Source organism: Nicotiana tomentosiformis, chromosome 12, assembly GCF_000390325.3.
Source record: "Nicotiana tomentosiformis chromosome 12, ASM39032v3, whole genome shotgun sequence".
Classification (NCBI taxonomy): domain Eukaryota; kingdom Viridiplantae; phylum Streptophyta; class Magnoliopsida; order Solanales; family Solanaceae; genus Nicotiana; species Nicotiana tomentosiformis.
In genome coordinates, this window is record NC_090823.1 from 21,169,745 (window position 1) to 21,241,833 (window position 72,089).

Below are 72,089 nucleotides of genomic sequence, written 5' to 3' on the forward strand. Positions count from 1 at the left end.
TAATTCTTTTGTTAACGAGAAATTTCCCCAAATTCATTTTCATCATTTTAACAGTTTATATCTCAGGCCAATAAGGCAATATCAATTATTATAATTTTCGAAGCAATTAATACAATCATGCGCAAGTTATGCCGAGGTCGTCGACCCGATCCAACAATAAAAATAAGCTGTGCACTGCCGAGGGTCAAACGACGCGAACCATAGATACATCTCTTACCCCTCTCGCGAATCATACCTGCGACGCGGTTAAATGTAACAAAGAATTACCCCGCTCGCGAATCATACCTGCGACGCGATCAAACATACATTTAACATTTAAATCATATTTCTTTCTTGATTCTTTTCAAAATAAGGGAAATTCAACTTGAAGATTTTTAAGAAAATTACCACGCTCGCGAATCATACATGCAACGCAGTTATACATAGATTTCTTAAGCTATTATAATATTCCTCAATTATTTTCTAAATTACGAAGTTCAAATAAAACCTTTAAAATCTTAAATTCTTCAATTTCAACTCCTTTCAAAACATTTAATAAGCGGACTCAATCTCGCTCCCTCTCAAGGCAAATAATAAACATAAATCAATAACAATATCAACAAGGCATGATGTGAGCCTAAAACTACCCGGACGTAGGCATAACTAGTAGCTACGTATGGACTCTCGTCATCTCGTGCATACGTAGATCCCACAAATAGAAGCACACAATAATTTAGTTCACCTATGGGGTTAATTCCCCCTTACAAAGTTAGAAATGAGACTTACCTCGCTCCAAAGTTCCATAACCGGCTCCCAAACCATTCAATCATCTCAAATCGATGGCCAACGCTCCACAACTAGTCAAATAAGATACAACCCAATCAAAATATTCTCTTATACTCAGAAGTAATCAATTTACAACAATTTCCAACTCCACTCGAAAAGTCGATAAAAACCCCCTTAGGGCCCACGTGCCCGGATTCCAAAATTTTCGAAGATAATCATTACCCATAACCTTATGAACTCAAATATATGATTTATTCCCAATTCCATACCCAAATTTGTGATCAAAATCCAAAATACCAAATTCTACGTTTTCTACCAAAAATCCCATAATTTATACTAATTTCCATGTTCAAATCCATATAAACTCATGTATTTAACTCAAAATTGTGATGAAAGCATTTACCCCATTATGATTGATGAAGATGACACTCCAATGTGCTCCAAAATCGGCTCCCATGGGGGAAAATAAAATAAGATAGAGCCAAACCCTCACTTTAAAGGAGACATTGCCCAGCCCTGACTTCCGCACCTGCGGCCTCTTCGTCGCATCTGCGGTCTCGCAGGTGCGGCCAAAACCTCACACCTGCGCATTCCCTCTGCCTAGCTCGACTCTTCACCTGCGCCTTTCCTTCCGCATCTGCGCCTTCACAAGTGCGGACAACCCTTCGCACCTGCAATCACTGCCCAGCTTCGACCATTGGCTCGCACCTGCGGCCTTTTTGCGCAGGTGCGAACACACCAGATATCGGCTGCCTCATCTTTTCTTCCAAGTACAAACTCGATCCGTTGGCCATCCGGAAACCACCTGAGTCCCTTGGGACCTCAACCAATTATACCAAAATGTCCCAAAACATATTACGAACTTAGTCGAGCCTTCAAATCACATCAAACAACATCAAATTCATGAATCGCATCCCATTCCAAGCTTAATGAACTTTAGAATTTCAAACTTCTACATTCGATGCCAAAACCTATCAAATCACGTCCGATTGATCTCAAATTTTGCACACAAGTCACATTTGACATTACGGACCCACTACAACTTTCGGAATTGGAATCCGACCCCGACATCAAAAAGTCCACTTCCGGTCAAACTTCTAAAAAACCTTCAATTTCCTAACTTTCACCAAACGACTCGAAGATGACCTACGGACCTCCAAATCCACTTTCGGACGCGCTCCCAATACCGGAATCACCATACGGAGCTATTCTCAGACTCAAAATTCCAAACGGACATCGATAATATTGAAATGTACTTCAATCCAAATTTATGGAATTCTTCCAAAATGCTAACTTCCACAATAGGTGCCGAAATGCTCCTGGGGCATCGCAAATTTGATCCGAACATACGCCCAAGTCTGAAATCACCATACAAACCTGCTGGAACCTTCAAATCCTGATTCCGAATCCGTTTACTCTAAAATCTAATCTTAGTCAATTCTTCCAACTTAAAGTTTTCGAAATGAGAATTTTCTTTCCAAACCGACTCTGAACTTCCCGAAATTCAATTCCGACCATGCGTACAAGTCATAATACCTGAAGTGAAGCTGCTCATGGCCTTAAACCGCCGAACGATGTGCTAGAGCTCAAAACGACTGGTCTGGTCGTTACACCTCTATTCCGATGTGGAGGGTAAAACCCTTGAGAAGCTTAAGGACGCCACTTTATCGAGGAGCATAGCTGGCCTCACTCTTAGGGTAAGCTTTTTGATCTCTCTCTATTTTTTATGTCGAGTTCAGTTTCGTTCTTACTCCTCGTTTTCTGTCTTTCTTTCAGACCGTGATTTTGGAGATCGAGAGCGCCCGACGAGAGGAGAGTCATAAGGCCATTTTCTAGAAGATGGAGCAGAAATATCGCCAATACCATGATAAGCACCGCTAGATCTGCAGGCAGTTCGATGGAAGCGATACTTTCCAGGCTCTCCGAGGTGAACTGAAGGAGAAGGATGACGAGTTGATGAGGGTCATCGAAAAATGTAGCGTTCTCGAGGGGGCGTTGAGGGACAAAGAAGAGGAGCTTGAGGTGAGCAATATGGTCGAGGCCCAATGTGCCGATATTCAAGCCCAAGTAGTCTCATTGTGCGCCGAGCTCGAGGAGTGTCAACTCAAAGCGGTCGCTCTGAGTGGCGAGGTCGCTGAAAAGGCAGCGGGTTTAGAGAAGGCAGAGTTAGCCCAGTTGTCAGCTGCGAGGAAAGTATAGGCTTTGGAGATCGTGATCCGCGTTCTCCGTTCTGAGCAGGAGGATGCTTTGGAGACGGCCAGGCTCAGAGAGAAGCGACTTGATGAGCGGATAGGGGAGCTGGAGAAAGAGGCTTCGGGCCTTAGTGATCGAGTTGCTACTTTTGAGGCCGAGAAGGTGCAGTTATTGGCTCAACCGTCCTCTTCCCGTACTGCTTTTCCTGATATTCCGCGGGATTTGTACGAGGAATGGATTCACGCCGAGGCCCAGTTGGATATATTCAGGGATCTGATAGGGGCAGGGGCTGTTTTGGAAGCCAACTTCAAGGATGCTCGTGCTAAGGCACGTAAAGCTCGGTTTGCTTCCGGCTATGACCCCGCTACACCAGAAGCTAGTGATGACGAGGATGCGGGCGTGGAACGGATTGAACAGGATGCCTGGTATGAAGATGAGTATCCTACTGGCGATGGCGAAGAGGTATGTGGAGATGGTCTGGGCGACCAAGCTGGTGGTGCTGTTGGGCCAGGCAGTGATTAGTTATTTTTCCTTCTTTTTTGTTTAGCCGCAGACTTGCATATATTTTTTGTAGGCCTGTATTCGAGCCTTTGGAAAAAATACTCTTAAGTATGAAATGTTAGTTCTGTTATTTGTACATGATTCTTTTTCTTCGTTCGAGTTTATACGCTTTCTGATTTTGTTTCTTGGTTGCCTTCGTCGTAATAAATTTGTTCGAGTGGGTTGAACGAGGTTGAAACGAAGTTTAGGTTTGATCCCGGCCAAGGGCCAGTAGATGTTGGTTCGAACGAGGTTGAACATGTCGCGAGGTTGAACATGTCGTGAGGTCGAACGCGTCGCATGTTTATCTATGGCCGAGGTCTGACTAGGTGTTCATTCGAACGTGATCAAATACACCATTTGTTTAGTTAAGGTCGTGGGCCAAGTAGGTGTTAATTTGAGCAAGGTTGAATGTAACCTTCATTTAGTTAAGACCGTGGGACGAGTATGTGTTAATTTGAACGAGGTCGAATGTAACCTTTATCTATTCAGGGCTGTGGGCCGAGTAGGTGTTAATTCGAACGAGGTCGAATGTAACCTTTATTTATTTTAGGGCGGTGGGCCGAGTAGGTATTAATTTGAACGAGATTGAATGTAACCTTTATCTATTTAGGGTCGTGGGCCGAGTAGATATTAATTCGAACGAGGTCGAATGTAACCTTTATCTGGGGAGAGCAGAAATAAATTTCATGTACTTGTGCTTTGTTCATATTCTTGGAGAGATTTGCATATTTTCTAGGTGTTGGATGGTAGTTCAGTCCTATTCCCAGTCTATCTAGTCCCTTCATTGGTCGAACTGGAAAAATAGTGAGAGATCGAGCAATGAACTAGCCGTCTAGTGCCCTCGTCTGTGCGCACTTCAATCCCGAAGTATCCCCATCACCACCTCGTTAAAAACCTTCTCGAGAAACCCAATTGGGACAAAACTCGAGTGAGGGAAAAAGAGTGCGACTTTGTGGACCTTAGCCTTTAAAAGTTGAAGTACCTGAAGTGTGTAATATTCTAGTTGTTTTGTAGTTGCTTTTCTTCCATTGTTTCTAGTGTGAATGACCCTTTGTTTGTTGCTGCTGTGATTTTGTAGGGGCCGTCCCAGTTTGTTCCTAGTTTGCCTTTCCGTGGGTCTTTGCTTGCTTGTGTTTTAGCTTTAAGCACGTAGTCCCCGACTTTGAGTGGCCTGATCTTTGCCCTTTTGTTATAGTAGCATTCTGCTTGTTGCTTTTGGGCGACCATTCTTATGTAGGCCATATCCCTTCATTCCCCGACTACGTCGAGTTCCTACCTTCTACTGTCATCGTTATGGGGTCCGCTTTCACGGAAGTATCTTAGGCTGGGCTCCCCGACTTTGACTGATATTACTGCATCAATCCCATAGACTAATGAGTATGGAGTTTCCCCTGTGCTCGTTTTGGGTGTTGTTCGGTAGGCCCAGAGTACTTCTTGTAATATTTCCGGCCATAGTCCCTTGGCGTCTTCGAGTTTCTTCTTCACGATGTTCAGTATTGACTTGTTGGAGGATTCCGCTTGCCCGTTGCCCGCGGGGTGGTAAGGTGTTGAGAGTATTCTTTTGATGTGCCATTTTTCAAAAAAGTCGGCGACCTTCTTTCCTGCAAATTGAGGTCCGTTATCGCAGTTGATTTCTTTGGGGAGACCGAAACGACATATGATGTTTTTCCATATGAAGGAGATCACTTTCTGTTTGCGAATTTGGGTGAATGCTCCTGCTTCCACCCATTTAGAGAAATAGTCAGTTAAAACTAAGAGAAATCGTATGTTACCACGTCGTGCCGGGAGGGGGCCCACGATGTCCATTCCCCATTTGATGAACGACCAAGGTAAGTTACTGAGTGTAGGTGTTCGCCTGCTTGGTGGATCATTGGAGCGTACTTCTGGGATTGTTCATATTTTTTCACGAAATCCGTGGCCTCCTTTTTCATGGTGGGCCAGTAATACCCTGCTTGTATGAGGCATCTGAACAAAGCTCGATTTCCGGAGTGAGCTCCACAGTTGCCTTCATGTACTTCTTCAAGGACATGCCGCGTCTAATTTGGGCCTAAGCATTTCTCCAGAGGGCCGCCATATGTCCTCTTGTATAGGTTGTTGTGAATAATTTTGTATCTGGCCGCTTGCATTCGCAGCTTCTTGGCCTCTTTTTTTTTGTTGGGGAGTATGCCATCCTGCAAATATGTAATAATATGGTTGCGCCGGTCCCAAGTCAAGTTTATAGTTCTTACCTCGATTTGATCTATAGACGAGTTGAGGAGGTGGACCACATTTCGGTCTCCGGTTGTAATGTTTTTGATGGCTGCTGCTAATTTGGCGAGACTGTCCGCCTCGATATTCTGTTCTCGGGGAATTTGGTCGAGCTGACATTCGTCGAACTCGGGTAGTAGTTTGCAGATTTTTGTCTGGTATCTTTGTAAGCTTTGCTCCTTGATTTGGAAAATCCCTGTGACTTGGTTGACCACGAGTTGAGAATCGCAACGCAACCTTAGCCACTTCGCCCCGTATTTGAGTGTTAGTCTCAGTCCTGCAATTACAGCCTCATACGCGGCCTCGTTGTTAGTCATGTTCGGGCACCTTATGGACTGGAGAATCACTTTGCCTATTGGGACTTCGAGTACGAGTCCCAGCCCAAACCCTGATGCATTAGACGCATCGTCGATATACAAGACCCATAGGTCTTGTGTTTGGTAAGAAGTGTGGACGACTTCCTTTTCGACTTCGAGCATTATTTGCGCATTGAAGTCGGCGAGGACCTGTGATTTTATTGCGTTCGCGGCCGATATATAATATCTTGCTCGCTTAGTTCGATGGCCCATTTGGCCAATCTGCCCGATAGTTCAGGTTTATGTAAAATGCTTCTTAAGGGAAAAGTCGTGATGACCAAGATGGGGTGGCATTGGAAATACGGTCTAAGCTTTCGTGAATCTACAACTAAGGCCAGAGCCAGTTTTTCAAGATGAGGGCATCTGGTCTCGGTGTCGACTAGTGTCTTGCTAATGTAATAGATGAGAGATTACATACCTTTATTTTCTTGGACTAATATTGCTCTCACAACTGCTTCGGACACGGCGGGATAGACGAGGAGAGGTTGCCCTGGTTCAGGTTTTGAGAGTAGCGATGGTGAGGACAAGTACACCTTTAACTCCTTCAGGTCTTGATGCACTCAGGGGTCCATTGGAGGCCGTTTCTCCTTTTTGAGTATGCCAAAAAACTTGTGGCACCTATCGGAGGATCATGAGATGAACCTCGAAAGGGCGATGATACGTCCAGTCAGCCTCTGGATCTTCCTTTTGGTGGTCAAGCGCTCTGGTATCCCTTCGATGGCCCTGATTTGGTCAGGATTGACCTCGATACCTCGCTGTGACATTAGGAAACCTAAGAATTTTCCTGAGGTCATGCTGAATGCACATTTTTCGAGGTTTATTTTCTTGCCGTATTGCCTGAGTATGCCAAAGGCTTATCTCAAGTGGTCGATGTGATCCTCTTTCCTTTTGGATTTGACCAGCATGTCATCGATGTAAACTTCCATCATTTTTCCGAGTTGTTCTTTGAACATTTTTGTCACCAGCTTTTGGTAAGTTGCCCCCGTATTTTTCAACCCGAAGGGCATGACCCTGTAGCGGTACATCCCCTGGTGGGTGATGAATGTGGTTTTTTCCTGGTCCTCTTCCTCCATGAGGATCTGATTATAACCCAAGTAGGCATCCAAGAAACTTAGTAGCTCGTGCCCAGCTGTTGCGTCGATGAGTTGGTCGATATGAGGTAATGGAAATGAATTCTTGGGGCAAGCTTTGTTCAAGTCAGTGAAATCTATGCACATCCGCCACTTGCCATTCTTCTTTTTCACCATGACTATGTTGGCGACCCATTGGGGATACTTCGACTCCCTAACGGAGCCGTTTTCCAATAATATTTCCACTTCTTCGCATTCTGCGTCATTAATTGCGGAGTTGAACTTACGCCTAACTTGCCTCACCAAAGGGTAGAGTGGATCGACGTTCAATTTGTGCGTGGCGATTTTCTTTGGGATACTTGGCATATCTGCATGGCTAAAAGCAAACAAGTCCGCGCTATCAGTTAAAATTTTATGAAACTTTCCTGGTTCTTGAAGTTTGCAACCGATGTAAGCTTTCTTGCTGTGGTCGTTGTTATCCAATTTAACTAGGTCGAGGTCCTCTATGGTCGATCCTGTGGCCTCGATCATATCGGGGTCTCTGATGTCGTTCTCGCCGTTCGCGCATTCCGACCCTGACCCTGACCCTGTTGATTGCTATGCCTCTTTTTCTTTATACTTTATTTGTTGGGTGGCCGTGCAGTCTAGGGCGATGCGGTAATATTCCTGGGATGTGCGCTGCTCCCCTCGTATACTGAATATGCCCCATGGGGTTAGGAATTTGATGACTTGGTACAAGATGGAGGGTATAACTCTTATGGTGTGTATCCATGGTCTCCCTATTATGGCGTTGTATGTCGTGTACTGGTCCATGATGTGGAATGTCATCTCCAGAGTGATGCCACCCGCCAGGACGGGGAGTATGATCTCGCCATATGTTCGCTCAACTGCATTGTTAAAGCCTGTTAGTGTGATGCAACGTGGCACTATCTTGTCCTCGAGTTTCATTTGAGTGAGTACTCGAGGATGGATAATACACGCGCCGCTCCCGTCTTCTACCATAATCCATCTTACGTCGGTATCTAAAATTTGTAAAGTGATAACGAGAGCATCATAGTGAGGGAAAGGCAAACCGTTGGTATCTGATTTATCGAAGATGATACTTTCTCCGAGTTCATCATACCGTTCATGGGTGATCGACCGTTTGAGCTTATGGGTTATGGTGAACTTCACGCTATTGATGGAAACATCGTCCCCACCACTGATGATCATGTGGATGGTGCGGGCTGGCGAGGGCGGCTTCGACGACCCTTGATATTGTTCGCGTCCCCTGGCAAAGCTGGTCCTTCCCCGATCACTCAGCAATTCTTTGAGGTGTCCCTGTCGCAGCATGTTTACGACCTCCTATCTTAGGGCGATGCAATCTTCAATTGTGTGTCCTCTCTCTTGATGGAACTCGCAGAGGGCGTCTGATTTTCTGGTATTCAGGTCCGACCTCATCTTTTGTGGCCACTTTACCTTTGGTCCGAGCTTCTCTAAGGCGTAGACGATCTCTGTAGGTGACACGCAAAAATTGTGAGCGAATAGTAAAGGGGGCATACCTTTTTTGATTTCGGTGAATCCCTATTCTTGACCGGGGTGGGCCTTCTTCATGGAGCTATGAGGATGCAGCGGTTGTTCTGACATATGGGAGATGCCATTCTTGGTTTGGTCATGAGGCCACGGGATCTCTTCTGATATAATTTCTCCGATCTTTTTTGGATTCTGCTTGTACTGAGGTCAGTCGATGAGTCGACCCATTGAGGTTGTCTTCGCCTGCTCGGACTTCGGCATAGTATTCATTATGTATTTCGTCCCAAGTTGTTGGGGGATATTTCATAAGCCGACTTAATAATTTTCTTGTCGCCCTTGAACTATTTTTGCTTAGCCCGTTTTGAAAAGCAGCTGCCGCCATCCCTTCTGATACATTGGGCAAAGTCATTCTTACTCGGTTAAAATGGGCGAGGAAGTCCTTCAGTCCTTCTCCCGGGGACTGTTTGATAGCAAAGATGTCATTCACTCTTGCCTCGGCCTTCTTGGCCCCGGCATGGGCCGTCACGAACTTATCATCCATTTCCTCGAAGGATTCGATGGAACGTGCCGGTAATTGCGAGTACCAGGTCAATGCACCTCCCGTGAGGGTTTCGATGAATTTCTTTAGTAGAATGGAGGATACTTTTTCCTTGGCGAGGTCATTGCCTTTCACGGCGGTGACGTAATGGGTCACATGATCCTCAGGGTCGGTTGTGCCATCATATATTTTTAGATAAGGCGGCATTTTAAAGGTCTTTGGTATGGCATGTGGGGAAACGCTATCACTGTACGGCTACTCGACTAACCGACCAGCATCTCTCTTCGGCAATAACTTAGGAGCGCCCGGTATTTTATTGACCCTTTCTTGATGTTCTCTCATTTGATCCCGAAGGGCCTTGTTCTTGTTTTCCTCCATCCTTTTTAGAATGGTTGTGAGAGCATCATCGCCTGCATGATTAACAACATTGTGAGTAATACCTGTCGTTGTGGGTAGAAGAGGGGGTGGATCATGTTGCTCGTCCAATGGTGGTGCAACACAGGTTCTCGCATTTACTGCGGTCATGTCTTGAACGGGCTTACGGAGGACGCTAGTCAGTGTATCAGTTAGCCAGGCTCAAGGAGCTTCTTTATCGCTAGTGGTGTCTCCTCTCCCACGGATGTGAGGGCTGTCTTGCCAAGGGATTTTATGATGCTGTAGTAGGATGGGGTGATCCACCTAGCCTAGGAGAGGCATTGGGCGTTGTGTCCTCATCCACTGCTTCCGAGCTTTTGTGGATGATGTTCATGAGGTTGGTTGGGAGGTCACTCATTATTCTCGTTCTTCCTTCTCTGTTACCTGCCATATTAGATTTATGCGTGCAGGGAGAAAAATATTCTTGTTTTTATTTTTGTTAATAACCAACGTCGATTGTAGATCTAGAAGAAACTAAAAGACTTAACTAGAAAATTCCCACAGACGGTGCCAAATTATTTGACAAAAAAGTGACTTCCGGTTAAACTATTAAATTTATATAATAATGTGTTAAATTTAGTTAAGGATAACAATCCTAGATGCTAATCTCAAAAACGTGGAGGAGACATGGATAGATCCCGTAAATGATTGATGTCAATAAATACAAAATACTCTTAAAGCATGAACATTAATGAAGATATAACTAACAATAAATGGTAGTAAATGGCATTTAAGTAAATAAGGAGAATGATTCACCCAATAATGGATGGATTGGACGAATATTTCTCGTGACAATGATGAGTGACAGAAAAGTCCAAGATTTGTATGAACAATCCTCGGATCTGGTTTAAAGGTAGGGAATAATATGAATAAGAATCTTTATCAAAAGGTAATCTTTGTATTTTTGTAAGAGAGAGAATCTTATTCTCAAAAGTGTTCCTTCTTATCCAATGGATATTACATGCCTTTCTTCCTTTATATTGCTATTTACTATGAAAATATTGAATCAATATAAAAGTCAAATTAATATATCTCATCAACTTCTTCAACTTAATACCCTTTTCTTTAAAAGGTGCACCATGTTCCTTAAATTTGTTTACTTTTACAATCTTGAGCTATTATTCTAAATCATATAATTTTCATTACATAATTCGCATATTGCAAAAATGGAAAAAAGGACAATAGAATTGAACCTACACCTTTTTTTTTTGTGAGACTCCACCGGTACAACTTGAATATAAGTATTGATAGTTCTCATGGGGTTTAATATTTAAAGAATTAACCTAAATAGTCGTCCATCTAACCAATTAAACTAAAATAGTTGGCAGATATATAATATATATTTAATCTTGTTAATATATGTATACTGGTTAGGAAAAGTAAATACTGAATTCGACCTGCTATTCTGTAAAGATGCCATATATAATATTTTATGAAATTTGTATTTTATTTTTTTTTCTTTTTAAAAATTCCTTAATGGGATAGTTAAGACCTAACTGATGTCATCCATTTTCTAAGACATTATTATTATTATAAAGATCTTCTTTATTATTGTAATGTCTACTCAATGAGGGTGAGATAGGGAACAACCAGATATATGATATAGTTTTTGACACCAAATGGTTGTACTTAATTAGCTGGTTGATATGGTCTTTAGTGTAGATAGGCATTTGAAATTAAATTGAGATAGTCTGAGATTGTCAAATTATTGTGCTGGTCCCTCCTTAAAGTATAAATAATTAAAGTATTTCATTAATTTGCATATGCAGTCCCTTTCTCTTTTCCCTTTTACACAATTTTTCGTCCAAGTGCAAGTCATAAGTAATATTCATTTGGTCAATTTTTTTCTTTTCCTACTTTAATTTATTTGTGGTTTAAGTTTTTGATACACACGTTAAAAAAACTGTTTTATCATTTTTGTTATAAAAAATTTCAAAAAACTAAATATTATTGGACGATAAGATTGATACACTTGTCATATCTCTACGTACTATAATTATAGGATTATAGAAATGGCAATGTATGGTCCCCTTAGCTTATCGCATAAATGGACAAACGTATTCAGCCAAACTGCTTATCTGAACTTATCGGGGGAAAATGATTATTATAAAAAAAAAAGAGAGAAGAAGAATAAAAAAAAAAAAAGAAAAAAGAAAAAAGAATAAAGGACATTTAGTTGCTAATAAAGACTTTTATAAAATTAAAAGCCGGCAGTGATTGAGAACTTTATTAGCAAAATTTTATAATTTGTGCCAATAATTTACTTTCTATAATTAATTAGACAATAAATACTCCAATTTCATACTTCAAAAAGCCTGCTTTATTGTCCAAACACGGAAAAGAAATGAAAGTCTCCGGTCTTTTCCTTTATAAGTTGAAAGATCAGACATTAAAATATTTAACTATACTTTCTTGGTTTAAACGCGTTAAATTAATAAACTAATGTTAATCAATTTAGTTGGACCTTTTGTACCAATTATTGTTTCAAGTTTTGTTTTGTTGTGGTGCGATGTAAATTAATAAAGAAGCTAGTCAAAGGGAATCTATAAGTAATTCCACGCATGTGATATAAATTTAAATATCGTAGCTTTATTTTAAAAAGTATATTTTGGAGAAATTGTTTCTTTATATGGAGGCTAGAATTCTTTTTTCTTCTCCTTCCGTTTTCCTAAATGTTGGTTTCACTTTGAGAAGTAAAAAATATTATTAAATTAATATAAAAAATACTAGTATTTCTTTACCATGACCGAAAAAGGTACTATCAATTAGGCTCGCTCTTGACTGGGCCTCATCCTGGGCGACCATTCAGTTTGCAATATTTATTATTTATTTTTTCTAATCATATATATAGATTATATATTGAATATATATAATTATATATATATAATATATAAATTATACATATATTATACCTCCACCGATTATTTTTAATTTAAGTGATGGGGTTCAGGACTAATTCTTCCAGTTTCTATTATGTTGGGCCTGTTGAAAATCGCATGTCCGTTCTTAGGTCTCAGATGTTTGTCATATGACAAAAAGAGGGATAAAATTGGAAAAATGATAAGTGTAGCCACTCTTTAAAATAATAGACACTAATATATATTTTGATATATTAATATATAATTTTATACATAATTAATGTATATGTTTTATATATTTGGCTAGTGGTTATAATTATTTTTGCCGACCGGCCAAATGTATAACTTGCCCAATAAATTTCAAATAGTTACTTTTCAGCATTGTAATTAAAAGATAGCCATTGTCACGGAGTATCAAATTTCACACGTAATGTTATGAAGTTCTACCCGTGAAATTTAAAAATTCCATAACAATGGCTATTTTTTCAATTACAGAGTCTGATTTCCCACCTTGTAATCCCCTCCCCCATTTTCCTTCCCCCCCACATTACATATAATTTGAAAAAACTTTGAACTAGATAAGTTTTTTTTTGTTTTTATTTCTTATGAATATTTGAATTGGTTTTGGAGGTGAATTTGAGTTCAATTGATTTTTGTTGAGTTTTGTGTTATGTTATATTTAAGTATCAATAAGATGTTTGTAGACAAGAAAAAGAAACAATTTATTTTTACATTTTAATCCATGAGTTAATACTAGGCTTGATTTGTGTGATCATGTTGCTTAAATGTGCTTCAAAAATCAATTCTTTGGTCTCTATCTTCTTCTTCCCAACTAAATACTGCATAATAAAACAAATGGTAAATGGTCATATATATCCCTCTACTATCAAATATATGTTATATATATCCTTCGTTTAACTTTCTTAATATTCATACCCCTACTGTTATACTTGTGGGTTCAAAATACCCCTCACCAGTTAAATCCCTCTCCAAAACTTAAAAACGACATGTGGCATGCCCTAGTTACACTAAAATAACCTGCAACATTTTTTATTCTATTTTATAAACCCCACCCGACCCAACTTCTTTACCCACCTCTATCCGAATCCCCCTTAGTGCAGCAGATGATGCACTTATTTTTGGAGAAAAAGAAATTGGAAGTAATTTGTTATATTTCAAAATACTAATACTTCAACTTATTCACAAAAATAAAAAAAGAACTTAAATTTATCCCAAAGAATGATGGATGAGAAATATGAGAATTAAACTACACAAGAATATAGCTTACAAACTGATAAAGAATATAGCTTACAAACTGATAATTTATAAGTAGAAATTTATAAAACTTATTTTCGTATTTTTCTTGAATTAAAAAAATAAATAAATCCAACAACGAAAAGTATATCTAGATTCATTTCTGAAGTCTTTCTGCCTTTGAAGGTGTAAGCATTTAAATTTTATCGAATTTAAATTGATAAAATAAGCGTCTCGCCTAACTTTATTGAGAGAATTTTTCCTACTATTTGACATTGTTTGTTACATGCGGGGTTGATACTTATAGAGGTGACGAGCATATATGCATGTACCAGGGTTAACCATGCTTGGAGGTAAATTATGTTATAAATTATGTCTTGTAGAATCGCGTGACCTTCTTGCCTCTTGCCTAACTTGACTACTAGATACTAAGAACATAGTATTAAATGTTAGAAACTAAGACTTAACTTATTACAACTTGATCAAATTTGATGGAATTCTAAGAATACATTAGTGTGTTTAATTTATTCATCAATATGCATAATCATTAATACATTGCTACACCCGATATTCTTGAGATACTAGATTCTATACTTGTGTTGTAGATCATTTGTGAGATTTATTGGAATACTTGAATAATAAGGTTCTTACGGGTTTATTGAACTACTGTTGGCTTGGAAAGCTGTGATTGAGATTCATTTGGAATATTCGTTTAAACACTCTCCTTGACGTTATTTATGCTTCATGCCTTGTTTCTCATTGATATATACATGGTTGGTAAGGAAGATATAAAACTGAACGGAAACTAGTGCTGACTAAACATCAATATAAAGCTGGGCCGACAAGGCCGTCATAACTACTACAGCTGATAAACCAACAAAATATATATACCAGGCCTACAAGCCCAACATACTGCACTAACTCACAGGATATGTCTACAAGCCTCTACTGATGGATGTATAGTGATCGGAACAGGGACCCGACCTACCCATAACATATATACATACATACATACATAAGATATACACAAAATCCTAGACCCGGCAACTCCGAAGGACGTGGAGCTTACCGATCAGGCTGAACTCGGGAAACACCTACTGAGGAGGTCTACCTGTCTGTCTATCTGAACCTGCACGCATGAAATGCAGTGTCCCCAGAAAAGGGACATCAGTACTAAATAATGTACCTAGTATGTAAGGCAATAACATAACTGAAAGTTGAAACTGAACTGATAATATAATAAATAAAAGTAACTGGGAGTCAAAGATGATCTGGAGATATACTTACCTATTAATACTGACTCAACTCTTTCAATATAGTAAGTAAAATAAATGTTCGGCCCTATAAGACTCGTTACGTGTAACTGCTCGGCTGTAGTAGGCTCGCTCATAGGTGCTCGACCATACTAGGCTCTGTATCTCGGCCATTCCGGGCTCGCTCATAGGCGCTCAGCCACAATAGGCTCGGTATATAACTTACCATCTGATCAGAGGTTGCCCAATAGGGGCCTGCCCATCGATTATAGCTCGATGGTGGTGAAAATACTGTAATACTATATATATATATATATATATATATATATACCCTCTCCTCTCTTGATTGGAAGAAAACAATACTTAACTGAGTATAAAGTCCCGATAAGGGAGAATACTGTAACTTCTGAGACTAGGATAATGTGAATTAATTCATGAATACGAACTTCTCTTTATGCCTCATTATCAAACACATGTAGCTACGAGATCATGCCAAAATGAAGGAAGGGCTTAGCCTTAACATACCTTATCACAATTTTTTCAATCACCAAGTTTAACTCGCCTCTTCGCACCTTAATCTACAACAATGATAATAGTACTATTATTAAGTTACGAAAGGTACAACTATCGCATAACGAATGACAAACTTATTTTATATTAAAACGGGCAGCATCTCCCTTATGATCCTTACTTCCTCCAAATTCAATATAACACCAACAACACCAAAGAAACAACAATAACAACATATATATATATATATATATATATATATATATATATATATATATATATATATTATTTTCAACCTTATATACATCACAAAATACTACAAAATAGCTCAATACACCCCAATCTCTTCATACAAAAAATGACCACAGTAGTAGTGTCAAACAACCCTAAAATATTACGATGAACGACCAGCCCACAACCTGAATTTATGTGGTGTTTCTATATACCCTTCCTCCTCCAAAATTCCACAAAATAGTAGTAAAACACGTAGCCCAATAGCAACACAAAATAGTCCACAAAACAGTCCGCTACAAGTGAATAACTTGAACTCACGGCTTTCGATCACCGTCCCGTGAATTCTTACAAATATAGAACGACTTACTATGCATTTAAAACAGAAATAAATGAATGAAAGAGAGCAGTAAACTTACCTTATTTGTTGGATAACTCAGCTCCTATCTTGGTTCTTCAAACTCTAAGTGTTTACCTCCAATTAGAACTTGAAAGGGAGAGACAATCAATTGGGGTTTGTGGAAATTGTTTGGGAGGATTTTTGCAGAGCTTATGTCTGGTTATTATGCCCTATTATCAGTCTAATATATAAAGGATATAGGCCTTTAAAAAGGCCTCTATAGAAAACATACTATACATGCCACACATGGCCAATGTCTATAAATAGCAACACTTTGCCTCACACAACCGTAAATCATAAATACTGAAAGTCAAGAAATAAGAGCTTACCTGATGACCTATTAGCCTGAATAGAGTTGTGCTGTAGCATCCCATCTCGAGCCACGTCTTCAGTTCGAAATAGGTAGGAGTATTTAGACTTCATTTCTTCCTCTGCTTCCCACGTCATCTCTTCCACTTTCTTGCTTCTCCATAAAACCTTCACGGAGGCTACCTCCTTATTTCATAGCTTGCGGATTTGTCGGTCTAGGATGGCAACTGGAATTTCGTCATATGACAAGTCCTCCGTAATCTGTACATCATCCGTGGGCACCACTATGGTAGGATCACCAATGCACTTCCTTAGCATAGATACGTGAAAAACTGGATAGACTGACTCCAATTATGAGGGCAATTCTAACTCATAAACTACTTGGACCACTCTCTGAATGATCCTATAAGGCCCAATATACCGTGGCCTAAGTTTGACTTTCTTGCCAAACCTCATCACGCCCTTCATAGGGGATACCTTTAAGAATACCCAGTCATTAACCTCGAACTCTAAGTCTCGTCGCCGCATGTCAGAATATGACTTCTGATGACTCTGAGCTGTCAATAGTCGCTCCCGAATAAGCTTTACTTTCTCTACGGCCTGCTAAACTAGGTCTGGCCCATGTAACCCAGATTCTCCAACATCAAGCCACCCTATAGGAGATCTGCACTTACACCCATACAAAGCCTCGTACGAAACCAGCTGGATACTGGAGTGGTAACTGTTATTATATGCAAACTCGACAAGAGGTAGATGTTCATCCCAACTTCTTTTAAAATCCAACACACCTGCTCGTAACATATCCTCGAGCGTCTGAATTGTGCGCTTAGCTTGCCCATCAGTCTGTGGACGATAAGCTGTGCTGAGATTCACCTGAGTCCCTAGACCTCTCTGAAATGACCTCCAAAAATGTGCTCTAAGTCTCGTCGCCCCACAGTCAGATATAATAGATACTGGTACTCCGTGTAGCCACACTATCTCCTTAATATATAACTTTGCATAATCTTCTGCTGTATATATAAATCTGACCGGTAGGAAATGAGCTGATTTTGTGAGCCTATCGACTATCACCCATATAGAATCGAACTTACGATGAAAACGAGGTAAACCCGTGACAAAGTCCATGTTTGTCGCCTCCCATTTCCATGTCGGGATCTCTATAGTCTGCATTAGCCCTCCGGGCTTCTGATTCTCTACATTCACCTAATGGCAACTAGGACACTGGGCGACAAACTCAGCAATGCTCTTCTTCATATCGTTCCACCGGTACACATCTTTAATGTCATGATACATCTTCGTCGACCTAGGATGAATGGAGTACCACGAATAATGTGCCTCTGACATAATCCTATCTCGTAGACCTGCTATATCTGGAACACATAGACGACCCATGTATTTGAGAACCGCATCTCTCTTGAGCTCTAACAACGGCTTCTTCTATTGTGGAACTCGCTCTCTCAACTCGACCAACTCTGGGTCCTCGTATTGCCTTTCCTTGACTTCAACTATGAGAGATGATTTTGCAGTGTTTTGGAGTACAACTCCACCATCATTGGAATCTACTAACCGAACCCCCAAACAAGCCAATTGATGAATCTGTCTAGTTAATTGTCTTTTCTCGGCCTCTACATGTGCTAAGCTACCCATAGATCAACGACTTAAGGCATCTTCTACAATATTAGCTTTCCCTGGATGGTAGAGAATGTTAACATCATAATCTTTCAATAACTCAAGCCATCACCTCTATCACAAATTCAAATCTTTTTGCTTAAGTATATATTGCAGGCTTTTATGATTTGAAAATACATAAACATGAACACTATATAAATAATGTCGCCATATCTTAAGTGCATGGACAACCGCAGCTAACTCGAGGTCGTGGGTTGGATAATTCCTCTCGTGCTTCCTTAACTGCCTTGAAGCATACGAAATTAGCTTCCCATATTGCATCAGGACATATCCTAACCCGACACCCGAGGCATCACAATACATGGCATAACCTTCTGGACCCTCTGGAAATGTTAGAACTGGCGCTGAGGTCAACCTATTCTTAAGATCTTGGAAACTCTGCTCGCAAGCCTTCGTCCACTGAAACTTAGTTGCTTTCTACGTCAACTTCGTCAATGGTTCCGAAAGGGAATAAAAATCCTCTACGAGCCTCCGATAGTATCCTGCTAAGCCTAGAAAGCTACGAACCTCTATCAGAGTGGTAGGTCTAGGCCAAGATTTCACGACCTCAATCTTCTGAGTGTCTACCTTTATACCTTCATCGGATACAATATGCCCCAAGAATGCTACAGACTTTAACCAGAACTCATATTTAGAAAACTTAGCATACAACTTACGATCACAGAGGGTTTGGAGTACCACTCGCAGGTGGTCCGCATGCTCATCCTATGAACTTGAATAAACCAGAATATCATCAATAAATACTATCACGAACAGATCTAAAAATGGCCGGAATAGGCTATTCACCAAGTCCATAAGTACGGCGGGTGCATTCGTCAACCCAAAGGACATGACAAGGAACTCGAAGTGGCTATATCGGGTCCTGAAGGCTGTCTTCGGAATATCTTTCTCCCAAACTCTGACCTGGTGGTATCCTGACCTCAAATCTATCTTTGAAAAGAATCTAGCCCCCTGCAACTGATCAAACAAGTCATCGATCCTTGGAAGTGGATACTTATTCTTAATAGTTACCTTGTTCAGCTGCCTATAATCGATACACATCCTCAGCGAGCCGTCTTTCTTACGCGCAAACAGTACCGGTGCACCCCAAGGTGAGGTACTGGGCTTGATGAAACCTTTCTCCAGCAAATCTTTTAACTACTCCTTCAACTCTTTCAATTCGGCAGGTGCCATTCTATACGGAGGGATGGATATTGGTTGAGTTCCTGGAAGCAAATCGATTGTAAAATCAATCTCTTGCTATGGAGGAATACCTAGAAGCTCATCTGGAAACACATCTGCATACTCTTTGACTACGGGAATAGACTGAAGTGTAGGTATCTCAACATCTGCATTTCTAACTCGCACAATATGATAAATACACCCATTTGCGATCATTTTCCTCGCCTTCAAATAGGAAATAAACCTACCTCTGGATGCCGCTATATTACCTACCCATTCAAGGACTGTCTCACCCGAAAAATGAAATCTGGCTAGCTTTGCTCGGCAATCAACTGTGGCATAGCAAGCTGCCAACCAGTCCATGCCCATGATAACATCAAAATCCATCATATCTAGCTCAACTAGGTCGGCTGAGGTCTGACGATTACAAACTATCACCGTACAACCTCGGTAAACTCGTCTAGAAATAATCGGTTCTCCGACCGGTGTAGATATGGCAAAAGGATCACTTAGTATTTCTGGTACTATACCAAACTTACCCACAACAAATGGGGTAATATATGATAAAGTAGATCCTGGGTCTATCAATGTATAAGTATCGTGAGAGTAAATAGTCAATTTACATGTCACAACGTCTGGTGAAGACTCCTGGTCCCGTCGACCCGCTAAAGCATAAATATGGTTTTGATTACCAACTGAACTAGAACCTCTACCTCTACTTCGACCTCTACCAGCCGAAGACTAAGACTCACACTTTGAAGGATGCACACACATAGATGATCCTGTTGCCGAACTCGCTGGTTGTGCCATACCTCAGGAATCTCTATTTGGGCAATCTCGCATCATATGCCTCGGACGCCCACATATATAACAAGCATCAAAACATGCTCGATATTGGCCCAAGTGTCCTCTACCACAGACGTCACACCGCAGCAGAAATGACCATGTTTGCCTTGAACCTCGCTGTCGTTGCAAACCCAACGTCCGGGAGTTCTCATCTGGTCCTGACTAAGTATAGCAATTATATCTATAACCCTATAACTGAGGTGGCGGAGGCCTAGGTGGCCGTCCGAAGTATTGGGGCTTATAACTACTCTGAGACTACTCCTGAGATTTGGAAAATCTCATCCTCTTACGCTGCCCTTGCTCAGTTCGTTTTTATACCCTGCTGCCGACGCCTACCCTTTTCTATATTTTGAGCGAATGCCTGAATCCGGGAGATATCCATACTATCCTGCAATGCAGCGGTGGCACATTCCTCGGTCAACTCTGGGGCTACCCCTGTTATAATCCTGTGGATCCTGTCCCGCATAGTGGCAACTATGGTTGGTGCATATCTGGCCAATGAGTTAAAACGGAGACAATACTCTCAAACACTCATATTGCCCTGCTTGAGGGCTAGAAACTGATCGACCCGATTTTGTCGGCTCTCCTGCGGTAAGTACTGGTCAAGGAAGGCATCTAAAAAATTCTCCCAACTAGGTGGAGGTGCATCACGTTCCCTAGACCTCTCCCATCCCTCGTACCAAAGGATGACTATATCTCGGAGTCGAAAAGCTACTAGCTCAACCGCCTCTTTCTCTGTGGCATGCATAACCCGAAAGATCCTGTGAAGCTGATCTATGAAATCCTGTGGGTCCTCCCTCTGATCTGTCTCCATGAACTCTGGGGGACTCAAAGAAATAAACTCTCAGACCTTTGAACTCCCAAACCCCTTAGAAGATCCTACACTAGCTGATGCCCTAGCTTGTTTCTGGGTAGCTACCAACTGTGTCAACAAATACACCGCACTCCTCAAGTCTTGATCTGATGAAAGTGGAGGGGGAACTGGGTGTGCGGTCTCCCTAGGAATCTCCTCAGGTGGTGGAGGAGCCGGTACTGGCTGAGTATGGGTCTCGCCCTGGGCCTCAGACTGGGACCCATCTACTAGGGGAACCCTACTGGTCCCCTCACCTGCTGCTGTATCTCCCCTCTAGCTAGCCGTAGTCTTTCTAGTCACCGTCATCTATGTATGCAAATACCAACACGTAAGTTTAACTCAAATTTCATATAACTCAGTTATACATCACGATTTAGATTTGAAAAAGAAGGGTAACCAACTCCTAAATGCCCTGTAGTTCCCTGCTTATATAATGTGGTGCACAACACATCTATAAACAAGGCCCTACTAGACATGACTTGTAGACTCCCTAGGACAGAACTGATCTGATGCCAAGTTTGTCAAGCCCCAAACCTGGGGGGAGAGACCGGCACCCGGTGCCTCACCTAACCTAGCGTACCAACTTGCGACTAAGGGATCCTGAACATATAATATCATAATTTGGCCATGGGGCCACATTGCAAGACAATTTGCGAAGCAAAATATAAAACTAAATGGAAACTAGCGCTGACTAAACATCAATATAAAGCTGGGCCGACAAGGCCGTCATAACTACTACATCTGACAAACCAACAAAATATATATACCAGGCCTACAAGCCCAACATACTGCACTAACTGACAAGATATGTCCAGAAGCCTCTACTGATGGATGTATTCTGATCGGAACATGGCCCCGACCTACCCATAACATATATACATACATACAAAAGATGTACATAAAACCCTAGACCCGGCAACTCCGAAAGACGTGGAGCCTACCGATCAGGCTGAACTCGGGAAACACCTACTGAGGAGGTCTACCTGTCTGTCTATCTGAACCTGCACGCATGAAATGCAGTGTCCCCAGTAAAGGGACGTCAGTACGAATATATACCTAGTATGTAAGGCAATAACATAACTAAAAGCTGAAACTGAACTGATAATATAATAACTGAAAGTAACTGGGAGTCAAAGATGATCTGGAGATATACTTACCTGTTAATATTGACTCAACTCCTTCAATATAGTAAGTAAAATAAATGTTCGGCCCTTTAAGGCTCGCTATGTGTAACTGCTCGTCCGTAGTAGGCTCGCTCATAGGCGCTCAGCCATACTAGGATTTGTATCTCGGCCATACTAGGCTTTGTATCTCGGCCATCCTGGGCTCGCTCATAGGTGCTCGGACATAGTAGGCTCGGTATATATCCTACCATCTGATCAGAGGTTGCCCAATAGGGGCCTGCCCATCGATTATAGCTCGATGGTAGTGAGAATATATATATATATATATATATATATATATATATATACACACACACACACACCTCTCTTGACTGGAAGAAAACAATACTTAACTGAATATAAAGTCCCGATAAGGGAGAATACTGTAACTTATGAGACTAGGATAATGTGAATAAATTCATGAATACGAACTTCTCTTTATGTCTCATTATCAAGTAAATGTAGCTACGAGATCATGCCAAAATGGAGGAAGATCTTAGCCTTAACATACCTTATCACCAATCACCAAGTTTAACTCGCCTCTTCGCACCTTAATCTACAACAATGATAATAATACTATCATTAAGTTACGAAAGGTACAACTATCGCACAACGAACGACAAGCTTATTTTGTGTTAAAACGGACAATATCTCCCCTATGATCCTTACTTCCTCCAAATTTAAGATAACACCAATAACACCAAAAAAATAAAAATAAAAACATATATACATTATTTTCCAACCTTATATACACCACAAAATACTACAAAATAGCCCAACACACCCTAATCTCTTCATACATAACGACCACCGTCGTAGTGTCAAACAACCCGAAAATATTACGACAAACGACCAGCCCACCACCCTGTATTTATGTGGTGTTTCTACACACCCTTTCTCCTCCAAAACTCCACAAAATAATAGTAAAACACGCATCCCAACAGAAACACAAAACAGTCCATAAAATAGTCCGCTACAAGTGAATAACTCGAACTCATGGCTTCCGATCACCGTCCCGTGAGTTATTACAAATATAGAATGACTTAATATGCATTTAAAGCAGAAAAAAATGTATGAAAGAGAGCAGTAAACTTACCTTATTTTTTGGATAACTCAACTCCTATCTTGGTTCTTCAAACTCTAAGTTTTTACCTCCAATTAGAACTTGAAAAGGAGAGACAATCAATTGGGGTTTGTGGAAATTGTTTGGGAGGATTTTTGTAGAGCTTATGTCTGGTTATTATGCCCTATTATCAGTCTAATATATAAAGGATATAGGCCTTTAAAAATTACTCTATGGATGACCCGAACAGGCCCATTTTTGGACGACCCGAACTAGCCCAGTTTTGGATTCTAGTTTAAGCAAGTAGGTGACAGTCTGCGCAGTCTCGCCAAAACACCCATATATCTCTACGCCGTTATCGTAATGACAAACGGGTTAATGAGTTAGAAAATAGACTCATAGATGTTTAATTTGATGGGTGGAACACTCCATAAATCTAAGTATATTGGGAGAAAATCGCAGTTACATTGGACCCAATGTTTCAGTAAAACTTATGAACTTAATTTGTGATGACTTTCATCGACTTTTATTCCATCACTCGCTTGACTTAAAAACATAACACACGACTATCATAAATCATAACATAACCTACTTATCATGTTAAATACCCTGGTCTCACCCCAAAAGTACATGTTATAATATTCCCAACTTGTCGACTTTTGATGAAACATTATTTTCTTCAATTCCTTTAGCTTCTGAACCTTCCAACCCTCTTTGTACTTGTTTTTCATGATATTCAATATTTGTAACCTCCTTAGTAATATGATTAACTTACTCTATATAATTTCAAAGATGATCTCATTTTTGGTCATACATTAGTTTGCTCACGACGTAATTTTACGTACTAAAATATAGGGTGTAACAGAAGAGTGTAAAGCACGAAGGGTGATGCCGTACCTTTGTTTATACATTATCATGTGAGGCAGAGTGTGAAGCACGAAGGGTGATGTCGTGCCATACTATTGAGAGTAAAATCACGAAGGGTGATGCTGTGCCATATTATTGAGAGTAAAAGCACGAAGGGTGATGCCGTGCCATATTATTAAGAGTAAAAGCACGAAGGGTGATGCCGTGTCATATCATTTGTGAGTGAAAGCACGAAGGGTGATGCCGTTCCACGTTATGTGAGTGTAAAGCATGAAGGGTGATGACGTTCTATTTTATTTATATTATCATGCTTTAAATTATCATGTGTTCATGGCACAATGGATGTTTTCGTGCAAGTGAGGACGAGGGACATGCATTATGTTGTGATATCTTTCCTTTGTGTACACGTTCATGCCGTTACATTGAGCTGTTATTGTTGTATTTATGGTTCTTATATGACTTGTCATTAATGACATGTTATTGTTCTTTATCTTATTTGTTATTGTGTCACTCATGCCTTGTACTTGCTAAACTTGCAAATACCATGCCTACTTCCTGATGTCATAATTATATCTTTGTCATATCTATTTTGGTTGCACTTAGTACATGCCTTCTACCGTGTTAGTCATTCATTCTTCTACTTGTTAACGCATAAAGATCATGTGTTCCCCTCTTATTCGTTATATTTGTATTTGTGACTCCACTATGCTAGTTAGTTGAAGTTACATTCCTTTTCCCGATTCTTGTCATCACCTCTATTCTTTCTGCCTAGTCGGTTACTGATGCCCTTATGTACATTCTCGTTCATTATTGCTACTTGCATATATCCTACTTTGTCATTACTGTTATCGGCATTTCTACCATCCGATTGGTACTGTTGTATGCATATTTGGTGAGGATGAAATAAATACACGAAAGGTGTTTCCGTGCAATTGACTTGATATCAGAGTATATTTCTCACATTATGAAAGTTATGGGGTGACTATTGTGGTTTATTGGTTTCGCTCTAAGGAAAAGATTGGTTGAGATATTGGAAACTGTTGAATTGTGATCTCTTTCTAGTACTCTGTTATTGTTTTGTACATTCATTTTGTGTACTCTATCTTGTTATACTGAGTATAGTTCTATTGCTAGATTTCGATACAGATTTTTATTAGTGAGCATCTTTTTACCTAAAAGTCTCGTCACTACTTCGATAAGGTTAGACAAAATACTTACTGGGTACATGGGGTCGGTTGTACTCATACTACACTTCTACACCTTGCATGCAGACTTTTGGAGCGGAGCTACTGGTGATGTCAGGAGCTGACCCTGAAGATGTTCGTGCATTCCGGATATGGGTGCCACTTGTCCTTGGCGGCTTTAGATTTTGTTAATCTGTTTATGTAGCTTTCAAACAGATCGAGTAATTATTTGTATCAGCTTTGTAAATTCTAAGCCTTAGAAGCTCATGATTTGTACTACCAGTTCTTGGGTTAATTTGTAAATGTCCAGATAATTCTTCACTATTTTCCTATAATTTCATTTGGATTGTATTGTCTGTTAGTTGGCTTATCTAGCGGGTCGAGTTAGGTGGCATTACGACTAGTGATATTTGGGTCGTGACAAGTTCAACTAAATAATATGGGATAATATAATTGAATTAATTATATAAGTCCAATATATATGGGTTAAATAAATAAATTCAAATTTATTGGGCTAGCCAAGATAATCAGGCTACAAGTGATGAGCCCACTTTATTGAGCCCAAGATGTCAAGTTTGGTGGCACGTGTCGAATGATGTGGCACGCCAAGTCAAACAGAAGAGCCAATGAGATCATGCCACGTGTCAAAATGACAAGGCATGCCTAGTCAAATTAAAAGGCCAATGAAATCACGCCACGTGTGCAAGTGACATATTCTGACCAATTAAATGGAGCCTTGTCACTCTTCAATCTAATTGGCCGGAAAGAATTTGTTATCATAACAACTCTTCCCTCCCACCACTATAAATAGGGGTCTTCATAACCAGAAAAGACACCAGAAGTTATAACAAGAAGCAAAAGAGAACTCGTGGATCAAACGCCGCAAATTGCTCTACAAGTTTCAAGTTTCAAGTTTCAAGAAATTAAGTTCAAGTTCAAGAAATCAAGTTCAAGCTCAAGAACGAAGAACAAATCAAGATGCAAGGAGTACGAGTTCAAATCAAAGTTCTTGCTAGTTGAATTCAAGATTATCGTTCATGACAACAAATCTAGGCTCAAGATCAAGCTCAAAGGCCCTTGAATTTATATTGGAAAAGTAGAATGAGAGGAACCATAGAGATTGTAACACTCAAATATTTGAAATAAAATACTACGATTGTTGCAATATCTTTCGTCTTGATTTTATTTTCTTGACACAAATTTATTGTCTACAAATTCTGGCACGCCCAGTGGGACAATCTCTACCTCTCATCTCAACTTTTCAATCACCAAAGTTTAAGAACATCGAAAGGCTTCAAAGAAAATTAACCCTAGATCAACTTCCACCAAGGCTGCTAATTCCAGGTTCTATACTGATGTAGAAAGCATGCTCGATGTTACATTTGGAAGCTTTGGACCAACTACAAGGAGCAATGCAAGCTCTTTAGGACAACAAGCACTCCAAGTGTCGTCCGCATCAACCCATGTTTTCGGATCTTCATCCTCAAAAGGAGCAAGATCTTCCACAAACTCACCCCAAGGAGTAAGCAATGTTGGTGAAAAGATTAAGAAAACTCTTGCTCTGCTTGACCTCTTCAGATCCAAGAACTCTGCTATGAAGGAAGATGATGATGCTTCAAATGATGGATCCTCTCCACTTACACCGCATAGCATGAGCCAATCAAGGATCAATATGTGTGACAATCCATGCTACTCTCCATCGTCCACAACAATCATACAAGCCATGGTGACAAACATTTCATCTGTGGATGAGCAGTTGGCAAATTTGACGGAAGCAATTGCTGGCCTGACCAAGTGCATGCAAAATCAAGATGCTAGAATTGACAAGTTAACAGACCGGGTGGGAATCTTGATGGAAGAAGAATCCACCCATGCACCTGGCAAGCTCGCAGAGGTTCCAGAGAGTAATTCTCCTCCAAGACAAGTAACATCCGCTAAGTCTATCCCTGTCTCATCTAAAGGGATGATTCCAATCGATCAACTGAAGGGGTTCATTGAAGGAGCTATTAAAATCAAGTATGAAGTTGCTACCAAGTCCTCTCTTACATATGCAAAGCTATATATTGCAAGGATCGATATATTGAAGATGCCTGCTGGCTATCAACCTCCAAAGTTTCAACAGTTTGATGAAAAAGGCAATCCAAAGCAACACGTGGCATACTTCTTTAAGACATGCAACAACACTGGGACTTATGAAGATTACCTCATCAAGCAATTTGTTCGCTCATTAAAAGGAAATGCTTTTTATTGGTACATAGACCTCGAGGTTGGATCTATTGATAGCTGGGATCAACTAGAGCAAGAGTTCCTCAGCTGCTTTTATAGTACAAGATGCACTGTGAGCATCTTGGAACTTACAAATACTCGTCAATGGAAGGGCAAACCAGTTATCGACTTTATCAATCGTTGGAGGAATGCAAGCCTCAATTACAAAGACATGCTTAGTAAAGCTTCTGGCATAAAGATGTGCATTCAAGGTATGCATTGGGGATTGTGCTACATCTTACAAGGTATCAAGCCTAGCATATTTGAAGAATTTTCCACTCGTGCCCATGACATGGAGTTAAGCATGGCCTCCACTAGAAACGAAAGGCTTACTATCTATGAGCCTCACAAAGGGAACGATGAAGGTGAATCATAAGAAAGATCACATCGAGCAAGAAGCAGAGTACGAAATTCACTTATTTTCGTGGGAAGCTATGAATGTCAATACATCACTTGTCTCATAAAGGAAACATTGTGTTTCATGACAAGAAAGTAACTTCTGCACTCCAATACGTCCCTAGAAATAAGAAATATGAAGGTGAATCATATAATCTCCAAACAAACATACTAAAGGGATTGACTCTTCCGATCAAACAGATTGAGGCGACAAAAGTTATCGTCGAAGGGTACTTAGAAAGTCTGTTTCTCAGAATTCATCACAAGATATAGCATTTCCTACGAAGTGTACAGATAAAGGTTTTGATCCCAATGCTTACAAGTTATTTGCAAAGGCCGGATATAACCCCAATGAGCCATCAAAGTTAGGGAAGCTCCCATCAAAAGCTGCTACGAGGAAACCATGTGAATTTTTGGGATATAAATAACCCTCACTAATGCGTATCTCCATAAGAAGGGCAAGCAATAATTATATCACTATAGAAGATGAATCTACCACTTCTAACATGCCTTCTATATTTGTTCGACTTGGAAAATCAACTGTGAGGACTTCCGTATTTGAGAGATTGGGGCCATTAAAGAAGGGGAACAAGTTCCAGAGAAATTATTAAAGCATAAGAACACCCGCTTCGCCCAGAATCCAGAAGATCTCTTAGGATTTCCAAAGTTTGGTTGCTTCCAGAATGAGGCGACAAACAAAACTTGTGGTTTCATGTAAAGAAATACTGAAGGTAAAGCCATATACTGTGGTCTATACTAAGGAACGTGATGAAGATGAAAAAAGTGTGGGTTCTTCGTATCATGTTACTGCACTAGGCGAGAATGGTGTTTCATCTCTAATGGATGATGATGAGAAATTGGAGGATGTTTCACTGTGTTATCACATATCCTTCAACAATGGGGACCTTCAAGAAGATGAAGATGTGAAAGATGCTCCACTTGAACTTGAGGAAGGGCTGAAAACAACAGTTGATGCCTTGAAAGAAGTTAACCTTGGCACTTATGAAGAACCGAGGCCCACTTATCTAAGTGCTTTACTAGCAGCCGATGAAGAAAGAACTTATATGGAGTTACTCAAGGAGTTTAAGGATGTCTTTGCTTGGTGTTACAAAGAGATGCCTGGCTTGGACCCTAAAGTAGTAGTCCATCACCTTGCCATCAAGAATGGCGCTCGTCCTGTTAAGCAAGCTCAAATGTGCTTTAGGCCGGACTTGGTTCCCTTGATTGAAAGTGAAGTTAACAAACTCATTGAAGCTGGCTTTATTCGTGAAGTTAAATACCCAACATGGGTCTCAAGTATTGTCCCTGTAAGGAAGAAGAATGGCCAGATTTGGGTGTGCGTTGACTTTAGGGATCTCAACAATACGTGTCCCAAAGATGAATTCCCACTTACTATTCCAGAGTTGATGATCTATGCTACCACTGGTTATAAGGCAATGTCTTTCATGGACAGTTCATCAGGCTATAAACAAATTCGCATAGCACCAAAAGATGAAGAGATTACTGCATTCCGTACCCCAAAGGGTATTTATTGCTACAAGGTAATGCCTTTTGGCTTGAAGAACGCTGGTGCTACTTACCAAAGAGCTATGTAGAATATATTTGCTGACCTTCTCCACAAGAATGTCGAATGCTATGTTGACGACTTGGTGGTAAAATCAAGAAAGAAGAGCGACCTCTTCAAAGACTTGAGAATGGTGTTTGAGTTGCTCCGGAGGTACCAACTTAGGATGAATCCAATGAAATGTTCCTTTGGAGTTACTTCTGAAAAGTTCCATGGTTTCATTGTCTGGCATTGAGGGATCGAAATTGATCAAGCTAAAGTAGATGCAATTTTAAAAATGCCTGAGCCTCGGGATATTCATGAATTAAAAAGTCTATAAGAAAAGTTAGCATATCTTAGGAGATTCATCTCGAACCTAGTTGGGAGGTGCCAACCATTCAGTCACCTCATGAATAAAGGTGTCGCTTTCAAGTGGGACCAATCTTGTAGTAATGCCTTTGAAAGTATCAAAACTTACTTGATGAAGCCTCGAGTTTTGGCAGCCCCTATACTTGGAAAGCCACTGATACTATATATTTCAGCACAAGAAAGGTCTGTTGGAGCGCTGTTGGCCCAAGAAAATAGTGAATGAAAAGAAAACTCCCTTTACTACTTGAACAGGATGATGACACCAAATGAGCTGAATTATTCGTCAATCAAAAAGTTATGTTTGGCGCTAGTCTTCTCTATCCAAAAGATGAAGCACTATTTTCAAGCTCATGTTATTCGTTTGGTTTCTAGAGCAAATCCCATCAAGTTCGTGATGTCAAAACCTGTCCTTAGTGATCGACTAGCAAGGTGGTACCTCCAATCTCAACAATTTAAAATTGTGTACATCCCTCAAAAGGCTATAAAAGGACAAGCGTAAGCGAACTTCTTTGGCAGATCACCTTATACCTGATGATTGAGAGCTAACTGATGAACTACTTGATGAGGATGCAATGGTCATTGAAGTTTAACCTCCATGGAAGATGTACTTTGATGATGCTGCATATCGTAGAGGAGCTGGTGCTGGTGTAGTATTTGTCACTTCTCAAGGTGAAGTTCCACCTCTCTTTTACGTTGACTCAACTCTGCTCTAACAACATTACTGAGTATCAAGAACTAATACTTGGGCTTGAAATGGCTGTCGAAATAAAGCGGTTGCAATTGCAAGTCTTTGGTGAGTCTCAGTTGGTGATCAACCAGCTTTTAGGTAATACGAGGTCAAGAAACCTAAACTACACCCATATCATGATTATGCTAAAATATTAATGGGGTGGGTCGGTGACGTGACTATTCAACATGTGCTAAGGAAAAAAAGAAGAAGGCTGATGCTTTAGCTGCCCTAGCTTTATCGTTAACCCTACCTGATCAAGCGCAAGTTACTGTCTGCCAAAAATAGGTAGTGCCACCGCCAAATGAGGCTGAAGGTGAAGAAAATGAACTCAAGCATCTTGTCACTATTTCTGAAGCTGAGAAAGAAGAATGGAGACAACCCATTATTGAATACTTAAGCTATGTGATACTTTCAGAATATTCGAGGAGAAAGACTGAAATCCGTCGTCGTGCACCTCGCTTCCTTTACTACAAAGATACTTTATATAGGTCATTCGAGGGAGTACTATTGCGATGCTTAGGGGAAGAAGAAACACTCCAAGCTTTGCAAGAGGCACATTCTATGGTATGTGGGTCACACCAATCTAGACCAAAGCTCCAATTCCATATAAAAATGATGGAATATTATTGGCCGACGATGGTAAAAGATTGCTTGGACTACTCTCGAAGATGCAAGGCTTGTCAATTCCATGTGAATTTTATTCATCAACCTCCTGAAGTGTTGCATCCAACTGTTGCATCCTGGCCGTTTGACGCTTGGGGATTGGATGTTGTTGGACCACTACCAAAGTCCTCTAGTGGGCACCTATACATCTTGGATGCAATTGACTACTTCTCAAAATTGGTTGAAGCTGTTGCTGTTAAGGAAGTAAAGAAGGAAAATGTTGCAAGTTTTATCCGAGTATACATTATCTATCGCTTTGGCATTCCTCGTTACATAATAACGGATAATGGCAAGCCGTTCGATAATAGGTTGATGAACAATATTTGTGAACTCTTTGGCTTCAAGCAACGTAACTATTCTATGTACAATGTTGCCGCCAATGATCTAGCTGAGGCATCCAACAAGACTCTATGCAACTTGTTAAAGAAAGTCGTCTCCAAATCCAAAGGGGATTGGCATGACCGTATGGAAGAAGCTCCGTGGGCATACAAGACAACTCATCGCACACCAACACAAGCGACCCCTTATTCACTTGTCTATGGAGTCGAATCTGTTTTGCCACTTGAGCGTCAAATACCTTCATTACGATTAGCTATTCAAGAAGGGATCACTGATGAAGAAAATGCTAGACTTCGACTAGCAGAGTTGGAGGCTCTTGATGAGAAGAGGTTGGAAGCTCAACAGAGTCTTGAATGTTACCAAGCTCAATTATCTCGTGCCTTAAATAAAAAAGTTCGCCCAAGATCCTTTCAAGTAGGAGATCAAGTCCTTGCCATACGAAGACCCATTATTACTTCCCATAAACCTATAGGGAAGTTCACTTCAAAATGGGAAGGGCCATATGTTGTGCAAAAAGATTATTTAGGTGGAGCTTACAAGCTGGTTGATGCAAATGGCATGAGAATCTCCCCTATTAATGGCAAATTCTTAAAGAAGTAGTATCCTTGAAGTTGCAACGCTCCTTGACGCATAAGCCTAAACTGCATGTTCCTACACTCCTGGCCCACATAAGTCTAAACTGTGTACGACCCGCCTAAAAAAAAAGTCCGCTAGGTTAAAAACCTCGAAAGAGGCGGCCTAGGAAAAAGTTAGGACATAAAAAAAAAGTCCTCTAAGTTAAAAACCTCGAAAGAGGCGTCATAGGAAAAAGGTTAGGACATAAAGAAAAATCACCCATTCTGAACTACGGTATAACTTGATCCTCTTCACCGAGGTACGTAGGCATCTTAGAGTTTTATTTTGAGTTCAGTCACATAAGTTCAAAAGATACATATTGCCCCAATCGTTATGCAAATGAAGTATGATGGAAGTAATTCATTCAACCAATACTTGAAAATTAGGCTGAAATTTCATTCTTTTTTTGAACTTTGGATCTCATATGACTTAGAGGGGGAAAGCCTCCATGATAAACCGGTGTCTTCAATGGGACGATTACAGTCTTTTAGGGGGCTACCAAGTATTTTCATTGAGGTTTAGGGATTCACTATGTCTTCATGTTCACCAAATCTTTAAGTCCTATGGTCTTCAAGTTGAAATATTTAAGCCCTCTAAGTCTCCAAGTTGAAGTCTCCAAGTTGAAGTCTTCACGTTCGCCGCTATTCAAGTTGAAATATTTAAGCACTCCAAGTCTTCAAGTCCGTCGGTCTTCAAATTCGCCGGTCTTAAAGTTGAATTGTTTAAGACCTCCAAATCTTCAAGTTGAAGTCTTTAAGTATGCTAATTTTTCAAGTTGAATTTTAAAAGTCCACCACTCTTCAAGTTGAAGTCTATAAAGTCCGCCAAATCTTCAAAGTCTTTCAAGTGTTCAAGTCGATGTCATCAAGTCCACAGAGTCTTCGAGTTGAAACTTTCTAATTTTTCAATATTAAGGTGGATATTTAAGTCCCTTTGCACCTTAAGTTGGCCTCTTTGTGGGTTTGTCCTTAAAAGAAAATATAATTTTCCAATCTTAAGGTGGACATATAAGTCCCTTTGTACCTTAAGTTGGCCTCTTTGTGGGTTTGTCTTTAAAAGGAACTATACTTTCCAATCTTAAGGTGGATATGTAAATCTGTGATATCCGGGCCACCTTGAGAGTAATCTCTTCGATATTCGGGCCGTGATGAGTATCCATCCCTTCACACCTTAAGAGTAATCTCTCAAATATTTGGGTCACCGTAAGAGTAATCTCTCCAATATTCGGGCCAGGATGAGTATCCATTCACCATCTTCATGCAAGAACTTGTACTTCTCTTCTTGATACTTAAATCCTTGTCTTTTAAAGCTCAACACATTTAAATTTTGACAAGCCTTGAAGTAGGGGGCATTTGTAAGCATTTGAATTTTATCGAATTTAAATTAATAAAATAATATGGACTATATTTAAATATATTAGTCCAACTAAATATTATGGGATAGTATAATTGAATTAATTATATAAGTCCGATATATATGGATTAAATAAATAAATTTAAATTTATTGGGTTAGCCCAGATAATCAGGCTACAAGTGGTGAGCCCACTTTATCGAGCCCAAGATGTCATCTTCCTAGAGGCCAAGTTTGGTGTCACGTGTCGAATGACGTGGCACATCAAGTCTAACATAATAGCCAATGAGATCATGTCACGTATCAAAGGCATGTCAAGTCAAATTAAAAGGCTTATGAAATCACGCCACGTGTGCAAGTGACATGTTCTGACCAATCAAATGGGGCCTTGTCACTCTTCAATCTGATTGGTCAGAAAGAGTTTGTTCTCATCACAATTATTCCCTCTCACCACTATAAATAGGGGTCTTCATAACCCAGAAAAGACACCAGAAGTTATAACAAAAAACAAGAGAGAGCTCGTGGATCAAATGCAACAAATTTCTCTACAAGTTTCAAGTTTCAAGCAATCAAGTTCAAGTTCAAGAAGTCAAGTTCAAGATCAAAAACGAAGAACAAATAGAGATTCAAGGAGTACGAGTTCAAATCAAAGTTCGTGATAGTTGAATTCAAGATCATCGTTCGTGACAACAAATATATGTTCAAGATCAAGCTCAAAAGCCCTTGAATTTATATTGAAAAAGTAGAATCAGAGGAACCGTAGAGATTGTAACACTCAAATATTTGAAATAAAATACTACGATTGTTGCAATATTTTCGGTCTTGATTTTATTTTTTCGACGCAAATTTATTGTCAACAGAAACATTCCACATTAGAGCATCACAAACCCAAAAAAGCATTGTGGAATTTCTTGTCATCAAAAAGGGAATACCAAAGCTTTAATAAGAGTACTACTGGTTAGTGAAAACAAAGAAGAGGAAAATCAAGAGAATCTTCTTTATCATCAGCAGCAGAAGAAGAGTTCATTAAGGACTAAAGCAACATACTTTGTATCAGATGTTGCTACTGTTATTCTGAATCATTATTAATGTAACGATCCGGCCGGTCGTTTTGAATAGTACAACCCCGTTTTCCCTATTTACTGCTCAATTTATGTTTTACCGTTGTTATGTGACTTGTCGGGGTAATTATTTCTGGTCCGGTGAGGTTTTGAAATAAATTGGGACACTTAGAGCCCGTTTGGACATAAGAAATTTTTCCCTTTTTTCCAAAACAAATTTATTTTTTTTCGAAATCAGCATTTGTTTATAAAATGTTGTAATTTTTACTTGAAGATGCATTTTGAAAATTTTTGAAAATTTTAAAAACTCCAAAAAGCTATTTTTCAAAATTTTCACTCAAATCACTCACAAAACTTCAAAAACAACCAAAAATTATATTCATATCCAAACACAACTCTAAATTTTAAATACCATTTTTACTTGAAATTTTTTTTCCCCCTATTTTTGAATTTTACCATTCTTATATCCAAACGCTCACTTAGTCTCCAAGATGAAAACTTAAGTTGAAAAGGTTGATCGGATATTGACTTATGTGTAAACGACCACATAATAGAATTTTGATAATTCCAATAGTTCCGTATGGTGATTTTGGACTTAGGAGCGTGTCCGAAAAATTATTTGAATGTCCGTAGTGAAATTAGGTTTGAAATGGCTAAAATAGAAATTTAAGTTTGAAAGTTTGACCGGGGAGTTGAATTTTTGATATCGGGATCAGAATCCAGTTTTGAAAATTTTCATAGCTCCGTTATGTCATTTATGACTTGTGTACAAAATTTGAGGTCAATCGGAATTGATTTGATAGGTTTCGGCATCGAATGTAGAAGTTGGAATTCGTTAGTTTTCGTTAAGTTTGAATTGGGCGGTGATTCGTGGTTTTAGCGTTATTTGATGTGATTTGAGGTTTCAACTAAATTTGTATGATATTTTAGGACTTGTTGGTATAATTGGTTGAGGTCCCGAGGGCCTCGGGTGGATTTCGGATGGGTAACAAAGTTTAATTTGGATATTTCAAGAATGTTTCAAAGTCGTTTCTTCAATAATAAGTGGTATCACATTAAGCAAATGAGTACAAAATTCAGTTTTGATTGAAGCATTAGATCCCTGTTGAAATTTCGGAGCCATAGCAAAACGAATCGTCGAATTCAGACATAGTATGGAAGAGTTATGCCCATTTTCGTGTCGGAGAAAAAACAAATTCCCGTCGCCAGCGTCCAGGGTAGCGTGGAGCGCTAGCCCTGGAACTGGGATTCTTTTAGATACTGGAAACAGCACCACATGCAGCTCCCCACGCCACCTGTGGCGCCCGAATCAACACTCTATAAAAAGCAGGGGGGGGGGGGGGTTGGCCATTTTTGACATAAACATAGTTTGGGAGCTCGGTTTGGGCGATTTTCAGAGGCAAACTTCACAAATTGGACTGGGTTAAGTGATCTTAACTTGATTTGGTCCGTTATTCATGAATCTAACATTATTTCCAGCACTTATTTCATGATTTGGGGGGGTTAGGATAGAGATTTTCCCAAAAATTGATTTGAGATTTGGAGGTCGAGTTGATGTCGAAATTTGGTAAAATTGGTATGGTTGGACTCGTGGTTGAATGGGCGTTCATATTCCGTAACTTTGGTCGGGTTCCGAGACATGGGCCCCACAGGCAATTTTTGAGTTCATTTCGGAATATGTTGGAAAATTAGTATTTTCTTAAGGAATTAATTCCTATAAATTTGTGTTAATTGTATCGAATTATTTTGACTAAGATTTGAGGCGTTCGGAGGCCGAATCACGAGGAAAAGGCTTATTGGAATAAATAATTGCTCGGATTGAGGTAAGTAACAGTTCTAAATGTGGTCCTGAGGGTATGAAACCCTGAAATTTGTGATATGTGATTGGTTTTGAGGTGACGCACATGCTAGGTGACGGGTGTGTGGGCGTGCACCGTAGGAATTGTGACTTGGTCAATTCCATGGAACTATGTAGTTGAATAGTATGTTGATACCCGTACAGTTTTCACGTATTAGAGAAATCAAACTATAAATCATGTTTAAACCATATGTTGACACTGTAGGGACCCACAGAGGTCGTGTACATGTTGAATTATCTGCTAAATGGTTATGTTGTACTCAGTCACAGTTTTACTTGCACAATATATCTCAGTCTCTATTGTTTATTATTGATGCATCATATCATTGTTGTTTGAGCTGTTTATCATGATTTCTGAGAGCCCGAGAGACTGGAGAGGTTGATGATTGAGTAAGACCGAGGGCCTGATTGTGAGGATATTTATGAGATCGGGCTGCACGCCGCAACATGTTTCACTGTTATATTCCATGATTGGCTTGTTATAGCGCTTGGGTTGAAGGAGCCTTTTCGGAGTCTGTACACACCCCCAGTGAGTGCAGGTACCTACTGAGTGCGAGTGCCGAGTGCCGAGTGCTGAGTGATTGAGAGGAATGAGTGACTATAAGGAAAGAGTGATTATGAGGTTGGAGTGAATGGGAGGACTGAGTGACTGTTTATCTGAGAGGATGCATTGATTTCATTATTGTTGCACTTCAGCTGTCATATATCACTGTTTTTGGAAAAATTCCTGAGAGTTATTATCTTCTGTTTCAGTTGAACCTGATATGAAATTACTGTTTGGGTCTTGAATGTTGAACTTGAAAGCATGCCTAACTTCTTATGTTGGAAATTACTGTAATTGGACTTAACTGTGAAGCTCGTCACTACTTTCAGTTCTTTATTTAGTATTGTTACTTAATGAGTGGTTGTACTCATACTACACCCTGCACTTCGTGTGCAGATCCATGTGTTCCCGGACACAGTGGTTGTTGATTCCTTCGTACATTTGATTTTTTGGAGATTCTGAGATAGTTGCCAGTATTTTGCAGACCTTGTGATTCCTTCCCTATATTCTTGTTTACTGTATTTGGTCTCAGACTATTATAGACCGTATTTTCCAGACTTGTGATGTATAGATAGTCATGTACTCTGTAACACCCCGATAGTTGGGAATTCTGCGTTATGTTTTGGGTTTTCTATCCTGTTTATGAGAACTTTTGCTATTAAATCTGTTTTTAATTCATTCTTGTTAAAAGTGTTGGAAATATTTGTGAGAAGTCGGCTTGCCTAGTACCACGTTAGGCGCCATCACGACATGTTAGGATTTTGGGTCGTGATAAGTTAGTATCAGAGCCTAGGTTACATAGGTCTCACGAGTCATAAGCAGGTTTAGTAGAGTCTTGCGGATCGGTACGGAGACGTCTGTACTTATCTTCGAAAGGCCGTCAAACCCTTTGGAAATCTCACTTTCTTGTATTCTATCATGCGATTGATTCAGTTTGAAACATAATGCTTTGAATCCCTTCCACGCATTTGTGTACGCATGTGAGCGCTCGGTATCGTCTGTGCATCACCAGTTTGTGATTCCATGAACGAGGTTCGAGATAAGTATTCTGTGTTTTGGTGATGGGCTAGTCTGGAGGACTTGAGGCCGGGGCTAGACCGTATCTTAAGCTCGGTAGTTTTGGTTGTGAGAACTTATGCGTTTGGACTTATGCGTTCAGTAGTATCCCTATGAGTTGAATTTATGGCTCGATGAGCGGTTGAATGACTATATGATGAGTATGATGTGAATGCGGGATGTGTTCAGATGGGTTGAATGAGACAAATAAAGTTTACTTGTGACTCAAGAGTTTGTTATTGGGTACTTGATTCCTGTTTTGATGTGACGTACGGTCTTGAGTTATGAGTGCATTGAGGAATCTGTCATGCTGTTTAATTGTAGAGCAAAGTAGATTTTCATGTCGTGTTGATGAGTTCAAACTCAGAAATATTAAGTGATTCCGTAGTAATTGTGGATGCGAAAGGGTATATCAAGATGCCAATTTGAGGCTAAGCAGGTGGGTTATCTCCTGCGGAATAATCTACGTATGTGTGTTCTTTATAATATTGAGTGGAGGGTTTATTTTCTCCCAGCAGGGTATATGTGTTCAGATTTGAGTTTGGATTAGTTGAGAAAGTTGACTTGACCATCACGGGGATGAATGCGAGCTTAGTAGATGATTTGAGGTATTTTATGGTTTGTGTTACCTGAGCTTGTGAAGAATTTTCGTGGAATTGACTGCGGGATTATGACAATAGTAGAGTATGGATATGGTGAGTTATCAAATGTTTTGTTATATGGCTTTGAGCCAAGTGGGGGAGTATGCTATCTACGATTTAATTGCACGATTATGTGCGATATTGGTTTTGATCCGAGTCATACTTGTTGATTAGTTATGACTTGCAGAGGTTGAGATTGGGGATGACTCAAGTAAGAAAATTTGTTGAATGCAGGTTATATTGCACTTTATGAAAATATGAAAAAATTATAAAATGATTAAATTGTGTCTTTCGGCCCATTTGGGCGGTGTAATTTAGATTTGAGCATAGTGGGTGACTTTCGAAAGGGTTCTAATGGATCCAAAATGTATATGTGTCAATTGAAAATTTTTCGGAATTTGTATATCGCTAGAATCGGTTATTTACATTGGATGGTGCCGGGACTTGCAGTAATTCTGTATGACTATGGATTCTATATTTCAGTGCAAGAAAGGTAAAAAGGAACAATTTTAAGTCCACATAAGTCTTTTCAGTGTGGGGGTCTCGGTTGTGGTACTTTTGTGGTGCTTAAGAAGAATACAATGGCTTATGGGCCGTAGGGCGGTATGGTTTTATGTTAGGATGTCTTGCAGTGAGCTTTGGGTAAGGATCGTAGTGTTTTGGCAAGGAGAAGTGTCAACTTGAGGGTAATTCAGAAGAAACTCGAAGTAAATAGAACAACAGGGTAGTAGGTTAGACCAGTATGGTAATGGAATGCTCGGTTCTTTTGGGTAATTATGATGTGGTGAGACTTTACAGATGTTTTGGTGGCAATATTCTTGGGTTTGGTGACCTGCGTGGCTTGGTTGATTTAGAGGAATTCAGTTCTGATAGTTTGGTTATGTGCAAATGGATTTCAAAGTGTTCTTGATGGTTTCTACCATAGTTTGAGCCGTATATTTTCTACCGGTGTGGGGAACGTGTTGTGTATTATGATTCCTCCTTGAATGAAGCAAGTGTCAAGTTTCTAACTGACCGGGTATGTAATTTGATGGTGACTCAGAGTTGATAATGAGATTCTCGTGCTTGTCACATAATGGCATGATAGATGTGGTGTGTTGTGCCGGATTAAGATTTACATGTACAAGGTGGCAGTTACTTCTTGAAGGGAAGGTCACGAATTCTGGACAGAATGGTCAGTTTCAGATATTTAGATTAATGTTATAACTGCTCGGTAATCCCTGAGAAAGGTACGTATTTCAGAAGGCGCATTGTGTTTTGACTTACGGATGTTCATCGGTATTGCGGTACTCACCTGGTGATAGATTGTTGATATTCCAATTATCGCTATGCGGCACAGAAGAATTATGGAAGTATTCCTAGTGGGATGATCGTGCATGAAGGATGTGATAGTCATTCGAGTGCTGGAGTTGTGAACAATTACGGTGGTTCATGTGTTATATGAATTTGGGGGACTGGGAGATCTAAGAAGCAAATTATTTCAGGGTTGCGACGTGGTTGAGGTGAGTATTTTATTTAAACTCAGTGGAGGCACTAATTGCATTAATTATTTATGATAGCTGCTATCGCGCCCCGTTTTCTAACGAAAGCGGGCCTTGATGTATGACAACTCTTTTAAAGGAGGTATTAAAAGAGAAGAGTCGCCACCTAATAATTTTTAAGGTACGTTAAGGCACCTATTTGCAAATAACTCTGTTTTAACTAGTCAACGTCACCAAAAGATCGGGTAAGGGCTTAAGTTACCTCAAAGAGAAAGTGTTAGGCACTCCTCGAGGTCCACAACTGTGGGTCCCAACTGTGATGACCCAAAATGTCATCTTTAAATTTAATAAGTAATTCTGTGTTCTAAGACCTCAAAAAGCACCATTTATCATTCCTCGACCTGCGTGCGCAGTCCGTACAATCTTTTGGAAAGTTTTTATGTGAAAAATGGATTAAAATGTGAAATAGAGCTTTAAAACTCAACTAAGTTGACTTTGGTCAACATTTTGAGCAAACAGACCCGGATCAGTATTTTGACAATTCCGGTAGGTCCGTATCGTGATTTGGGACTTGGGCGTATGCCCATAATCGAATTCCGAGGTCCTTAGCCCGAGATATGGAATTTTGATAAAAAATTAAAAGCTTGAAAGCTTAATGATTTCTAAGAAATTACTGATGTTGGATTTATTGACCTCGGGTCCGTATTTTGGTTCTGGAGCCAGGTATAGGTCCACTATAATATTTATGACTTGTCTGCCCAATTTAGTGAGAATCGGAGTTGATTTGACGTGATTCGGACGTCCGGTTGTAAAAATATAAGTTTTAAAGTTTTCTTGAAAACTTCCTTTGATTTGGTGTCCGATTCATAGTTCTAGGTGTTATTTTGGCGATTTGTTCGCGCGAGCAAGTTCGTATGATGCTTTAAGACTTGTGTGCATGTTTGGTTTGGAGCCCCGAGGGCTCGGGTGAGTTTCGGATAGGCTAAGGGATGTTTTAGACTTTGAAAATCTGGTATTTTGCTGCAGCAGGTGTTCTGGCATGTCCTTCTTCGTGTTCGCGAAGGTACTCTCGCGAACGCGAAGAGTAAACTGGGCAGCTGAAGTTTTCTTCTTCGCGAACGTGAAGCTATGGGGGCATTACCCTTTGCGAACGTGACCACCTCCTCGCGAACGCGTAGTGTTAGGCACACCTGGGGGAGGGTTGATCATTCCTTCATCGCGAACGCGAGCAATGCCTCGCGAACGCGAAGGCCAGGGGGGGGGGGGAGCCATCGTGAACACGAAGGAGGACTTGCGAACGCGAAAGACACAGGCTGCTACTCATCGCGAATGCGACAGGACCTTCGCGAACGCGAAGACGGCCTGACCCTTGTGACTTAAAACAGAACCAAAACGGGATTTTTTCCATTTTTCACAAACCCTCAATTATAACTCGGCTTAAGGGCGATTTCAAAAGAGTTTTTCACGATTTCGAACTGAGTAAGTGTTCTTTATCATATAGTGATTGTATTTCATAAATTTAAGCCTATATTCATTATTTATTTCGGATTTAGATGGAAGAAATTAAAATTTTGGTAAAACTTTCCAAAAAACAAAAAATTAAGATTTGAAGGTCCATTTGATATCGGAATTGGACAAATTTTGTATGGTTTAAATCGTATCGGAACGGGTGTTCGGATTTCGTGAGTTTTTCGGGATTTGAGACGTGGGTCCCAATGCCGAATATTTTAATGAATTTCGGATTTTTATCCGAAAAATTTATAAATTCATATGGAATTAATTCCTATGACTCGTATTGAATATATCGAATTATTTGTGAATAGATTTGAAGCTTTCGGAGGCAAATTTAAAAGGAAAATATGTGGTTGAATAATTGATTGGAATTTGCAAAGCGAGGTAAGTGTCGGGGTTAACCTTGACTTGAGGGAATAGAACCCTTAAATTATTTGTTATGTGAAATGCATGTGAACGACGTATAGGAGAGGTGACGAGTGTCTATACGTTGTCAAATTGACTGTTTGCCTACTTACTTGAAAAATTATAAATTATTTTAAATTATGAATTAATTATTATAATAATTATTTCTCTCCTATTCTTTGTCAAACATTAATCCTTGAATTCTTGCATTAATTGTTACATGCTATTTGAATTATGTGTCTTAATTGTTATTTGACATTTAGCATATTAAATATTAAACTTCCTATTTTCTTCCTGATTTCCATAATAATTTGCTATTTGTCATTGTTTGTTTCATAATTAAATCATAATTATTATATGCTTGTTGTCTTATAGTTTAATATTAATTATTGCATTTATCGGGAAAATTTCTTCTATAAGAATTGGTAAATGAATATGTTGGAGGAGCGGGTTGCACACCACAACAGAATTGATTGAAATAGATATATATTGGAGGATCGGGTTGCACGCCGCAACAGACTTATTAAAAATCCAATATTGGGGGATCAGATTGCACGCCGCAACAGACTTATTTAAAAGTCTATATATATACTTGATTGAAATAAATACATGACAGACTTGATTAAAAGGAATATATTGGGAGAGCGGGTTGCACGCCGTAACAGAATTGGATGTGAATATATTGTGAGAGCGGGTTGCACGCTGCAAAAAAATTTGTTGAAATTTCTAGTACATCATCGGTTGCACGCCTTAGCCTCGTCACTACATCGTCGAGGTTAGGCTCAGCACTTACCAGTACATGGGGTCGGTTGTACTGATGCTACACTCTGCACTTCTTGTGCAGATTTTGGAGTTGGTCCCAATGGCGTACCATAGACTTGCACGGATTTCAGCTACCAGAGGAGACTTGAGGTATAACTGCATGGTGTCCGTTGTTCTGAAGTCCCCGTCTATTTTACTTTAGCTGTGTGTTTATTTTCAGACAGCTTTATTATATTCAGACCTTTATTTGTATTTATTCTAGAAGCTTGTGCACTTGTGAGACCAATTCTGGGATGGTATTTAGACACCGTTATTTTTTATGGATTATTTCACTATATTTCAAACTTTGCTTCCGCTTTTGTTTCCTTGATTATTAATAATTTAAATATTATTTAAAAATTGGTTAATATTATTCTAACGTTTGCTTGCATGGCAAGTGAAATGTTAGGCGCCATCACGGTCCGAAGGTGGGAATTTCGGGTCGTGACAGTTGGTATCAGAGCACTAGGTTACATAGGTCTCACGAGTCACGAGCAAGCTTAATAGAGTCTGAAGGATCAGTGCGGAGACGTATGTACTTATCTCTCAGAGGCTATGAAGTTTAGGATCAATATCACTTCTTTCTTATTCTGTCGTGCGATTTTATTCTATCATCGATGATTGAACCATTTTACTCTTATTCTCTCGCAGATGGTGAGAACACGTAATACCTCTACCGATGGACAGGGACCAGAACCCCCGGTGGCAATTATGGCTAGGGGTAGAGGTCGAGGCCAAGGTCGTGCTAGAGGCAGAGGCCGAGGTAGAGCTCAGTCCAGAGCTCGAGCAGCTGCACCTGTTGTAGAACCTCAGGTGGACCTTCAGGAGGAGGTTCCAGTTCAGAATGTACCAGTTGGACCAGTTCAGGTCTCGGAAGGATTCATAGCCACTCTAGTACTTTAGGACGCTCTAGTCCGTTTGGTAAGTCTTATGGAGGGCGTGGCCCAAAATGGTACATTTCCAGTGGCACCAGCTTTCTCACAGGCTGGGGGAGGAGCACAAACTCCCACTACTCACGCTCTGGAGCAGATGGCTCCCCAGAATCAGGCTCCAGCAGCCCCGCCAGTTGGGATAGTTCAGCATGTTATTGCGGTACAGACCGGTGATAGGCCCGCCATGTCTTTTGAGGCCTTATTGAGACTGGATAAGTTCACTAAGCTCTTTCCAGTTCACTTCAATGGTACACCTTATAAGGACCCACAAGATTATCTTGAACGCTGCCATGAGGTGCCGCGGAACATGGGTATAGTTGATTTTATTGTATTCCAGATGACAAGTTCCGCCAAGAGGTGGTGGAGAGATTATACATTGACCCGACCAGTCAGATCACTTGCACTTACCTGGGAGCAGTTCTCTCAGCTATTTCTGGAGAAGTTCCTCCCTATTACACTGAGAGAGGAATTCCGCAAGCAATTTGTTACTCAGTATGAGTCCCGTTTTGTGGGTTTGGCCTGTCATGCTCTCCTTTTACTACCTACGGAGGGAGAGAGAGTGAGGAGGTTTATTGAGGGACTCACTCACACTATCAGACTTCAGATGGCCAAGGAAACCGAAAGTGAGATTTCTTTTCAGGTGGCTGCTAATGTCGCCAGGAGGATCGAGATGGTTCTTGCACAGGAGAGAGGGCAGAGGTCTAATAAGAGGCCTCGTCAGTTTGGTGGTTTCAGTGGTGCCTCGTCTGGAGGCAGGAGTAATTTTGGTAGGGGTCATCCTCCTAGACCATTTCATTCAGCACTTCATGCATCTCCCGGAGCTTCAGGGAGTCACGGTCCTATTATGCCTTACTCTGGGCAGCCAGTATTCAGTGCACATTCAGCTCCTATCAGTGCACCACCACTCCAGAGTTACTACAGTGGTTATCCTGCCCATTTGGGTCAGCTTCAGCAGCCACGACATCAGGATGGGTGTTATGAGTGTGGGAACATTGGTCACAATAGGAGGTATTGCCCTAGATTGGCGAGTAACAGATCTCGACAGGATTCTCGTGCCATCATACCGACACCGGTTGCTTCACCGCCTGCTCAGCCAGCTAGAAGTAGGGGTCATGCAGCTATAGGTGGAGGTCAGGCCATTAGAGATAGAGGTCAGACCGTTAGAGGTAGAGGCCAGCCAGTTAGAGGCCGTCCTAGAGATATAGTTCAGAGTGGTGGGGCCCAGCCCCGATTTTATGCTTTTCTAGCTAGGCCTGAGGCCGAGTCATCTGATGCTGTGATCACAGGTATTATTCTAGTTTTCCATAGAGATGCTTCAGTTCTATTTGATCCAGGATCTACTTATTCCTATGTGTCCTCCTATTTTGCTTCATATTTGGTTGTGCCTTGTGATTCTCTTAGTGCTTCTGTGTGTGTATCTACACTGGTGAGAGACTCTATTGTAGTAGATCATGTCTATCGATCGTGTGTGGTTACTATTGGTAATCTTGAGACTAGTGTGGATCTTCTACTTCTTGATATGGTAGATTTTGATGTCATCTTGGGTATGGATTGGCTGTCTCCTTATCATGCTATATTGGACTATCATGCCAAGAAAGTAACCCTAGCTATGCCGGGGTTACCTCGGTTAGAGTGGAAAGGAACTCCTGGCCATTCTGCCAGCAAGGTTATTTCTTATATGAAAGTTCGGCGTATGGTAGAGAAAGGGTGTCTAGCCTATTTGGCTTATATTCGCGATCTCAGTGCGGATGTCCCTTCTATGGACTCAGTACCAGTTGTTCGTGAATTTTCAAAAGTATTTCTTGCAGATCTGCCGGGGATGCCACCCGACAGAGATATTGACTTCTGTATTGATTTGGCTCCGGGCACTCAGCCCATTTCTATTCCACCATACCATATGGCCCTGCCAGAGTTGAAAGAATTGAAAGAGCAGTTACAAGACTTGCTTGATCAGGGATTCATTAGACCTAGTGTCTCGCCCTGGGGTGCACCAGTATTATTTGTAAAGAAGAAAGATAGCTCGATGCGGATGTGTATAGATTATCGGTAGTTGAACAAGGCCACTATCAAAAACAAATATCCGCTGCCAAGAATTGATGACTTATTTGATTAGCTTCAGGGTGCCAAGGTATTTTTGAAGATTGATTTGAGATCAGGTTACCATCAGTTGAAGATTAGGGCATCTGATGTCCCTAAGACAGCTTTTCGGACTCGGTATGGGCATTACGAGTTCCTAGTGATGTCATTTGGGTTGACAAATGCCCCAGCGGCATTTATGGATTTGATGAATCGGGTGTTCAAGCCTTATTTGGATTCTTTTGTGGTTGTATTCATTGATGATATCTTGATTTACTCCAGCAGTCGAGAAGAGCAAGAGCAACATCTTCGAAGTGTGCTTCACACCTTGAAGAATAATCACTTATATGCCAAATTTTCAAAATGTGAGTTTTGGTTAGACTCAGTTGCCTTTTTGGGACATGTTGTATTGGCAGAAGGCATAAAGGTGGATCCTAAGAAGATTGAGGTTGTTCAAAATTGGCCTAGACCTACTTCCGTTACAGAGATCCGGAGTTTTCTGGGTTTGGTAGGTTATTATCGTCGGTTCGTGGAAGGGTTTTCATCTATAGCAAGCACATTGACCAGACTAACCCAGAAGGGTGTCCCATTCAGATGGTTAGATGAATGTGAGTTGAGCTTTCAGAAGCTCAAGACCGCTTTGACTACGGCGCTAGTGTTGGTATTACCCACAGGTTCAGGATCGTATACGGTATATTGTGACGCATCTCAAATTGGGCTTGGTGCAATATTAATGCAAGATGGCAAGGTAATTGCATATGTGTCGCGGCAGTTGAAAGTTCACGAGAAAAATTATCACGTTCATGACTTAGAATTGGCAGCCATTGTTCATGCACTGAAGATTTGGAGGCATTACCTCTACGGTGTATCATGTGAGGTATTTACTGATCATCGTAGCCTTCAGTATCTGTTCAAACAAAAGGATCTTAATTTGAGGCGGAGAAGATGGTTGGAGTTATTAAAAGACTATGATATCACCATTTTGTATCACCCCGGAAAGGCCAATGTGGTGGCCGATGCTTTGAGTAGAAAGGCTGTGAGTATGGGCAGTCTTGCGTATATTCCGGTTGGTGAGAGGCCATTAGCTGTAGATGTTTAGACTTTGGCTAATCAGTTCGTGAGGTTAGATGTTTCAGAACCCAGTCGAGTTCTAGCTTGCACAGTCGCTGGGTCTTCTTTATATGAGCGCATCAGAGAGAGGCAGTATGCTGATGCTCACTTACTTGTCCTTAAGGACACGGTGTGGCACGGTGATGCCAAACAGTTGTTGTGGGGGAATATGGGGTTCTGCGAATGCAGGGTCGTATTTGTGTGCCTAATGTGGATCGGCTTCGTGAATTAATTCTTGAAGAAGCACACAGTTCCAGGTATTCTATTCATCAAGGTACCGCCAAAATGTATCAAGATTTGCGGCAATATTATTGGTGGAGGAGAATGAAAAATGATATAGTTGCACATGCAGCTCGGTGTCTGAATTGTCAGCAAGTTAAGTACGAGCATCAAAGACCTGGTGGTTTGCTTCAGAAGTTAGAAATTCCTGAGTGGAAGTGAGAGCGTATCACTATGGATTTTGTTGTTGGGCTCCCACGAACTCAGAGAAAATTTGACGCAGTTTGGGTCATTGTGGACAAGTTGACCAAGTCAGCCCATTTCATTCCAGTGGCAGTTACCAATTCTTCAGAGAAGTTAGCTAAAATTTACATTCGTGAGATTGTCCGCCTTCACGGTGTGCCCGTGTCTATTGTTTCAGATTGAGGTGCACAGTTTACCTCACATTTCTGGAGGGCTGTACAGCGTGAGTTAGGCATGCGGGTGGAATTGAGTACAGCATTTCATCCACAGACAGACGGACAGTCTGAGCGCACTATTCAGATATTGGAAGATATGCTCCGCGCTTGTGTTATAGACTTTGGTGGTTTTTGGGATCATTTTTTACCAATTGCGGAGTTTGCTTATAATAATAGCTGCTGGTCAAGCATTTAGATGGCTCCATATGAGGCATTATATGGAAGGCGATGCCGATCGCCAGTTGGTTGGTTTGAACCGGGAGAGGCTAGGTTGTTGGGTAACGATTTGGTACAGGATGCCTTGGATAAGGTCAAGATTATTCAGGATCGACTTCGCATAGCTCAGTCTAGGCAAAAGAGTTATGCCGACCGTAAAGTTCGTGATATTGCATTCATGGTTGGAGAACGAATATTGCTCCAGGTTTCACATATGAAAGGTGTAATGAGGTTCGGACAGAAGGGCAAGTTGATCCCTAGGTATATCAGACCCTTTGAAATTCTTGAAAGGGTGGGTGAAGTAGCCTACAGGCTTGCATTACCACCTAGTTTATCTGCGGTTCATCAGGTGTTCCATGTGTCTATGCTCCGGAAATATCATGGTGATCCGCCCCATGTGTTAGATTTTAGCTCAGTCCAATTGGACAAAGATTTGACTTACGAGGAGGAGCCGGTGGCTATTCTAGCCCGACAGGTCCGACAGTTGAGATCAAAGAGTTATCCTTCAGTTCAGGTGCAATGGAGAGGTCAGCCGGTAGAGGCATCTACGTAGGAGTCCGAGTCGGACATGCGGAGTAAATATCCACACTTATTCACCAGCTCAGGTACTTTTTTTCTAACTCCGTTCGAGAACGAACGGTTGTTTTAGAGGTGGAGAATGTGATGACCCAAATATTATCTTTAAATTTAATAAGTAATTATGTGTTCTAAGACCTCGAAAAGTACCATTTATCATTCATCGGCTTGCGTGCGCAGTCCGTACAATTTTTCGGAAAATGTTTATGTGAAAAATGGATTAAAATGTGAAATAGAGCTTTAAAACTCAACTAAGTTGACTTTGGTCAACATTTTGAGCAAACAGACCCGGATCAATGTTTTGACAATTCCGGTAGGTCCGTATTGTGATTTGGATTTATTGACCCCGGGTCCGTATTTTGGTTCCGGATCCCGGTATAGGTCCCATATAATATTTATGACTTGTCTGCCAAATTTGGTGAGAATTAGAGTTAATTTGACGTGATTCGGACGTCCGGTTGTAAAAATATAAGTTTTAAAGTTTTCTTGAAAACTTCCTTTGATTTGGTGTCTGATTCGTAGTTCTAGGTATTATTTTGGCAATTTGATCGTGCCAGCAAGTTCGTATGATGCTTTAGGACTTGTGTGCATGTTTGGTTTGGAGCCTCGAGGGCTCAGGTGAGATTCGGATAGGCTACGGGATGTTTTGGATTTTGAAAATCTGGTATTTTGCTGCAGCAGGTGTTCTGGCATGTCCTTCTTCGCGTTTGCGAAGGTACTCTCGCAAACGCGAAGAGTAAACTGGGCAGCTGAAGTTTTCTTCTTCGCGAACGCGAAGCGATGGGGGCATTACCCTTCGCGAACGCGACCAGCTCCTCGCGAACGCGTAGTGTTAGGCACACTTGGGGGAGGGTTGATCATTCCTTCATCGCGAACGCGAGCAATGCCTCGCGAACGCGAAGGCCAGGGGGGAAGCCTTCACGAACGCAAAGGAGGACTCGCGAACGCAAAAGACACAGGCTGCTACTCATCGCGAACGCGAAGACGGCCTTACCCCTGTGACTTAAAACAAAACCAAAACGGAATTTTTTTCATTTTTCACAAACCCTCAATTATAACTCGGCTTAGGGGCGATTTCACAGGAGTTTTTCATAATTTCGAATTGGGTAAGTGTTCTTTATTATATAGTGATTGTATTTCATAAATCTAAGCCTATATTTCATCATTTATTTCGGATTTAGATGGAAGAAATTGGAATTTTGGTAAAACTTTCCAAAAAACGAAAAATTAAGATTTGAAGGTCCATTTGATATCAGAATTGGACAAATTTTATATGGTTGAAATCGTATCGGAACGGGTGTTCGGATTTCTTGAGTTTTTTGGGATTTGAGACGTGGGTCCCTATGCCGAATATTTTAATGAATTTCGAATTTTTATCCGGAAAATTTGTAAATTCATATAGAATTAATTCCTATGATTCGTATTGAATATATCGAATTGTTTGTGTATAGATTTGAAGCTTTCGGAGGCAAATTTAAAAGAAAAAGCTGTGGTTGAATAATTGATTGGAATTTGCAAAGCGAGGTAAGTATCGGGGTTAACCTTGACTTAAGGGAATAGAACCCTTAAATTATTTGTTATGTGAAATGCATGTGAACGACGTATAGGAGAGGTGACGAGTGTCTATACGTTGTCAAATTGACTGTTTGCCTACTTACTTGAAAAATCATAAATTATTTTAAATTATGAATTAATTATTATAATAATTATTTCTCTCCTATTCTTTGTCAAACATTAATCCTTGAATTCTTGCATTAATTGTTACATGCTATTTGAATTATGTGTCTTAATTGTTATTTGACATTTAGCATATTAAATATTAAAATTCCTATTTTCTTCCTGATTTTCATAATAATTTGCTATTTGTCATTGTTTGTTTCATAATTAAATTATAATTATTGTATGCTTGTTGTCTTATAGTTTAATATTAATTATTGCACTTATCGGGAAAATTTCTTCTATAAGAATTGGTAAATGAATATGTTGGAGGAGCGGGTTGCACACCGCAATAGAATTGATTGAAATGGATATATATTGGAGGATCGGGTTGCACGCCGCAACAGACTTATTAAAAAGCCAATATTGGGGGATCAGATTGCACGCCGCAACAGACTTATTTAAAAGTCTATATATATATATATACTTGATTGAAATAAATGCATGACAGACTTGATTAAAAGGAATATATTGGGAGAGCGGGTTGCACGCCGCAACAGAATTAAATGTGAATATATTGTGAGAGCGGGTTGCACGCTGCAACAAAATTGGTTGAAATAATAATAGATTATGACTGCTGAGTTGGCTTCAATTATTATAAATGAGTTACTTGATTTATTTCTATTATTTGTTGTTATTATCAATATTGCGTACAGGTTAATGTAAGTGAAGCGCCTTAGCCTCGTCACTACTTCGTTGAGGTTAGGCTCAGCACTTACCAGTACATGGGGTCGGTTGTACTGATGCTACAATCTGCACTTCTTGTGCAGATTTTGAAGTTTGTCCCAGCGGCGTACCATAGACTTCCACGGATATCAGCTACCAGAGGTGACTTAAGGTATAACTGCATAGCGTCCGCAGTTCTGAAGTCCCCGTTTATTTTACTTTAGCTGTGTGTTTATTTCCAGACAGCTTTATTTTATTCAGACCTTTATTTGTATTTATTCTAGAAGCTCGTGCACTTGTGACACCAATTCTGGGATAGTATTTAGACACTGTTATTTTTATGGATTATTTCACTATATTTCAAACTTTGCTTCCGCTTTTGTTTCAATGATTATTAATAATTTAAAGATTGTTTAAAAATTGGTTAATATTATTCTAACATTGGCTTGCCTAGCAAGTGAAATGTTAGGCGCCATCACGGTCCGAAGGTAGGAATTTCGGGTCGTGACACCGACCGAATATAAAATTATGTGGATTACGATTAAGCTAGGTGATCGAGTAAACAAAGGGAATTCAGAAGTCAAAGAACTTTATTACAACATATAAAGATGGGGGGGATGGGGGGTCCTAAGTTTTTAGCCTAAAGGATCACCCCGTGCAACATAAATAATACTTCGTAACTCCCTCAAGATGGGGTGTTTCTCATATTATTCAGCGGGCACAGACTATCATCTCCTGCTACCCGATTACTATGTTAAAGTTGTTACCTAAAAGCATTCTAATTCAATTATAGGTCGTACCCTATGCGTGCACTACCCGTCCCATACCTATGGTCCAGGAGTTATTGGACCTTTACTTTGGATGGTTCTAGACCTCACTTAGGCTGCTCAGAAATGTCAAAACTAGGCGACATACGAAACACATTGGACTTCACATATAGGCAGTCAAGGCTCAAGTTTGCCTCCACACTTAAGGAACAAATGCACGCAAGACAAATTGTATGTTAAGCAGTTCAGAATTAAGAACTTAGATCCCTATAGACATGATTTCTATGTGACAAGGCATTAAGGCATGGAAGCAGTTTCAGAAACCAAGCGTCGCCCATAGACAGGATTGTACAGTTGTCACATATTGTTTTTTGAAACTGCAGATTTCCAGTTATTAATCCTGTAGATGTTGCGTCTAAGTGATTTATGTAGTAAAGACAGTGGAATCTATCAGGAGAAACCCAGAATTACTCACGCTTTTGATAGTGGTCTAAGTGAACAATAAACAATGTTGAGAGGGGCATTATTAAGGCGAATTGTGGAATCCTATAGGCAGGATCTTTAACGATTAGCACTTGGAACTGATTTTATTGTTATACTTAGTCCTATAGGCATGGTTTCTAGTGAATAGTGCGATACAATAGCAAATGAAATGATCCAAATCCTATAGGCATGATTTCTAGCAATGCAAATTGAAGGAAAGTTCAACGATATTTATTTCCTATGGGCATATTTTCTAATAACATGTAGCAACAAGGATAATTGAAGCATTTGAGCTCATGCTTTGCTAGTAGACAAGTAGTATGAGTGTGTGCTTCTCCTAATAGCATGATTTCTATAGTGTACATAGAGAGTGAACGACACATATAGCAAACACATTATTAAGTCCTATAGGCATGTTATCTACCCATCACATGTAAATATTAAAATCTACCCCATTCTCTTTTACTAACAACCCCAATTGTTTATACAAAGATTATTACAGGCCCAATAATGAGTAATAGTAACAGCGTTACATAATAGTAATAATAGGTCCACAGCAGGCCCAAATAAAAATAAATATCCAAAATTGCCTGGGCCTTCAATAACTCTTACACAGCGTACCTAGACCTTCAACAAAGAGCCACATTCATTACACGACTCAGGGATCCATCGAGGAGTCCAAAACCAATTTACTCAACCACAACACCAAGTGTTGCATCACTTGAACCAACCAATTCAGGTACACAACACATAACATGGAGAAGTAGAATGAATAGGAACAACTTTGAGATTGAAGGAGTGACTAAGGACCAAGTCCTAGTGTGTCAGAGTTCACAAGGGCCTCAATTGGACCCCGAGAAGTGCTCACACTAGGGAGGCCGACAATATAACCTAGATAGGCTTAGCTTTCTGCCGGCTAAGAATGAGGAGTTCAGAATAGCATGAGTAGCTAGTAAGGAGAGTGGATAGTGATGGAGGGACAAATGTTAGGTGATACACTTATACTTTAAATAGACATAGCCAAGTTGAGCATACAAAGCAGCTAATCAAGTGGATCATAAGACTTTGTTCAGTAGAACTTCAACATTTAGCAAAGTAGCACATAACAAACACATATTGGGAGAGTTAGGGGGAGGAACAGGGTTGCAAAGTTTGACAGAAATTAACACTAACAGGTTGAGACTTAAGAAGTCCAATTTAGGCTAACTATACATCTTAGCATCATAAGACAAATATGTTAATTCTCATCAGAAGGCAAGGCAACATTGAAAGACGTATTATGACAGGCCAAGTAATCACTGAAGGAACAGGGAATCAAGACATACTAGGAAGCATATTAGCAAGGAAGCCAGATCATAGTTGAGGAAAAATGGAATGTTTATCTTAAAATCCTAAGTGATGCTAGGGATCGGGATAGCAAGGAAACATGTTTAGAGTAAACCTTAAAGTAGTGTTCCATATAGTTGTGGCTACTACACAAAGAACAGTCAATCAAACACAAGACTCAGCACTACATGATTCATTCAAAGTAGAGGGAGGTTTCCATAGAGTTGTAGTAGTATCCAAAGCAAGGTATGAAGAAATTCTATAACTAACAATATACAGTCACAACAGTCAGATTCATATCAAAATAGGCATGCATTGAAGCTCAAAACTGAAACACATTCAGATGCTAGAGGTACATAACTAATTCCAGAAGAAAACAAAGAACCAACATAGAAGTGCAGACCATAATGAAGAACACATGCTAGCCTAACACAAACTAAGGATAAAGTAGTAAACTATGTCATGCATTCAACTATTATAGGATGACAAAGGAGTATTGAGCATTATCATAATAGTGCAATATCAAGGATTTACAACTAAATCATACTCATATAATTCAAACACATATAGGTATGCAGAAGGAAAGAAAGAAAATTAACATTGCAAGGGTTAAAAGCACTAACCAGTAGCAAAATTATACGAGCAAAAGAATAGTAAAGAGCTTAATAGCAAGAATCCCATATCTCCGATGCTTCAGAGTTTAAGCCGTGCTTGCACCGGAGGAGGTCGTTTAATGGCCTTGGCTTTCAGCCGGCCTAGAATTCAACAGTTTTACAAAATATTCGAGTGTAACAGAGTGAGTAAGTAAGTGAAAGAGGAGAATAATGAGAATAATAGCAGTGATTGGGTCCGTCAAAGGAAATTATGGGAGGGGTTTATATAGTAGTAGAAATTGAACAAACAAACAAGGAAATATAATCAATCAGACACAAAATAAGGAAAGAAGAGCATGCAGAATTGATTAGAATCAATTTAGGAGAAAATCAGGCAAACCGTAGTTTGACCGGAATCACAGACTGGCCGGAGATCTTGTTAAATCGGGCCCGTGTAATCTTGCCATAGACGTATATGGACGGAAAATCGTCCCAATATTATTGAATAGGTCCAATCCCTCTTGATTTGAGAGACTGGTACTTGCCAAAATCGGGCAAGTACCTAGTAATACCATGTTTATGCATGTAACAACGATACAATCCCAAAAAGATAAGCAAATCAGTGTAAGAATCCATGGATGGATTGGATTAGGAAAAGAACTGGAGGTGACAACTAGGGTTTGTGAAGAGAGGAGAAGGTTCGAGAGGATTTGGGCATGGCGGACGGGTGAAATAAGGGTTAGGGTTTGGGTGAGGTTAATTTAAAAGGAGATGATGAATGAGGGTCGTTGATCTTGAAAGATCAACGACCAGGATTAAATATTTGAGCGGGGCAGGTCGTGGAGATGGGTGCCGGACGGGTTTAGATTAATGGGTCATTTGGTTTGGGCTGGGACTATTGGGCTAAGTTACTGGGCCTTTTGGTCCGAGAATTGGCTTTAAAAACTTGGGCCAGTTCTTAAGTACACTCAATTTATTAAAAAATAATTTTAAAATGGCTAGTAAATAAATAAATAAAATATATTTTATGCACTAAAATAATTTAAAATAATTATTTAGCATTAGAAAAATATAAAATACTATTTTAACACAAATAGTATAAATAAGGAGTCTTTGTATATGAATATAGGCTATTATTGCAAAATTAAATAAATAGCTTAAAAATGTAAAGATAATTATATGAAATGAAGTGAAAATAAAATAAAATTATGAAACATGTATGAGGATGCAAAAATAGTAATTTGGATGATTAAGTCATCAGAAATAATTTAAAGGGATAATTACTGAATTTTTATGTAATTTAATGCAAGAACAAATTAATTTAAAAGCTCTAAAATTATGGAAAATTATAAAAAGTTCTCGTGTAAATCTTGTAAATTAAATAATAACGCAAAATAATATTTTGAAAGCATATATATATTTTAAAAAAATATAAGGGCAAAATTGGGTATCAACAGTTGCCCCTCTTTACCCGAAAATGATGAAAGCGTTGTCGGGTAAAGAATATGATGGCCAATTTTGGCCGAATTGAGTGAGGGATGGTGTGATTTGAAAAAATGGGGGTCGATCCCTGGTTGTTGAGTTGCCTACATATCCCTGGTGTTACAGGAATCAGGCCGTATGTAATTCTGGATCCAACGGTGAACTGAACCGATGGAGTTGTTATAGGAACGATCGTATGCTTCGGAAAGGGTTCTTTTGGGTAGGGAAATATCAGATGAATTTGCGCAAAATCATGAATGTGAATCTGAAATGTTATAGATGTATCTCAAAATGAGTATCTGAACGGTTACCAAGTAAAAGTAGGTAACTGATGATGGTTGGTTGCATTTGAAATAATTGCAGGATGTGAACGTTGAATGAAAACTGGAGCGAAGATTGCTCCCGTCAGGAGAACGGTTACTTCCTGGATTACCTGCAAAACTTAAAGCACGATGCATGCAAGTATATATGGATTATTGGGAGAATTTAAACATGATGCAAATTCCATTTGGACCATGAAAGTTGTCTTTGGACGGTGATGATGATGTCCTTAGACCATGACGTCCTGGGTTATGAATCATATGATAAGGGATTCACAGGCCATGAAACGATGTCCTCGGGCCATGAAAATTGTGCCTCTGAACCATGACGCCTTTAAATAATGATGTACAATACTGAGAGATCCTCAAGCCATGGAATGGTGTCTTCCGGTTATGAGGATGATGCCTTCGGACTATGACGCCTTTGGACAAAGATGGCGATGTTTTAGCCCATGAGATGTCAAGATATGATGCTAGATCGTATGTAAAGCAAAACAGAGCTTGGGCAATACTTAGCCGTAGGCGAATAGAAGACAGTGCTAGGTCTTAAATAGCATAATGGAGATAGTATTTAATCTTGAGGAAAAGACAGTGCTTAGCCGTATGCAAGAGGGGGAGGCAGGTCTTAGCCTCATGCAAAATAGGAGACAATGCTTAGTCTCATGCAAGTGAGGGAAGCGGTGCTTAGCTTCATACGAAATAGGAGACAATGCTTAGTCTCATGCAAAGAAGGCAGTGTTTAGCCTTGTGCAGTTAAGGAGGCAATGCTTAGCCTTATGTAGTTAAGGAGGCGGTGCTTAGCCTCGTGAAAATAGGAGACAATGCTTAGTCTCATGCAAAGAAAGGAGACAATGCTTAGTCTCATGCAAGGAAAGGCAGTGCTTAGCCTTACGCAATTAGGGAGGCAGAGCTTATCTTCATGTAAAATAGGAGACAATGCTTAGTCTCGATGTAAGGAAAGGCAGTGCTTAGCATTTATGCAATTAGGGAGGTAAGGCTTAGCCTTATGCAGTTAAGGAGGCGATGCTTAGTCTCGTGCAAATAGGAGATAATGTTTAGTCTCATGCAAAGAAAGGAGACATTGCTTAGTCTCATGCAAGGAAAGGCAGTGCTTAGCCTTATGCAATTAGGGAGGAAGGGCTTAGCATCATGCAAAATAGGAGACAATGCTTAGTCTAGACCTAAGGAAAGGCAGTGCTTAGCCTTAATGCAATTAGGGAGGCAGGGCTTAGCCTCATGCAAAATAGGAGACAATGCTTAGTCTCATGTAAAGAAAGGTAGTGCTTAGCCTTATGCAGTTAAGGAGGCAATGCTTAGCCTCATGCAAAGAATATGAGGCAAGTGGAAAAGTATTTTTTGCTGAAGATATTTGTGCTAGATAATCTGAAGGCAGTGTTTTGATGTATCTGCGAGTAACGTTATCTTATTGTACATGCATTCAAAGAAAAATTGTGAGTTCTGTAGGGGGAGGTTGTTTCGTGTTTTCGTCTTCTGCCTTGCCTGTGCTCCTGTCTTTAGATCCTGTTTGAGTTACCCTGGGTAGCATCTGGCTGCCATAGAAATAAAGTTTTCGAAAAATATGCATGCATTTGATAAATAAAGTTGTTTTTAAATATAGTAGTATGCGATATAAAGTAAGTTAGATGAACTCATGACTGTGACATATTTTAGAGACATTGCGACTTCTTTGCTTTAGAATTCTGAGGGTCCTTCTCAAAATTCTGCCCCAGTTTAAAACAATTCTTTGACTGTTCTGTGTATGACGAAGTTGGCTGGACTTGCTTCAGAATTTTGAGGGTCCTCCTCAAAATTCTGCCCCAGTTTATGACCAGGGCAAAATGAAGATCTTATTGAGATGTGAACGAACCCACAGGGCTGCCTACGTATCCCTTCTTAAACGGGAATCAGGTCAAGTATAGTTCATGTTCGAAACTTATAGGATCGCTTGAGAGTGCAAGATGTATCTGATCAAATAGTCCCATATTGAATGTTCTGGTGAATGCTCCAAAAAAATAAAGCGTGACTACAGGATCGAGTTTTAGACATAACAACATTAGAAGAGCATCAAGGGTGGGGAGGGGGGGGGGGAGATTGGTAGAGTAGTGCTTGAATGGTATTGACCATTGAGGCCATATGATTCATCGGATGCACGGAGAATAAAACCAATAATTCAAGACTCGTGCGAACATTTTAGAATTTAGCAACTGAAGCTCGAGAAGCAAACACAAGGGTCTAACCTACTTGGACTTTAGACGTTATGTCTTTGATATAAAAAGGCACAAGATGTGCAAGAAACAAGACCATAATGTCCAAACAAGATTAGGCCGCATTTGACTAAAACGACAGAGTTGAATTTATCTGACAGAGGAGAAATTGATTGTATGAATAAGCAAAATGTCATGTCTTTTAGGAAATATATCATGTTCGTTTGGCAGAAGAACTAAAGTTAAAATGGTTCCATATGACTTGAGTGTTGCATAAGTTGGAATACAAAATGAATATCCAGAAATGAATCAGACGATAGCCCTATGCATGATCTGAACTGAGTTGAATAGGGGTAACGACAATTGAAGGGTAAAACATCTTATTTTGAAAAAGTTATACCCACATGAGAAAAGTTGAGATGGAACATCGTTTGAGAAGAAATTACGCCATGAGCTATGACTGATGATAATAGTAGATCAGTTATGTTATGTAATCAATGGATGCAATATTCCATTTAGGCAAAATAGGAGATGGTGCCTCTGGAACACAAAGGTAGTTTGTTCAGACCCAAAACTAGTGTGATTTGAGCCTAAGAAAAGAAGTTTAAGAAATGCCCTAAAATTGATTGTATTAGGCGTGGAGTGATTTTGAAAGAATATGTCATGAGTACTTTGAAATAAATAGCAAGCGAATAAATATAGATATGTAAGAGAGAAGGTAGACACACATATAAATGTCTAAATAAGCCTTTATGGGGATGACAAGAGAGATAAGGCTGCTTTGAATAAGTTAGACCTACCCCTCCTAAATTTGATAATTGAAGACAACAGTCAACATATTATCATATCTTTCTCTAAAATAATGCATATAAGGTATGAAATTGTTACTTGGGATTGTAAAACAATCCCATTAGACTTTGGGCAAGGTTATCTAAATGGACTGAATACACCAAAGGTACTTATCCATCCTAGGTTCAACATAATGCATGCATAGTTTCCACCAGAATAGGTTTCTAAGGGGTCTAAACTGGTACTCTCAAGCGAACAACTTGAGAGGGAAAAGCACGGAACCATCAATTGCACCGCTGATCGACTAGTCTAACGCTAATAAGCCTTTTCGATTTGACAAGGATATTTACGGAAAGCGTGGACACTCATCAAGCGCTGCTATATTGATAATTGGCACGAGTGGAACATGATGTTGAAAATATGCTTATGCTTTTGATTCAACATGTAGTAAAGTAGTTCACATAGTGAAAGCACATAACAGTAGTATTAAATATTGCGAAAAAAATAAGCGAGAGGGAAAGGGAAAATAAAAGACAAAGGGAAAAAGGTTAGCATACTTCATAAAAAAATCGAAAACATAATTAAATGAAGCGAATAAAGGAGACGGGGAAGTGAGGTTCATGATGTAGCAATTTTGAGCAAATAAAGGGACGGGGAAAGGGAGGTACATAAAAGAAGTTGAACAAGCAATCCAATAATCCACACAAACAAAATTCATTATGGTAAGAGCCTTAGTATATCCCCAGCAGAGTCTCCATGCTGTCGTACCCCATTTTCTCGCGAAAGCGGGCCTCGACGTGTGACAACTTTTTTAAAGGAGGTATTAAAAGAGGAGAGTCGCCACCTAACTATTTTTAAGGTGCGTTAGGGAACCCATTTGTAAATAACTCTGTTTTAACTAGTCAACGCCACCAAAGATCGGGTAAGGGCTCAAGTTACCTCAAAGAGAAGGTGTTAGGCACCCCTCAAGATTCACAACTGTGGGTCCCGGCCGAACTTACGATTATGTGAATTACGATTAAGCTAGGTGATCAAGTAAACAAAGGGAATTCAGAAGTCAAAGAACTTTATTACAACATATAAAGAAGAGGGGGGTCCTAAGTTTTTTAGCCTAAAGGATTACCCCGTGCAACATAAATAATACTTTATAACTCCCTCAAGATGGGGTGTTACTCATATTATTCAGCGGGCACAGACTATCATCTCCTGCTACCCGATTACTATGTTAAAGTTGTTACCTAAAAGCATTCTAATTCAATTATAGGTCGTACCCTATGCGTGTACTACCCGTCCCATACCTATGGTCCAAGAGGTATTGGACCTTTACTTTGGATGGTTCTAGACCTCACTTAGGCTACTCAGAAATGTCAAAACTAGGCGACATACGAAACACATTGGACTTCACATATATGCAGTCAAGGCTCAAGTTTGCCTTCACACTTAAGCAACAAATGCACGCAAGACAAATAGTATGTTGAGCATTTCAGAATTAAGAACTTAGATCCCTATAGACATGATTTCTATGTGACAAGGCGTTAAGGCATGCAAGCAGTTTCAAAAACCAAGTGTCGCCCATAGACAGGATTGTACAATTGTCGCATACAGATTGTTGAAATTGCAGATTTCCAGTTATTAATCCTGTAGATGTTGCGTCTAAGTGATTTATGTAGTAAAGACAGTGGAATCTATTGGGAGAAATCCAGAATTACTCACACTTTTGACAGTGGTCTAACTGAACAATAAACAATATTGAGAGGGGCATTATTAAGCCGAATTATGGTATCCTATAGGCAGGATCTTTAACGATTAGCACTTAGAACTGATTTTATTGTTATACTTAGTCCTATAGGCATGGTTTCTAGTGAACAGTGCGATACAGTATCTAATAAAATGATCAAAATCCTATATGCATGATTTCTAGCAATGCAAATTGAAGGAAAGTTCAACGATATTTATTTCCTATGGGCATGTTTTCTAATAACATGTAGCAACAAGGATAATTGAAGAATTTGAGCTCATGCTTTGCTAGTATACAAGTAGTGTTAAAGTGTGCTTCTCCTTATAGCATGATTTCTATAGTGTACATAGAGAGTGAACGACACATTTAGCAAACACATTATTAAGCCGTATAGGCATGTTATCTACCCATCGCATGTAAATATTAAAATCTACCCCATTCCCTTTTACTAACAACCCCAATTGTTTATACAAAGATTTTTGCAGGCCCAATAATGAGTAAAAGTAACAGTGTTACATAACCGTAATAATAGGCCCACAACAGGCCCAAATAAAAATAAATACCCAGCCTTGCCTGGGCCTTCAATAACTCTTACACAGCGTACCCAGGCCTTCAACAAAGAGCCACTTTCAATACACGACTCAGGGATCCATAGAGGAGTACAAAACCAATTTACTCAACCACAACACCAAGTGTTGCATCACTTGAACCAACCAATTCAGGTACACAACGCATGACAGGGGGAAGTAGAATGAATAAGAACAACTTTGAGATTGAGGGAGTGACTAAGGACCAATCCCTAGTGTGTCAGAGTTCACAAGGGCCTCAATTGGACCCCGAGAAGTGCTCACACTAGGGAGGCCGACAATAGAACCTAGATAGCCTTGGCTTTCAGCTGACTAAGAATGAGGAGTTCAGAATAGCATGAGTAGCAAGTAAGGAGAGTGGGTAGTGATGGAGGGATAGAAGTTAGGTGATACACTTATACTTAAAAAAAAACATAGCCAAGTTGAGCATACAAAGCAGATAATCAAGCAGATCATAAGACTTTGCTCAGTAGAACTTCAACATTTAGTAAAGTAGCACATAACAAACACATATTGGGAGAGTTAGGGGGAGGAACAGGTTTGCAAAGTTTGACAGAAATTAACACTAACAGGTTGAGACTTAAGAAGTCAAATTTAGGCTAAGTATACATCTTAGCATCATAAGACAAATATGTTAATTCTCATCAGAAGGCAAGGCAGCATTGAAACACGTATTATGACAAGCCAAGTAATCACAGAAGGAACATGGAATCAAGACATACTAGGAAGCATATTAGCAAGGAAGCAAGATCATAGTTGAGGCAAAATGGAATGTTTATCTTAAAATCCTAAGTGATGCTAGGGATCAGGATAGAAAGGAAACATGTTTAGAGTAAACCTTAAAGTAGTGTTCCATATAGTTGTGGCTACTACATAAAGAATAGTAAATCAGACTCAAGACTCAGCACTAAATGATTCATTCAAAGTAGAGGGAGGTTTCCATAAAGTTGTAGTAGTATCCAAAGCAAGGTATGAAGAAATTCTATAACTAACAATATATAGTCACATCAGTCAAACCTTAAAGTAGTGTTCCATATAGTTGTGTCTACTACACAAAGAATAGTCAATCAGACTCAAGACTCAGCACTAAATGATTCATTCAAAGCAGAGGAAGGTTTTCATAAAGTTGTAGTAGTATCCAAAGCAAGATATGAAGAAATTCTATAACTAACAACATATAGTCACATCAGTCAGATTCATATCAAAATAGGCACGCATTGAAGCTCAAAACTGAAACACATTCAGATGCTAGAGGTATAGAACTGATTCCAGATTTAAACAAAGAACCGACATAGAAGTGCAAACCATAATGAAGAACACATATTAGCCTAACACAAACTAAGGACAAAGCAGTAAACTATCTCATGCATTCAACTATCATAGGATGACAAAAAAGTATTGAGCATTATCATAATAGTGCAATATCAGGTATTTACAACTAAATCATACTCATATAATTCAAACACATATAGGTATGCAGAATGAAAGAAATAAAATTAACATTGCAAGGGTTAAAAGCACTAACCAATAGCAAAATTATACGAGCAAAAGAATAGTAAAGAGCTTAATAGCAAGAACCCCAGATCTCTGATGCTTCAGAGTTCACAAGAGCCTCGAGTAGGACTCTAAGCAGTGCTTGCACCAGAGGAGGTCGTTTAATGGCCTTGGCTTTCAGCCGGCCCAGAATTCAACAGTTTTACAAAATATTTGAGTGTAACAGAGTGAGTGAGTGAGTTAGTGAAAGAGGAGAATAATGAGAATAATAGCAGTGATTGGGTTCGTCAAAGGGGATTATGGGAGGGGTTTATATAGTAGTAGAAATTGAAAAAACAAACAAGGAAATATAATCAATCAGACACAAAATAAGGAAAGAAGAGCATGCAGAATCGTTTAGAATAAATTTTGGAGAAAATCAGGCAAACCGTAGTTTGACCGAAATCACATACTGGCCGGAGATCTTGATAAAACGGGCCCGTGTAATCTTGCCATAGATGTATATGGACGGAAAACCGACCCAATATTATTGAATAGGTCCAATCCCTCTTGATTTGGGAGACTGATACTTGCCAAAATCGGTCAAGTACCAAGTAATACCATGTTTATGCAAGTAACAACGATATAATCCCAAAAAGGTAAGCAAATCAGTGTAAGAATCCATGGATGGATTGGATTAGGAAAAGAACTAGAGGCGGCAACTAGGATTTGTGAAGAGAGGAGAAGGTTCAAGAGGATTTGGGCGCGGCAGACAGGTTAAATAAGGGTTAGGGTTTGGGTGACGTTAATTTAAAAGGAGATGATTAATGAGGGTCGTTGATCTTGAAAGATCAACGGTCAGGATTAAAGATTTGAGCAGGGCGGGTCGTGGAGATGGGTGCCGAACAGGTTTTAGATTAATGGGTCATTTGGTTTGGGCTGGGGCTATTGGGCTAAGGTACTGGGCCTTTTGGTCCGAGAATTGGCTTTAAAAACTTGGGCCAGCTCTTAAGTACACTCAATTTATTAAAAAATAATTTAAAAAATGGCTAGTAAATAAATAAAAAAATGCACTAAAATGATTTAAAATAATTATTTAGAATTATTAAAATATAAAATATTATTTTAACACAAATAATATAAATAAGGAGTTATTGTATATGAATATAGGCTATTATTGCAAAATTAAATGAATAGCTTAAAAGTGTAAACACAATTATATGAAATGAAGTGAAAATAAAATAAAATTATGAAACATGTATGAGGATGCAAAAAATAGTAATTTGGATGATTAAGTCATCACAAATAATTTAAAGGGATAATTACTGAAGTTTTATGTAATTTAATGCAAGAAAACAATAATTTAAAAGCTCTAAAATTATGAAAAATTATAAAAAGTGCTCGTGTAAATCTTGTAAATTAAATTATAACACAAAATGATATTTTGAAAGCATATATATATTTTTTTAAAATATGAGGGCAAAATTGGGTATCAATAGCTGCGCGCCACAAGTGCGTACATATGGGAGGTTTGAGCCATGTGCGGGGCAAGTATTCATACTCGGAAGAATACTTAGGTAAAGATATGCCTAGAGTTGATTGTTAAGCGTAAAGTTATAACGTTTCTCGTATTCGTACCTCTGTCGAGAACTATCTGGACTACACTTGAGGTTACAAATAGGCTAATTTCCTGAATAAATTGGGTAGTTACTATTTCTGTGTTAACTTGCCAATTTGAGTGGTGATAGCACACTTTGAACCTGCCTACTCTATGGCGTGTTATTTATACCAATCCAGGAGCATGAGAATCTTATTTCATTTATCATATACATGTGTACTTATTCGATTGCTCCTGTATGATATGGTTGGACTAGAGCCCTGTGACCATGCCAGGCGGATTATATTATTGGCACGTGAGTTATCCGTGCGGATCCATATACTGATATTATTGGCACATGAGTTGTCCGTGCGGGTTCAGATATTGATACTATAGCACGTGAGTTGTTCGTGTGAGTGATGTTAATGTGAGCTCTAGAAAAGCTGGTTACTGTTATTAAATTCGTGTGTCTTGGTTCTATTATATATAGTGAGCTTATAGCATTGCAGTTATGGTGGTGCTTGTTGAACTTGCAATACGGTTCTCTTCTTTGAGATATCTTCCATTTTGGGTACAAGGTTGTGCAATACGGTTGAATGCAGGGTTTTCTCCTAGTACTTGGCTGGTTTTGAGTAGTTACGGTGATCGAGAATAGGGTTGCGAGTATGCGAGTTGTGTAGTATGTTATGCGATTATATCTGGGGTTATGATTATGGATTGATACAGCTTGTTCAAACTTATACAATGTGTAGATGTGAGACTCGGGTCTTGTATGAAATTTTGAATGTTTGAAATTGGGTTTTAAGTTTTACGAACTAAGGTGAAAGTAATGATCATCAATTATGTTGTGTTGTCACGCCTATATGGAATAGGGTGGCATGGGATTACCCTGGGTATGTGCGTGATAAGGTGGAATAGTGATTCGAAGGTTTATAAACAACTCTTGGCACGCAGTTTACATCACAGTTTTGGAGAGCAGTGTAGTGAGAATTAGGTACACAGGTTCAGTTGAGTACAACATTTCATGCTCAGACGGACGGATAGTCCGAGCGCACTATTCAGATATTGGAAGATATGTTACGCACTTGTGTTATAGATTTTGGGGGTTCTTGGGATCAGTTTCTTCCTCTAACAGAGTTTGCCTACAATAATATCTATCAATCGAGCATTCAAATGGCTCCGTATGAGGCTTTGTATGAGAGGCGATGTCGTTCTCTAGTAGGTTGGTTTGAGCCGGGGGAGGCTAGGCTATTGAGTACTGATTTGGTTCAGGATGCGTTGGAAAAGGTTAAATTGATTCAGGATCGTCTTCGCACGGCGCAATCGAGAAAAAAGAGTTATGCTGACCGGAAGGTTCGTGATGTTGCTTATATGGTGGGAGAGAAGGTACTACTCAAAATTTTGCCTATGAAAGGTGTTATGAGGTTCGGAAAGAAGGGAAAGTTGAGCCCTCGGTATATTGGGCCTTTTGAAATACTTGAGAAGATTGGAGATATGGCTTATGAACTTGCTTTTTCACCTAGTCTATCGGGCGTTCACTTAGTGCTTCATGTATCTATGCTCCGGAAATATGTCAGAGATCCGTCCCATGTTTTGGATTTCAGTAAAGTTTAGTTGGATGGTAATTTGACTTATGATGTGGAGCCGGTGGCAATTTTTGATCGGCAGGTTCGAAAGTTGAGATCAAAGAACATAGCTTCAGTGAAATAGCAGTGGAGAGGCCAGCAAGTTTGAGAAGCTACTTGGGAAGCTGAGCGGGAGATGCGGAGCAAATATCCACACCTATTTGAGGCTCCAGGTATAATTCTAAACCCGTTTAAGGACAAACGTTTGTTTAAGAGGGGGAGAATGTAACGACCCGGCAAACTATTTTGAATAGTACAACCCTGTTTCTCCCATTTACTGCTCAATTTATGCTTTATAGTTGTTATGTGACTTGCGGGGGTAATTGTTTCGGGTCCGGTGAGGTTTTGAAATAAATTAGGACACTTAGTCTCCAAGATAAAAACTTAAGTTGAAAAGGTTGATCGGATGTTGACTTATGTGTAAATAAACCCGAAATAAAATTTTGATGATTCCAATAGCTCCGTATGGTAATTTTGGACTTAGGAGCATGCCCGGAAAGTTATTTGGAAGTCCGTAGTGAAATTAGGCTTGAAATGGCTAAAATAGAAATTTATATTTGGAAGTTTGACCGGGGAGTTGACTTTTTGATATCAGGATCGGAATCCAGTTCTGAAAATTTTTATAGCTCCGTTATGTTATTTATGACTTGTGTGAAAAATTTGAGGTCAATCGGAATTGATTTGATAGGTTTCGACATCGAATGTAGAAGTTGGAATTCGTTAGTTTTCGTTAAGCTTGAATTGGGGGGTGATTCATGGTTTTAGCATTGTTTGATGTGATTTGAGGGTTTGACTAAATTCGTATGATGTTTTAGGACTTGTTGGTATAATTGATTGAGGTCCCGAGGGCCTCGGGTGGATTTCGATGGGTAACAGAGTTTAATTTGGATATTTCAAGAACGTTTTGACGTCGTTTCTTCAAGAATAAGTGGTATAATATTAAGAAAATGAGCTCCAAATTCAATTTTGATTGAAGTATTAGATCCGTATTGAAATTTTGGAGCCATAGCAAAAAGAATCGTCGAATTCGAATATCGTATGGGAGAGTTATGTCCATTTACGTGTCGGAGAAAAAAATAATTTTCCGTCGCAAGCGTCCAGGGTAGCGCTGGTATTTTTTTAGATACTGGAAACAGCGCCCCACGCCATATGTGGCGCCCGAATTGTAAATCTCTATAAAACGGGGGGGGGGGGGAGGGGATGGGGGTTGGCCATTTTTGACATAAACATAGTTGAGAGCTCGGTTTGGGCGATTTTCAGAGGCAAACTTCACAAATTGGACTGGGGTAAGTGATCTTAACTTTATTTGGTCCGTTATTCATGAATCTAATATTATTTTCAGCACTTATTTCATGATTTGGGGATTAGGATAAAGATTTTTCCAAAAATTAATTTGAGATTTGGAGGTCGAGTTGATGTCGGAATTTGGTAAAATTGATATGGTTGGACTCGTGGTTGAATGGGCGTTCATATTCCGTAATTTTGGTCGGGTTCCGAGACATGGGCTCCACTGGCGATTTTTGAGTTAATTTCATATTTTGTTGGAAAATTAGTATTTTCATATGGAATTAATTCCTATAAATTTGTGTTGATTGTATCGAATTATTTTGACTAAGATTTGAGGCGTTCGGAGGCCGAATCGCGAGGAAAAGGCTTATTGGAATAAAGAATTGCTCGGATTGAGGTAAGTAACAGTTCTAAATTTGGTCGTGAGAGTAAGAAACCCCGACTTTTGTGATATGTGATTGGTTTTGAGGTAACGCACATGCTAGATGATGGGCGTGTGGGCGTGCACCATAGGAATTATGACTTGGTCAATTCCATGGAACTGTGTAGTTGAATAATCTGTTGATATCCATATATTTTCCACGTATTAGAGAAATTGAACTACAAATCATATTTAAACCATGTGTTGACACTGTAAGGACCCACAGAGGTTGTGTACATATTGAGTAATCTGCTAAATGGTTATTTTGTGCTCAATCACAGTTTTACTTGCACATTACATCTCAGTCTCTATTGTTCATTATTGATGCATCATATCATTGTTGTTTGGGCTGCTTATCATAATTTCTGAGAGCCCGAGAGACTGGATAGGTTGATGACTGAGTGAGACCGAGGGCCTGATTGTGAGGATATTTATGGGATCGGGCTGCACGCCGCAATATGTTTCATTGTTATATGCCATGATTGGCTTGTTATAGCGCTTGGGCTGAAGGAGCCCCTCTGGAGTCTGTACACACTCCCAGTGAGCGCAGGTACCTACTGAGTGCGAGTGCCGAGTGCTGAGTGATTGAGAGGAATGAGTGACTGTGAGGAAAGAGTGATTGTAAGGTTAGAGTAAATGGGAGGACTGAGTGACTGTTGATATGAGAGGATGTATTGATTTCATTATTGTTGCACTTCAGCTGTCATATATCACTATTTTTGGAAAAATTCCTGAGAGATATTATCTTTTGTTTCAGTTGAACCTGATATGAAATTACTGTTCGGGTCTTGAATGTTAAACTTGAAAGCATGCCTACCTTCTTATGTTGGAAATTACTGTAATTGGACTTAGCTATGAAGTTCGTCACTACTTTCAGTTCTTTATTTAGTATTGTTACTTACTGAGTTGGTTGTACTCATACTACGCTCTACACTTTGTGTGCAGATTCAGGTGTTTCCGGACACAGTGTGTGTTGATTCCTTCGCACATTTGATTTTTTGGAAATTCTGAGGTAGTTGCCGGTGTTTCGCAGACCTTGTCTCTCCTTCCCTATCTTCTTGTTTACTGTATTTGGTCTCAGACTATTATAGACCGTGTTTTCCAGACTTGTGATGTATAGATGCTCATGTACTATGTGACACCCCGATAGTTGGGAGTTCCGCATTATGTTTTGGGTTTTCTATCCCGTTTATGAGAACTCTTGCTATTAAATCTGTTTTTAATTCATTCTTGTTAAACGTGTTGGAAATATTTGTGAGAAGTCAGCTTGCCTAGTACCACGTTAGGCGCCATCACGACAGGTTAGGATTTTGGGTCGTGACAACTACAATTGAAAAATATAACCATTTGATTCCTTTTTATGGTAAAAAAGATGGTATTTATTTTTTGTTTCTTTTGAATGATTACGAAATTTGAACTAAACACCTCTATTTGATAGCATGTTTAATTGTATAACCGCCATCTATAAGTTTGAGCGGTTAGAAATATTAAGGATAAAATAGTAAAAAAACTCAAACTAAAAGAATAAGCTGAAAAATTATTAGTTAAGGGTGACTAACTTATGATTTTGGGGTGATTTAATTTTAACTTATAAGCATTTGTATTTTAGGCGTTTACCAAATGCAAAGTAAACCATAATATGATAATAAGTCAGTTTGACTATCTTAACCAGTAGACAATGTTAGATACTATTTAAGACAAATTTAGTAATGAATCTATAGCAAACGTTGTTTACTCGATTAAAAGATAAATTGATCCTCATCAACAATAAATAAAATAAAAAACTTAGTATAAAATAATACAAATTTAATCGATAGATACCATCTTTTACTATTTTTTTGCTCGTGATTTAAACGATTCCAATAATATTATTTCTATTGGCATAGGAATATACTTTTGCCGTTTTTGCACTATTGAGGACTCCTAATAAGTTTGAAGTTCCATATGAGGGCAAATTTACTTGAAGATTACTCCGATAAAATTTCTTGGAACATACTCCACTCATATATATAACGTATGCCTATAAAAAGAATCATATATGTCACGTATCTCATTAATTAAGAAAATCGACATGGCTGGTTAGCATTTTTTTTAAACCTATATATTTGTTATTTGATTCTGTTGCTTGATTTTCTCCTCTTTATATTCTTGTGATCTTCTTTTTAATTTTTTATGTTCGTTGTTAAATATTTATGCGGAGGATCCACCTTGCGAGATACAGTTCGCGTGAATCCAATAACTTTTGTTCAAACAATGTATATGTGTTCGAAAAATTCACTAAATATCTATAAATATTTTAATGTGAAATCATTTACTATTAAAAATTTACTTGAGGTCATTAAGGGAACCCATAAATATCAAATCCTGAATCCGTCTCTGATGCAATGGCTCCTTTATATACTTTTATTGTTTTGATCTAACATTATCCACTAATTAATTTTATGCCAGACGATAATCAGAATTCTAGAGATTCCAGTGATGGTGTTTTATGGGGTATGTTATAAAAGAGTTCCGTTGTAACATTATTAATGCCTTGTCTTTTAAGATATATTCATAATTTACAAGGACGATCAAAAATAAAATATAATTAACTAGTAAGCTCATCTACATAAAAAATTTTCGTAAGATCTTCTATAGATTTTAACAATTTATAGATCTTCAATAACTAATCTTTATTCTCTTGTTTATGATATTATTTTCTAGTAACCAAATATTTTTTTTTAACAATTTTTGTTTAGAAATAGAAAAATACAAAGAGTTTTCTAATGGTACTTTGTTTTGTATTAGGTTTGTCATTTGGAGCTGCTTCAGCAATGGCTTCTGAATATGTCTATATAATTAAGATGATATCATCCACATTCATTACTAACTGCCATCACCGCATACCATTATTAACTACCACTACCACCATACTCACGTGCCTTCTAACCTACAAATTCAACGTCTTCCACATGACATGTCAAGCCCAAACCAGATAAGTACCATAAATCAAGATTAGTTATATTCCCCAAGGAGTTGATAAAGTGAGGAAGGTAAAACTTCAAACTCTAAGGGCTGATTTTGAAGTTTTAAAAATGAAGAAATCTGAATGCATTTTAGATTATTATTCAAAAGCGAAGGCTATTGTAAATCAATTAAGAAGATACGGGGAGGACATGGAAGATGTCTGTGTGGTAGAAAAGATCCTTCGCACTTTAACACCTAAATTTGATTTTGTGGTGTGTGCTATTGAGGAGTCTAAAGATTTAGACTCAATGATGTGGAGCAATTGGATGGTTCTTTACAGGCCCATGAAGAAAAGATCAAGAGGAAACAAGAAGTGTTGTTGGAGCAACTTCTTAAAACGCAGGCATCCTTTAAGGATTATGGAGGTGAAATAAGCTATCGAGGGGATGGATGAGGATGAGGTCGTGACGGTCATGGAACATGAAGAATTATTAGTAATAACTTCAACAATGAAGTTAAAATCCACCAAACATTCAGAGGTCGTGGTCGTGGACAAAGAGGAGGAAGAGGACGTGGCTATTATCAAGAAAATAAAGGACAAAGGTATGACAAGACAAAAATTGAGTGTTATAACTGTCATAAATTAGGCCATTACTCTTGGGATTGTCGTAGCAATGTTGAAGAGAAAGCTAACCTTGTTGATAACAAGAAAGAAGAAGATGAGTCAACATTGTTGTTGGCACTTAAAGAAGAAGACATGGATGATCGTAGCTTGTGGTATTTGAACAATGGAGCAAGCAATCATATGTGTGAATTCAAAGACAAGTTTGTCGAGATCAAAAAGTCGGTGAGAGGTAATATGTCTTTTGGAGATACCTCAAAGATTCAAATCGAAGGGATATGTACGATTCTGATCTCCTGTAAAAATGGTGGCCACAAGTTAATTCAAGATGTTTATTATGTGCCAAAATTAAAAATATTTTGAGTTTGTGCCAACTTCTTAAAAGGGAATATGAGATCCACATGAAAAATATACATTTTTGGCTTAGAGATTTAAGTGGAATTCTAATTGATAAAGTTCATATGGCAAAGAATAATTTATTTTCTTTGAATCTTAAGACAATCGATGCAAAGTGTTTGAAGGCTAACGTGCAAGATGAATCATAGTGTTGGCACATGCGATTTGGGCACTTGAATTTTGAAGCGCTCAAATCAATGGGAGAAAGGAACACGGTTCATGGGATACCATCAATCAACCATCCCAATCAATTGTGTGAAGCTTGTGTTCTTGGAAAACATGCAAGGAGGAGTTTTCCGAAGGAGTCCATGTCAAGAGCAACCCTGCCACTCCAACTTATTCACACTGATGTGTGTGGGCCAATCAATCCACCTTTCTTTGGTAAAAGTAAATACTTTCTGCGATTCATTGATGACTTTAGTAAAAAGACTTGGGTTTATTTCTTGAACTAAAAATCTGAAGCTTTTGCTGCTTTTAAATATTCAAAGTAATTGTGGAAAAAGAAAGTGGCTATGAAATAAAAGCTTTAAGGTCCGATAGAGGAGGCGAATTCAT